We start from the raw sequence: 60,948 nt of genomic DNA, 5'->3' as shown, positions 1-60,948 counted from the left end.
TAGGCTGACAGTTGGGAGGCAGGAGACATTCCATGACACCCTCCACATTCTAATTCTGTTAGTGCTGCTCCAGGACATTACCTGGCAGTCTGTGCCCTACCTCTCTCACTCCTTGTGGAGTTTGAGCTACAGGTAGTGCCTTTGGATCTGAATTCTGACATCCTGACCCTTCTTTACAGGGTTAAGGACTCTCAAGTGGGGTGTTGACCAACTTTCTGTCAACAGTAAGTTAATATTTACAGTTACTGTCATCCTTCAGACCTGATGACACCAGTTTGAGTTCATGGGTTTTCATTTCTTCTCCACAGTCCCTGGCTTGGATTCTTCTGCCACAAACACCATCATGGCAGGATCTTCCAGCCCTTGGTCTGCCCCAAGGGCAGTACTGAACATCCTAGAAATCAACAAGAAATTGTGTCTTCAGCTGGAAGAGAAAAAACAGCAGTTCCGAGACCTCAAAGAGAAGTTTCTTATATCTGAAGCTACTGTGTATTCCCTGGCCAACCAGCTGTGGAAATACAGTAAGTTTTGTAGGTTCATAGTCACTCAAGTGATAAATGAGCACCTGTTTTCTCTATGTGAAATGAAATGTCTCCAAACTTGATCTTTCTCTTCACTTTATGAAATAAATTTCATCCTTCCCATATTCCTAGAATTTTAGTTGATATTTCTCCCTGAATTTGCTGAGGATAGAAAAATGGCGACAAATGTATAGGGTGGGACTAGGGTTAAAATCCTATTTACTGATTTCTGATTAAGGGAGAGCATTGCCTGCTTTTCAAAAGAACTGGTAAACACATTTATCTTGGGATCCTCTCTGTACTGTGTCAGATCCTGCAGCATAGCATCAGTGTTGAGACCAACACAGAGGCCTGGCACTAATGAGCTTCCCCTGAGTTTAAGCTTCCATTCAATTCTAATTGGCCAAGCCCTGTACTGATCATGTTAGAGACATGGAGATAGAACACAGTACCTGCTTCAAAGGAGGTACAGGGGAGTCTGCTGCTAACTGAAACTTTGGCATCGGAGGTGACCCCAGTGAGACTTTTTCAAAACTTCTTGCAGAATTTTTTTAAATTAAAAAGGATTTTAAAAAGTAAAAAACTAGAAGTCTTTTAAGTTATAGGTAAGTTTTCAGAGAGCACATTATTATCTTTTCTTTGAGGCAGAATTTAATTGTAGGAAACAGTTTTGAAGGTGAAATAGGAAGATATCACCAAGACACTGTTGAGGTAACAGTGAGTCTTGGGATGGTCTCTCTCTCTTTCTTGGTTTCTCTCTGTCTATCTGTCCCCTTCATCTCTCTCTCTTTCTCTCTCTTGCAGTATTTGGGTTTGAACTCAGGACTTCATGGTTGCTTGGCATGTACTTTACTACTTGAATCACTCTGTCAGCCCTTGCTACCTACTTCTTAAGGTTGCAATCCACACATGAGTTAATCCTAGTAAAACTCTTATAACAAGAGCCTTGCACAGAATAATCCCTGGTAGCTTCTTTTTCTGCTACTTTTAACATAACACAGAGTTTGTTAGGGTTTGTGATATTTCTTTCAGTTCTCCACATAAATCTGAGAAACTTGTCCATGATTGGAATTCCAACACAAGGAAATTGGTAGCCCTCGTGTCTGGGCACAAAGGAAATCACTGCTTCAGACCCAGCTCTGTGTTTTGACTCTGATATGCAAGGCTTCTTAATAACAGTGGTCCCAGATCAGAGTCAGACCTCAGTGATGTGAATTCTGACTGCCATTCACCACTTGAGTCGTTTGTCAAATTGCTTACATTTAAGCCTGATTTCTCCAATGGGACAACTAAATGTCATCTAGTCAAGATACTGGGAAGTTAAAATGTGGAAATCTCTAGACAGAGCCTGACCCAGGGCAATGTTATTCTTAGGGAGACTAATTCCTCCTCCCCTAAAAGCCGTGCCCACTGCAGTGTGTCCAGCTGTCCACTGGGGTGGGTGCATCTGTCTTTTCTCAGAGTGTGGAAACTACAAAGTCATTGAGTCAGTGCTGGGGGAGAAGCTGCAGCCCGAGGAGGGGGAGCTGACAGAGACGCTGATGCTCACTGAGAAGCTGAGGTAAGGGGGCTCTGTGCAGGGCAGGAGGTTGGTAGGTGTGTGGCTCTCTGATACATCTCAGCTGGGGGAACTAAGAGTTAGCCTGGGCCAGGAGAAGGTAGAAATTCACAGCCCCCCAAAAAAGGTTCATTCCCCCCAAAATTGTCCATGGCCAAATGAGGAGGTGAAGGGGCATGTTTATGATAGCAATTTAGGAACACAGCGGGTTTGGTCACAGGGTAGACCTAGGCACTATGAAGAAATCTTACAGTAGGAACATTTTCTAACACAGGGGAGGCTTTTGTTCAACCTGCCTTTTTCTTTTGCCTCAGACAGGTCACAAAACACATGCTGGAATTCTCCTAAGTGCTCATTAGGGATACTCTCACAGACATCTCTGTCAAAGCCCATATAATCTATGGTCTAACTCTGCAAAGTTCCATTTTCTCTCTACTCTACCTCAGGGAATCCAGCATCCTCATCGAAGACCAGGCCCAGAAGCTGTCCCAGTTAGAGCAGAAATTACAAGAGGGGAGAGATGTGTCATTTCTCCTCAGTCAACGTCTCAAGGACCTCCTCACCCAGGATGACAGTGGTGATAGCCAGGCCCTGGGCCTCCAAGAGCAATTGGCTGAGGGGTGCTGGCTGGCTGAGTGCCTTGTCCTCAAGCTCAGCCCAGGTGAGGTGACCACAGGTCCTGATTTTGCACAGCTGAGCAAGGTCCCCAGCTCACAGACACTCCACTTACAAGTGACTTTTGCCATCTGTTTTGGTTTCCAGGTCAATTTTTAGGTCATAGCAAGAGTAGGACTGTCTGCATGGGAACACAAAAGATAAATGCACAGTGTGGAGGTCATAGTGTCTGCCTCCTCTATCGTCCTCTCCCTAATGGGTCATGGCCTTTGATGAGGAGGGGAGCATCTCTCCAGTGTTAAAGCAGAAGGGGACATGATGGGAGACAGCTTGTTAGAGTTAAAGTTGTTCTAGACTAAGAACGAAAGCTTTCCAGGCTCAGCCTATTTGTTTTCTTTTTAACTCTGGACATTTGATCATTTTATCTTTCCTGAAATTCAGTCTTCTGATCTATAGAAAATAGATCACATAGTACCTGTAGTCATCATAGGTAAGAATGGAATTTTCCTGAATGCATTTATAAAAGTAAAGACCTTCATTCTTTGGGGCTTCTTAGGTAGTTTTGGAAGACATAGAGTTATATATATAGAAGAGTTCTATTGTCTCAAAAGTCCACTTTACTCCACCTGTTCATTCCTACCTCCTTTGCCAGAACTCCAAAGAATTGTATCTTTTTTTTTTTTTTTTTTGTGAACAGGGGTTTGAACTCAGGGCCTATACCTTAAGCCACTCCACCAGACCTTTTTTGTAATGGGTTCTTTTGAGACAGGGTCTCATAAACTGTATGTCTCAGCAGACCTAGAACTGCAATCTACCTGATCTCTGCCTCCCAAGTAGCTAGGATTACTGTTTCAAGCCACTGGTGTCAGGCAAAAATCATCTCTTTATATATCACCAGCTATATTTACAAAGATTTTTTTCCCAGAGTGTCCTTTCTCTTTTAGTTATCTTAACCATGTTTTTCACAGGACAGAAGTCAATTGTAACAAATTCTGACTTATCCATTCTTTCTTCTGTGAATTGTGCTTTTGGCAGTGCATCTAAACACAAACCCACAGTCACCTAGATTTTTTTCATCATCTTTAGGAGTTGTATAAAAAGATTGTAGGCTTGGGATGTAACTCAATAATAGAGGGTTTGCCAAGCACGTGCAAGGCCCTAGGTTTCATTGCCAGCACTGGGGCAATAGACAGTTTATGGTTTACACTTGAGGTCTGTGATCAATTCTCATTTAATTTTTGTGAAAGTTATAAGGACTATATTTAAATCATTTCTGTGACCTGTGACTGTCCATTTGTTCCAGCATCACTTGTTAAAAAGACTCCTTTTGCCATTGAATGGTTTTTTTCTTTTGTAAGTGTCTTTTTGAGGGTCTTTTTCTGACTTGTATGACTAATGGATTCTCTCAGGAATACTACTGTTTCTAGGGTACTGAAGCTATGTGACAACTCTTGAATTTGGGGAGCGTCAGTCTATTGGCTTTGCTCTCTTTCAGCATTGTCTTTTGTGGGTCTTTTGACTTTCCCTATACACTTGAGGTTTTGTGTTTGCCATCTTCAGAATAACCTGTCAGTGTTTTAATTGGAAGTGGACTGCATCGATAGGTTGAGTTAAGAAGAACTGACATCTTGATAGCATTTTGACTCTTCTCCATGTACAGGGAATACCACTTTGTATAGATAATCACTGAGGCATTTGGTCTATTTTTCCTTATCCTTATTATTTCCTATTTGTGTTCTCTACTCCTTTTTCCATGCATGTTGCAGGTATAGACTTCAAAGGCATAATGTGATGAACTGGGTGACACAGATACTTTTAATAGTGTTTCCATTTTCAGCACTGTTTGCAATGTGGGTGGTACATCAATCTGAGAAATGTTAGTTGATGAGTAATAAAGCTAAGGCATGCCAATCATGAGAATACAATATGAAATGTACACTACAATTTTCTTTTTGTATCTTGAAATCCTCCATGGATATTTATGTCTCCCTGCCCAGAGAGGCCACTACATTTTTATCATGGGTAATGTGGGACTACAGAATGTTTAACTAGACATTTCTGACTTTGATTGCAGGAAATAATGAAGATGATGGAAATGATAATGATTGCAAATGGCTGTTCCCCAGGTAATAATAAATATTCAGAGTTTGGTGTATGATGGATAAAATACAAGAAGAGTCTGCAAATGAACAGTTCCAAGTCAAGAGCAGTCTCAGATTTCACAAAGTGTCCATTGTCTTGGTGGTATTCATCTGTATAATAGGTGGAACTAATAAGCCTGTGAAGTCTTGAACTCACAGGATCTATCTCTTCTCTCTTGTATGGATAAATTGAGGATGAGATGCATATCTGGTTTCTGTATAGTTGGTCTTACCTTCTTGGCAGAGATTTAATAGCAAAGAACCTAAGTAGACCAAAAAGAAAATTGTATCATATCTCTATACATAAACAGTCCTAAAATGCCCAAGCCTCTTGAATTCTGCAGAAGAATTGACTGTTCTGCTTGACGTAAAAGTCAGCATGACTTGTAGGAAAGGTTAAGCCACTCTTACAGCTTTCTATATGTGCTGACATCATAAAGCATACAGGAGCAGCAGAAGGGGGGTGAATTGAAAATCATTCATTAGCTCATTGTCCTGTCAGCACACTGAGGTCCTTCTCCTGTCTCCTACCTTCAAAGCAGCTGCACCCCAGGGGATTGTTTTCTTTCTCTTTGAAGGGAGTGTCCCTACCTTATGTTACCACTCTCTTATGCCTCTATCAAGAGTACCTGGGAAACCTGTATCTCATCCTCTTGTTTTAACCACATTCTATCCCACCAGGCTGAGCAGAGAGGGACAGGAGGAGAGAGTTAAGGAAACTCTTGGGAACTCATTGGATGAAGGTCTTAAGACACCCTCCAGTTACCATGACCTATCCTACACTCACCATCCTCCCAGCATCACTGGTGTTCTGTTGGATGACCATGAAGAATCTTCTCTGGATGCAGCTGGTCAGTACTCCTTTATAAAGAGAACTGCACTCATAACAACCATATTTGTGGAGGGTGAATGGAAATTTCAGAATGGTGAACACAAACAAGTAAGAGAGGGAAGGTTGAAAATAGACACAACCACCACTGATGCCTGAGCTTATTCTGTAAGCTGGACAGTTAATCTCTCACACAATGTTCTTGCTAACTGTTGATACTGAACAATATTAATGACCATCCAAACAGGTTGGCACTCTTGACTACATCATTGGAGATACTGTTGTCATGGTCAACTCCAAGCCTCAGTCTCTCTCTCCTCTATGTTGTCTTGTCAATGATAAAGTGCCATATACCTACCAGTATACGAACACCACTTGGATGTGTTTGTAATTATTCTGGAAGGCATGGCATGTGCCAGGGCTCTCTCCATTCTTTTGAATATAAAGTATCTTATTCTTTGTAGCATCAGAAGTCTTTTCTCTCTAAGAGTCAATACATAATATCCATCAGTTTAGTCTCAATATATAATCTCAACCCAATGAAGAACAATCACAGTGTCTGAGACAGTAAGGGGTGAATCTTGCAGAAACATTTCTAGCAAGTCACTATTGAAGGGTTTCTGCTCAAAAAGCATAGTTTTAATTAATCACCAAATTTAAGAGAGAGGCCACTGTCATATTAATTGAGCAAGTCAGGGACAACTTGCCCTGTGATTGAGGAAAAGAAACTTTTCCATTTCTTACAGGATAAAACCTGGAGACTTCCAGGTATCTCTTTCAAGTTATCCTGTTCTCACACAAAGACTACTTATATCCATGTGCCTAATTTGGCATGGTGTGATGAGTCATAATAGAAGTCTCCATTGTGATTATTTCTCTCTGAATATATTTTGCAGGTACTCAAGATGATAGGATGCAAGAAGAAGAGGAAGAGGCTGTGATCTTCAGGTGATGTGAAATCATGGGCTGTTATGCAGTGGTGTCACCTGGGTATCTCAGGTCCAAGGAAAACCAGAAAGGACTGAATATATCTTGCTTCATCCTTTCTGCCAGATAATGGGGTCTGTTTCTTGGTGGATCTTCTATTAGTTTCCATCTTCTATTATTTTTTTCAATTTACTAACCTAGTCAGGGGAACCCAGTTGAACTAAACGCTCAGGTTTTCCTGTAATAAAGGGGAACTTCTGCACTAATTTTGTTCTGGAATTGGGAGGAGAGGCACATGCTCTTTCAGAGCCCTTGATTTTCTGGGATTCCATACCACAAAAAGGCAACCAGAAAACAAAAACAACCTAAATGCAATAGTGAAAGAACGAAGTCTGGAAAGCCTATATCAGTAAGGTTTCTTCACTGGAACCCTCCAAATAAAGTGGAGCAAAATGCAATGTCTGTGGTTTTCATGGTGTGCATGCCATGCCTACACCATACAGGGAGGTTGAATCTCTGCTCATAAGCAAGATATGTAACCAATGAACTAGAAACTGGCAATTCTTCAACCCACCTCACACAAATACACTGTTCTCCAGCTCCATCAACATTCACTCTCTGCCCTCGTAAGAGAGGAATTGTTTGGTCATCTTCTCCATAGGGAAAACCACTCTGCCTTCTGTGGCCCCTCATTTAGCCTCCCTTCAAGACCAACAGAGAAGTTGTCAAGTATAAATACTCACTGCTTAACATTCTCTTCTCCTCACATACTTGGACTCAGGAGGGAGCTGCAGGACATTGCGGACATTACTGCAGTGCAGAACTATTCATTGGATGAGATGTATTTGACTGCTTCCAGTTTCCATGACTTGTGTGACTTCCAACAGTCTCTGAACACTGCACTGTCCCCACCTGAGAAGCAGTTTGTGTGCTCTAATCTGGCCACAGCTGGTGAGTAGACCCATTGAAAACATAATAGGCTCCAAAGAGTCTCCTGTGTAGACTGCCTATTCTTTAGCTCAGCTGCCTCAGTGAGTGGTATTCAGCTCTCTCTACTGCAGGTAGACCTGGTTTTCAGTCAAACTCTATGACTGGGTTTTAAGCACAGACACAAGGTGGGTCAGACAGCTTGTACTCTTCCTGGTTTCAGGCTACACTTCTCACTTTGGTACACACTGGCAAATGCAGTGTGTGGAAACAGTGCAGACCAGGGTGGGGAGACTGAGTGAATCCCACAGTCTGTTTCATAACAGGTTATCTCAACTCTTCTTCAATTTTCTTGTGAAATATCATTTCTGAACAGTGTTTGTTCAGCATCTGCATTTGTTCAAGGATGGTAGTCTTATTATGCTTTCGGAGATGTTACTTAAATTGCTGAGCTGTAGGCAACAGTCTATCTCCTCCCTACTTGTCATCCTTCAGCGTTCCTCTGAATACCTGAACATCCTTGCACTATCTTCCTTCCTTGTGTACGGAATTTACCCTGAAGGCACGGCTGCATCCTGGTACCCCAAACCTAGCAAGGATCCTTTGCCCTGAAGAGTGACAAGTATTAATTTTTATCTTGCAGCAGTTTGTATATTTCACTGAAATCTAATCTCAGTGTCTATTGCCATGTAAACCAACCAAAAAGGAGGGTGTGTGATGTGAAAAGTTGGAGAACAGCTCCGCAAGGTAGCTAGGCAAATTCCCCAGGATCTGTGGAGAAAATGTATGCATAACTGTTTTCTAGAGTTTAATCAGTGGACATGAGTTGATGATTTATGAGAACAGGACTATCTATGCATCAGTTCAAGAAGACAGGGGTAACTACTCATAAAACACATCCCCACATCCAAGTGGTCCTTTCAGAGCACCCTGGCTCAACACAGAATATTTAAGTCCCTATGTTTGCAGTGTTTAAAGCAGTAGTTGACTCATTCCATCTGATTATATTTTCAGGAAAAAAAATGGGTTGCAAAGGCAGAGAAGGACAAGAGGAAAAGGCTCCCAGGTGAGTGATGACCAAGGACTGTTAATGGTACCTAAGGTGATTTATCCATATCACCTGCAGATACTACTGGAAAACAGCTCTGCAATTAGACAACCACAAAGCAGATCCTTAAATTGTTTTGCTTCCCTCCTTTTATAGTCTTGGACTGAAAACCATTTCTAATTAATTTCTTAAATAAAAATAGAGTTCAGGTGAGCTACAAGTGCTCCTGGCTTTCAATAGTCACTGATATATGACCAGTTCCCCTCTGAATGATAAAAACAAGAGAGCGATACACACCTGCTCTCTGCAGTTTGTGCCTTAGCTCTCTGACAGGTTTTTCATTGCAGAGAAAGTTACTTGATAAGTAAAAAATTTACAAAGACATTAGATCTAGATGTATAATGACTCAGGAATTCACTTATTTTTGCCATGAATATTCAAAAATTTTGCACTGATCCCTAAACATTTGATACAACAATTTCAGTAAGGCTACACTTGAATGGATTCTGAGAACACTATCTCAAAGACCTTATCACTTATCATTACCCCCATTTCCACATTGACACTTTCTTGTACCTACCTTAGGAAATACTGCATGCTCCTTCATGATCAGGGACGAGAGCTGACCCAATTACGCCAGCAATTATGGGAAGGGAGAGTTGCTTCCTTCTCTCTCAGCCAACATCTCAAGGACCTCCTCACCCAGAAAGATCCTGACTTCTATGAGGGACAGGGTTATCGAGAGCAGCTGGATGAGGGGCGCAGGCTTGTGGAGCACCTTGTTTGCAAGCTCAGCACAGGTGAGGTGGCCACAGGTCCTGATCCAAGCTGTTACCAGGTCTCCAGCTCACAGGACACTGCACATCTCCACTAGTGACCTTTTTATGAAACTTAGCCTTTCACATCATTCTTGGGCTTGTCAGAAGGTCAGAACCACCTGGGTGGGAAGGCAAAGGAGAAACACTGTGGTAGAGGACATGTTAAAGGATGGGAAGCAGTGTTCTATAGAGAAGGAAGCTCTGGATAATGAGTGATTTTCTCAGAGGCATGTGTTTGATTTATCCTTCCTCCAGTTTTGTTTCTTCCTGTATAAGGTGATGACAGATGTTTTGTAAGGCAGCTGTTGCAATAAACATGGGAATGTTTATTAATGCAGTTGAAAAGGATAAAGCCACTGTGAGTGGGTTGGGCAGATAACTTGGTGGTAGGAATATTGGTCAACAGTGAACTACTATCTACACAGAGAACATTCCAGGATAACGCAGAAGAGGCTGACTGGAAGTCCTCTCTAGCACTGAAATGGATGAGGGGCTTCGAGCAGATTTGCCTGTGCCCTTTCAGAGATAGAAGTTGACTGTGTATAAGACCTGTGATAATACATGGAGTCTGTGCCAGATACCAGCTTTGTGGCAGGAGATCGGATACAGATAGAGAAGTCCAGTAGGAGCTGCACAAGGATCTGGTGGCCAAGGGAGCAAAAGGCATTTTAAATTTTACTCCATTTTTTAGACAGAACATACCATGATGAAGATTCATAAAGTCACAGGTGGTTTTTCCTATGGATCATAAAACTAAGCTAGACAATTTCTTTAAAGACAAAATATGGGACCATCCAGGCCAATTCTCTCAGTGTGTCTTAAAATCATACATAAATTTTCATGTCACCATGGCTGTGTGGACCAGGAAGACAGAAAACTACTTCTTGTCTGACTTGTCATCTCTGAATTTGCAGAAAATTATGAAAATGAGGAAGAGGAAAAAGAAAAAGAGACACTGTCAAAAATTAATGATCAGAACAGGTAAAATATGGTGAGAGTCCTTGAAAGGAAAAAGAACAATGTAGCCAGATTCATGATGCCAGGTTAAACATACACTGCTCATTTCAACCAATTTCATTCACTCAGGCAACCATGTGTATTCTCCTTCTGTTACTTGTAGAGTTGTTTGACTCAGTCTCAGGAAATTTCTTGTCCTCTCAGATCCCTTTCTCTTGTATACAGTAATAAGGCAGGGTGAAAATCATGCCTGGTTCCACATACTGCATCTAGGTTACTGGCAGGCAGTTCACAGCAAGGAAATGAATTAGGTGTGTGTGTGTGTGTGTAAGATTTATATGCATCTATCTATGTATATATGCATCTACATATATATATGTGTATATATATATATACACACATCCATATATATAAACACATATACAGTGCATACATATAAACATACATACATACATAAAAACATTTATATATATGTAGAAAAAAACATATTAAAAAAACCTTCAAAGTACAGGCCCTTCAGGGGTTTGTAAAGCTCCAGTAGTTGCCCTGGATAGTGTATTTAACCTTCAAAACTTATATCTAGTTGCCCAAAATGTACCAGAATTGTAACTTTAAGAGGATATTCTCATAGAAATCTCTGCCAAAGCCCTAACAATCTGTTATTCACTTAGTTCTGTTAATTTTCCCTTCTGTATCTACCTTAGGGAATTCAATTTTCTAATTCAAGTTCAAGCATGAGAGTTGGCCCTGTTAAGGCAGAAGTTACAGGAAGGTAGAGAGGCTTCCTTGTTTCTCAGTCAGCATGTCAACAACCTTTTCACCCAGGACGACATTGCCAGCCATCATGGTCAGGGCCACTGAGAGCAGCTGGCTGAGGGTTGCAGGCTGGCAGAGCACCTAGCCCACAGGCTCTGCCCAGGTGAGGAGACCACAGGCCCAGTGTCCACTGAGCTGCTCTGCAGTGCAGGTCACACAAGACTCCATTAGACAAGCAGTCTTTTTCTGGCTCTCCTGCTATCTACATTTCATTTGGAACATTTACAGAGCAGGAGTGTCTCAGTTTGAGGAGATAGGGTATTTCAACTCCACCTGGGCTCCCTGATGGACTGTGGCATTTGGACAGCAGGCAGTATCCATCAGCAACCTCAGAGAAAGGAGGGAATGACAGGCAGAAGCTGCTTGGATTGAAAATACCCTGGGCTAGGAATAGAAGCTTCCCAGGTATCCTCACCCTGAAATATTGAGGGCAAAAGGTGATTTATCCTTCTTGGATTTGTCTCCTCATGTCAAATATTAAAATATATGCTGATAGTAGTTGTAGCATTTAAATAAGTATCATTCATGGGCATATTTAGAGTAGGACAAAGTCACTTACAGAGGTTGGTGTAGGGACCTGATGTAGTAGAATCTGGCAGTGGAGTACTGGAATATTTTACAGGTACCATGTCTGATTAAATGACAGAAGCAGGCTTGAAGGACCCAGTGAAATCACTATATGTATGGAGAGACTTGGGATGGAGCTATTTTGCCTCTTCCTAGAGAAGGTAGTTGGTTTGATGTGAGAGCCATGGTAGAGCCACTGAACCTGGGGACTAGCTTTGTGACAGTGGGAGGTACACCTGGAAAGGCCTGAGGGTACCTGGATTCTCCAGTATGTATGGATCTGGATAACAAAAGATTTATTTTCTTTGTCCAATTCAGTGTAGGGCATGCCATTATGGAGATCCCTCAGATTGGGCCATTTGCTTCATGTGTTAGAATGTCATGGCAGGCCTTTCTTTAAGGACAAACAGGAGGCCTTTCTGAATTCACACACAGATAACTTATGTCTCTGTGCCAATATAATTCACTGCACGTCTAATGGCTGAGTAGAACTCCCTAATGTCTAAGTGAGCTTGTTTGAACTTGATTGCAGAAAATATTGAGGATGAAGATGATGATAATGAAGAACAAGTACTACCAGAACTGGATCCAAGGTAACAACCAGTGATAGGGGAAGGTAACATTCATAAAAACTATGGACAGTGGCCCCAAAAGATCACACAAAGAAGCCAAAGGTAGCCACATTCATGATGCAGAGGACAAGAAAAGCTGCTCATACTCTGGCTTCATTTACTCAGCCAATAGCATTGTCTTTTCTGAGTGGCAGTTTGCAGTCTCTCCCATTCACAGAGTCACTCTCATTCATAGACTGAATGAACCAGGGTGAGGAATACCCTGCTCTCAGAGATGACCTGTTCTCTCCTTTCTGCTTAAGATCCAGAGATGCATCTATTTTCTGCATAGTTCACATTCACTTGTTGGCAGGCATTTCACAGCAAAACAAAAGAAAAAGACCCCAGACAAAAAAATTTATCCTGCCCTAACATTAAGAGAAAGATTCCTAGAAGTCACAAGACTTCTGGGAATCTATAAATACCTCAAGAGCATGTTCCCACTGAACCACTGAATTCAGAATATAATAAAAGAAAAAGCCACAATTCACCAAGCGATGCCCTAGAATTATACTCGGATGGTATTTTGGGATTATTCTCACAGAAATCTCTGAAAATCTCAATACATACAATTATGCAATTTCTAAACTAACAATTTCTCTATCCTATCTTAGGAAAGATGATGTCCTGGTTCAAGTTCAGGTGGGAGAGGTGACTCAATTGCTCCAGCAGTTACAGGAAAAAAGAGAGGCCTCCTTCTCCCTCAGTCACCAGCTCGAGGACCTCCACACTCAGGAAAACCCTGACAACCACGAGGACCATGGAGACCAGCCTGCTGAGGCATGCAGTGTAGAAGAGCCTTTTGTCTACAAGATGAGTGCAGGTAAGATGACCACAGCCCTGATTATACCAAGGTCCCCAGCTTATGGGACATTCCATACCACCCATAGTAATTCTTACCAGCTGTTCTGGTTTCCAATCCCAAGTGAGGTCACAGCAGGGTACACACAAACTCGGTGGGAACAGAGAGGAGAAATGCACTAGGTTGGAGGTCAAAATATTCCAGTTTTCTTTCTTGTCTATGAAGGATGGCAAGTGGTCTTTGGGGCAGGAGATGTATCCATCCAGTGCTCAAGGACAGGAGGCAGATTCTTAGAGTGCTGAGAGCCTGGACTAAGAATGAAAGTTTCCCATATTTTCCTGAGCTCTCACTTCATGACTGTAGCAAGTGGCTAATTTATCTTTTTAGATTTCAGCTTTCTCATCTGTAAAATGAAACAAGTCATGTTTGTATCGTAGCTGTAAAGATTGAATGAGGGAGTGTCCATGAATGCACTTAAGTGGGAATAAAACCCCTCAGTGTCCCTAAAGCCTGGCAATAAGCATTTTAAAAGGAAGGATATAGCTAGACAAATCCAGAAGAAATCAGACAAGTATCCACTGATCAGGAGAGCAAAATACGGTTTAACTTTGCCAAATGAAACACCAGATGCCATAATAATTATCCACTAAATCAAGGTATCCTGCACAAAGGGTCTGCATATTGTCATAGATCATTTCTTAATTTTCTTTTGATGTTATGTGTATTTTTATTAGCGTATATTAATTTTTCAAAAGAGTGTGCTTTGTTATGACTTTTTTCTACTTGTCTATAAGGTGCTTTGGTTGTACTAATCCCTTGCCCCTCTACCAAAGTCAACATAGGAGATCATTGAGTATAGTTCTCCCAGTGCATCCTGAACTCATACATACATGATTTATATCTGCATGCCCAGATAGAGCACTCTGTTGAAACGGGTCAGATGGAAATTACTTAATGACTCTCTGACATTCCTGAATTTGTTTGCAGAAAACCATAATGATGATGATGATGATGATGATGATGATGAAGACTCACTGAATTCCAGGTAATGATGAAAGATTGAGGACTAGAAAGCAAGGTTAAGTATGGGGGAGTATGAATATTAGGGAAACTAGCTACAGATTTCCTCATTGAGTGTAAAGAAACACTGCTGCATGTAGTGTTGTCACTCCTTCAGCCAATGATGATATAAGCCATTTAGCAAGGATGACTACTTACAGTGTGAGTGACCAAGGTGAACAAAGCAGTCTCTGGACTTGTTGCCTTTTAAGAAATAAATCACTTTTCCCTTTGTAAGGCAAAAATCAGAATGAGATGCAGATCTCTTTTCTGCACTCTTGGTCCCAGGTTATGGACAGGTATTTCATGAAACATAAATTGGCCAGAAAAAAAAAATCCTTTCATGTCCCACTCTTGATAGAAAAGGGCCTAGATGTCACAAGTTCACTGAGTATCCACAATGATGGACATTATTCACTGCATTAGATGTTTGCAAAATTCAATGTCATTTATGAAGAAATTCCATCTATCATTATGGTTCATCTTGCCTGATCCCTCTGGTGACTGTACCTTACAAGTGGAATGAGTTTCCTTCCCCCCATCAGCTTGTGAGCTGGCCAGTGCACTGATCTGGATCACACTCCATCTCTCTGTCCTTCTGCCTTTCTATCAGCTCCATGGAAATGAAGCTGTGCCCCTGTCAGAGAATGGTTTCCTTTGTCTTTTTGGAAAGGAGAGCTCCATGCTATTGGACCCCACCTATAAGCTTCTCATCAGCACCAGCTGGGTTGCTGTGGCATGTAATCCATCTTGACTTCATCTTTTGTTTCTTCTGATCCCGCTAGACTCAACAGTCAGCTGCAAGAGGAGAAAGTGAAAGAAGTCTTCACAGGTTCATCAGGTGAAGAGTATTTCCACCCTTGTACTCATCCTGACCAACTGGACTCACAAGAGTGTCTCAGAGGCACTGCCCTCCCCTTGGATGGGCCTAAAGTCAGCCCTGCCCTGAATCAAAACCGTGAGTACTCTTGACACAATGCAATAAACTCAGCTGGTCTCCGAAGGGAACCCCCAGTACAGTGCTGCTATCCTGTCTGGGCTGAAGTTTGTCTGTAGGCCACCTATGAAGCCCATTTTTGTTCAGAGAAGGTGAGAGGTCAGGTGGCTCTAAAGCTTTGCTGACTTCCTAGTGGCAGGCCAGATCCTTGTCAGCCAGGTCCTCTGTGGATGCCACAGATCCATATTCAGCAAGTTAGAGAGGGGATAATGAGCCATGTACAGCCTACATGAGCCTGTGAGCAGTGAAGATGTGCTGGAATTCTGTCTTCGGCAACCGTGACTCATCCCAGCCTACTAGGTTAACTCGATGACCCTCATATCCCAATGAGGTGATAGATAACAATGACTGAGCTTGACAAATCCACAACAAACATTTTTTTGGGGCATTATTGACATTTGAACTCAGGCCTTAATTCTCCTAGGATATCTATCATTTGACCTGATGCACAGGTCCTCTTAACTGGGATGACAGGCATACTCCACCAAGCCCTGCTCATTGGTTGAGAAGGAGTCCACTACCATTTTATTCCATCTCACCTAAGACCACCACCCTCTCAGTCTCTGTCTCTTAAGTAGCTGGGATAACAGTATTCAGCCACAACTCCTGGCTTTCTCTGGATGTTTTTAAAACTGAGGTTTCAACCTTTCATGTCCACTGTATCTGGTTCACACTCATCTTTCATCTGAGTCACTCTCAATATCAACTCATGGAGCCTTTGATGCTATATGACAGTTATGTCAGGAGATGAAGGTCATGTGGGATAAGGGACCAAAGTCTCCCTCTGTGAGAGTTCCATGGGAAGTGCTCCTGAGCCTCCAGAGACATGTAATCCCTGATCAATGTGAATAACATGTATTATTAAACTGTCTTCCTGTCCATGTGGCTTCTCTTTTCCTTTCCTTTGGATTCCCACAAGCCCAGCCATTACTCAGCACCTGGGCTCAGTCACTCTGTCTCTTGGTCACCATCACATGCCAGAGCAATAAGCCAGCTCAGGAGAGGTTTGGGGAACAGGGAATGTGTGAATCCTTCATTACTCCATGCTCTGATTTCATCCTGATGTCTATCAGGTTACTTGATTTTCCCAGCATCTTCACATTCACAGTGCACGCTGTGGCCTCCATTGATGCCTTCCTTGCTTGTCCTCAATGTTAATGGAACAGGTCTGCTGTAGATTTTAAGAGGTCTTGTGGCTTCATTTAAAGTTCAGCCCAAAGGCATCCCTGTGTCTTATTTAGTAAAAAGTGGGACTGGACTTGGATCTTGTGCCAGTGGCTCCTTTCAGTCCTTCTCACACTGTGCTTGACAATAAATTGGAAGTACCATTGCTTTTTGGCAATTGTATTATTACTGAATATGTTAGAAGCATCAACAAAAATTAAAATATCAGAGTGGCTATAGGATTCATCTCCCTGCTTGCACTTATTGTCTCACCCTACTCTCTTTTCTTAATGACTGTCTTATATCCCAATGAGGGCATAATAACAATGGTTCTGGGTTTATTTTCAGAGTCAGATTTGGATGCTTCCATTGAAGTGAAGAACCCTGAAATGCTGGAGTGTAATACTGCTGAAGGCTTAGTTAACAACATGCATGAGTTTCAACATGGCTTCCTTGGTGCCACAAATGTCTTGAAACAGGAGATTATCAAAAGAATACTATTGTTCAGCAAGTGGAGAAATGAATGCAGATTCCCTGGATCAACAGGCAGAGGTAATCACACATGTGACTCTTGAGGAACTTATTCTTTGACTGATTCTATGCAGGACTGAGCTCATTACCCTGCTGTGCTTTGTCTTCAAGGTTGGTTCTGTCCAACAAATGATGTAACTTCTGCATCTTCTTACCTTGAATTTCCATGGGCTGTGGCTGTGTCCATTCCTGCATCTTCATCTCCTATGTGCATTCTGAGCTCTGATCCTAAGCAGCCCTGCTCTTCTAATACTTTAACTGCAATAGGTAAGACCAGCTGTTTGTTATCCCCATTGCATAAAGAACATCATTTTTGGTTCTCAGTACATGTAGTTTCCCAGAAACCACCTTTTGTTGACTTTTTGCCTGTCTTTCCAGCATCCCCAGCTCCATTGCCTCTTTCTTCTTGGACATGCCCTTTATGAAACTGAAATTAGTTCAGTTTCTCTTATGCCTGTGCAAGGGAACAAAGACCACGTCAATCCCTCAGTCTTAAATTGGACTTGCACAAGAAAATGTTTAAATTAATGATAAGGCACCCTGATTTGGAGGATATTAAATGCTACTGTAAAGGGATGTCAATCCAAAAGTAGATTCCAAGGGCAGTACTTCAAAGCAGGTCACGAGCTTCTTAGGCAGTCTATATTCTCTTCTTGTTTCCTTTTCCATTTAACATGTCTACTTAAGAGGCTAAAATACAACTCCATTGAATCTGGAGGTCTGAGACTATGACAGCCTTTTATTTAACTTACTTAATGGAAAGCAATTCCAAGGCCAGGCATATCAACCCCCAATATGACTGACTGAGAATACAGGACAAGCTTGATAACAATTGCAATTGACAAGAGAGTGATTTGCTTCAACTGTCAAAATGAAGAGGAAAATCCATAGAGCCAGTAGGACAGGAGCCAGTCATGAAAGAGATGTGGAGATGAAATATGAGTGATGGTATCAGTGGCCCATTCACTGTCTGTATCCCCTAGTGCAGATCACACTGCACTGAGGTGATGAATGCCTTGAACACACACAGGAGAGTCTTAAATAGTCTGGAGTCAGTTTTGGGCATCAGTGTTTTTCAGAAGCTCCAAGGCTTCTAAAAGGCCACTCCAAGGTACCTCCAAGGCCACATGATTCTACCATGTGGCAAAAAATGAGGAGTACTGGTTCATCATGATCTCATGTTTTCAACACAGAATTTTGCCACATGTGTGGCTTACTCCATGCAAAGAGCTGAGCACCATTAACTGATGATGGAATTTGTATTTCCGATCAACAAAACCTTTCTATGTCACAGAAAAACATGGAGATGAATGGATTTTACCTTCAGCCTCCATACCTGAAGCATGTGTGCACAAACTGCACTGAAACTCAGTATACCCAAAAATACTTCCAATTACACATAATGAAATTTAGTATTTTCCTTTTCATTTGTACAGTAAATCTGGCAGTTTGCATTGTGCCATGTTAACTTCCCAGTCTATGCTAACTTCTCATTATAATGAGATCAGTATTCCAATTTGAAATTTGGAATACTGATGCTTTTAGTCAGGGAATTTCATGAGGTAAAATATCCACAAAACTTTTCAGTCTCCCTTCCTTGAAGAAAATATAATAGTACATCACAACTGAAACTCAGGAAATGATTCTATATTTATATTTCTTTGCCACTTTTTAAAATTTTGGTGATACTGGGGTTTGCATTCTGGGCCTTATAATTGCTACACAGGCATGCTACAGTTTGAGCCACTGTGTCATCCCTATTTTGTGTTTAGTATTTTCAAGATAGAGTCTCTAGAATATTTACTCTTACTGGATTCAAATCACAATCCTTTTGTTCTCTGCCTCCTAAGCAGCTAGGATTACAAATGTGAGACACTGGCACCAGGCTTCTATACCATTCTTGACGACCATGAAATACTAAAAGGAACCTTTTCTGAATGAGCACTTTGGGGAAGAAAATTACAAAGAGCAGGACATATAGTAAAGCACAGTGTAGTCCTTTTTACTTTAGAGATTCATTTTTCTAGATATTGAGACTATTCCTACAAATGCTTTATGGTATGACCTGGTGTGGAATTGCCTTCATGAAATTAGAGCAAAAGAGTTGGACTGTGGTTGTCCTCACTGCTTTCTCTCTTTCAATTTTGAGTGAATCCTTTTCTGGTCTTTCCTGATCTACTTTGGAAATATACCCCAAACCTCTCTTAAATTATTCTCCCTGTCTAGGCAAGGTGACCCAACATCCATTGTGTTTGTTGTGCTGTCCATTTACTGCCTTTCTTGCTCTTCCTCAGCATTTATGGAGAGAGTCAGCTTCAGGGGTGTCAAGGAGTCATGTGACTTCAGTTAAACCTGGGCCCCAAGGCATCAGTCTTCTGTTTAGTAACAGGTGGGACTGGACTTGGGTGCTGTCTGAAGCCTGCTTGCTCTCTTTCATATGCTCTGCCAATCGCACACCCACTCTTTCCTTTTCCGTCATAAAACAGAAGGTTTTAATGTGTTTCTGAATATGCATCCTGGGTGCTCAGAACACACACTACCGAGAATTGGGAAAAGCCCCCAATTTGTTCAGGGTAAGGAGGACCAGGAGCAAAGTGGCTGATATCACTAGTTGGTGGGTGGGACTAGGAAGGGGCCCTGAATGCTGCATCACAAGCTGGACTGAAAGTTCAGGAGGGTTTTCTCTACATCATTGTGGATGCCACCTTCCACTTCATGCAGCCTGAGTCCCAGCAATTGGCTCCTCCTCCCATAGGTGCTAGGTGGTCTCTGCCCCCAGGACTTGACCAAGACTCTCATTTTATTTCTTTCTCCCTCTCTCAGATACTAAGTGTTGCTGGAACTAAGAAGACATATTGCTAATTTGAACAAGATTTCATCATAGAAAGTACCTTTCCCACTTAAAGAAATACAAAACAGCAAACCATGTGGATGGCCAAATAGAACAGTGATGAGATCCTTCATGATCATTGGATTTCACAACCATGAATGGCTGTTGACAATTTTCACTCCAAAAGGCCAGTTTTACTTCAGAAATCACTGTTCCTTAGCCTCTAATTGAGTATTAATCAATTTTCAAGAACATTGTCAAGGTTCGCAGACACTACTGGGAACCTTGCAATCCTCACCCTGCAGAAAGCCAAGTGTAGGAACAGCTGGAAGAAAACAGCAGATCAAACTGGACCCTGTCTCAGTATTAGCATTGCAGTGTTTTTGCTAAAGATATTTATCCTAAACTCAAGCACAGTAAATTATCAGACAAATGAAAAATATAGACTAGTAAACAAGGCAAGTAATTTGTCTCCTTCACTCATGGTCATCCTAAATGATGTAACAAATACGACAGGAGATAGTTTGGTGGACAAAGAGTAAAAGGTAAATTTTTTAGTCTTTTTGAATCAAAACCTCTCCTCACTTTTTTGTTGTCAGAGTCTGTGATGACATTGACTTGTGTGAAAGGGACATGTCAGCTGGCTGGCAGCATGACCCACATACTTCATTTGTCTGATAACTACCTCAGTATTAAATTCAACCTAAACTTTTAGCCAAACCCTTGTACAGCTAATGCTGTATGCTTCCTGTTGCTTCCCACCTGAAGGCCATGACCTTCCAGTTTGGCCACCACTCATGTCTCTATCTAGAACTGTCACTTGGGGATGGAGGTGTCCACTCTGTGAGTCCATTTAAATGGTATGTTGTTTTTCCTGAAATTGTTAAGCAATTTGGAGAGTGAAAATTTGAGAATGTATAAATATCCTTTTCTCCAATGATCTTCTAGAAAAATTATTATTCATCATTCCACTTTGCCCACATCCTGTTTTTTTTTTACATCAAAATTGTATATCCATGTTTGTATTTAAATTCTAAAATTCAGTTCTTCACATATACTTGTTTTTGCTGGCATTTTGTTTAAAAAAGTACATTTTCTCCCTGAATTTTAATTTTAATTCAAAGTTAATGTTAATCAGAATGATTAAAACATTTGTGTTAATCACCGTGGACTCATGTTTTTATTGAAGTTCACTGGTATAATCTTTTATTACTGTGATCAATTTGGGGGGTAAGGATTTCAATTAGCACAAACGTTCTTATTTTCCTGATTGTATTCTAAACTCTCCCATACAATTTAGGTTATGTTTACCAGAGGTAGTAGATGGGACTTATGATAGTTCTTTCTCCATGTTTGTGTGTGTGTGTGTGTGTTGTGTGGCATTTTGGAAGCATTACCCTAAGAATGTTTTTGACATCTTTACCATCATTTAATTGACTAACATCAATATTTGGTTTATAAGTTTTCCATGAAACCATCCCACTTCAATTGGGGCAGTCAATGATATTATTTGCTTTTTAAATTTCTACTTACTGTGCTTGCCATTGATAGTGTTATTTCAACCAAAACAATTCCCTACCCCCCTTTCACCCCTTGCAATTTGAATTAGATAAAAATTGAATCTGTTAATGCTTACCAAAACTGAGTGTAATCTTATACCAGTTGGGTGGGATTTGTGCTTGACAGTTCTCAGGGTGGAGTTAGGAGGCTCTGGGTTTTGCATGCTTAACACTCCTATTCTACTGCCTTGATAAGCAGGTAGCCTAGAGGATAGAAGGTGCTTGAGTAAATATATTGTCTTGCTTTTTTGAGATAGGCATGTTATGTTTAGATTCTGGTTTTCAGTTTTGTTCTACTAGGACCTTAAATTCCCACCAGCTGTTTCATTCCTTCTTTTCACCACACTCTGCAGTGCATGATTCCTCAATGTGGGTCTTCCCTTTCCTCAGCAATTCTCAGTTCCCAAGGTTGAGTCTTCTGCACCTTCCTTTCAATTCCCCAGTTGCTAGTGTTCTAATGAAAAAGTCCCTTAAGTGTTCTGAGTGTCCACACTCTCTCTCTGGGAATGAGACTTCCTGTGATCTATCATGAAAAGGCCTTTCCTGCTGCCCTCTATTTGCATAGTCTATGCTGCTCCTTCTCTGTTACATGGCTCCCAGGCCTTGCTAAACAGAATCATTTGAGGTCTATACTGTTGTCTGGTCGCTGGTTGTTTGGGAGCAGAATTAACAGCTAACATTGGTATTTTTGAATATGTATTATTCCCTAGGCCTTTGAACTACGTGTTGAGAGATTCAGCTGCCATTATCTTAGGGGGACCTGTACTCCCGCATCATGTGCTTCTCCAAATGCATCATTTCAGTGATACTCAAAAGTAGATGGAATCCCATAGTATAGCATTCATTGGCCAGGTTCAAAGTTTATCAGCTTGTGGTTGAATGATTTTAATATAATCCCTACAAAATTACCTTTGTGAAAATTATTTAAAGAAAGTCCCAGACATTGTTTTTAGTTACATGAGTATATGTTCATAAATGGTGATGCTTTGGTAAGTATTATTACAATGTATTACAACAATTGTTTTAAAAAAAATTGGCAGTAGTGAGAACTGAACTTGGGGCTTTGTGCTTGCTAGGCAGGCAGTTTATGCTTGAGCCAGGCTCCCAGCCCTAAACAACTTTTAATTGTAGAGTGTAGGAGTTTCAGTATAACATTTCCATGCATATATATCCTCTACTTTCATACTCACCTCTTCTATTACCCTTTCTCATTCCCCATCCCTTTTTCCCCTTCAACATCCATAATAGTCCCCCTTGAACATCCCCCATAGATTATACAAATGACAGAAAACTGCAATATTTGTCTTTGTGAGACTGTTATATGTCACTTAACATGATTTCCACTTCCATCCATTTTCTTGCAAAGGACATAAAATCCTGATTCACTGTGGTTGAAGTAAACTCTATTTCATAAATATACCACATTTTCTTTTTCTGGTTTTGTTGGGGAATATTTTGACAGATGAGAAGCCAAGTGACACTCGGAGGAGTGGACAACTCAGATTTTATTTTTTAGGCCAGCGGGCTCAATAGTGTACCTGTATCTGAGCCCTGAACAAAGGATTCACAGGATATTTAAAAGGCAGTGCACGGCGTCAGGTTACAAAAATGTGCTCAGGTTATGGTGCTCTAACCAGTGATTTAGAGACCTAAGATTGTATAGGTTAATTGGGCTGGTAGTGAGCTAGGGACCTGATGTTGTTTAGATAAGGTCAGCAGGGGAGAGCTGCTTTGGGAAGTTTATTTACAAGTAGAGAAAAAGAAAGACAGGAATGGGTGCTTATGTCTGCATGGTGTCTTTCATCTCTCGGTCCTGAACTTTTGTATGGCTCTAATGGGCAATTCCTCATGCTTTACAGCTCTGTCTGAGGTTACAGCTTTTAATTGATAGTTTACCATGTTTTTTGACCCTGTTTCAAGGATATATTCCTCTTCAGTTTCAGGTTATGGTTTGGAATCTTGCACCTCAAAAAAGCTTTTCAGAAATTCTGCATTTGAAAAAACACATTGTATATCTATACATATGTACTCACACACACCCACCCACCCGCACACACACACACACAAACTTTTTTGTAAAATTCCTCAGGGAAAGAGAGAATTAAAATGTATAGAAACAAATTAGCTTGACATGCAAACTAAGCTGTGATTCACCCAGGGTTTCCACAAGTCACAGATTTCACAGTTTAATATTGGGCAGGTGAGAAGAACAACAAACAAAAAATACATTTCTCAACCTCACTAATAAAATGTGGGAAGACCTTCATGAGTATAAGGGTACAGATCAAGGCTCAATAGTCAGTACTGTGAGCTGTAATATATACACACACACACACACACAAATAGAATAATGAAAACTACCAAACACTGTTTGATATAGGAGGGAGAGGGACTAACCAAATATAATGGAAGAGGCTCCATAGGACTACAACAACACAGAGACCCCACAGCAGCGTGGCTTGGGTGTTCTCAGGGTCTCAGCTGAAGGACCCAACCTTCTTTCTAGATAAAATATAACAATAATGACAGACTACTTTCTATTATTTCTCTGTGGTTTACCTAAATGGTTTCACTTCAAAGATAGTTTCATTACCAATTTAGCGTTTTAAAAAGGCAAAAAAGCAAGTATGGCTGCTAAGTGCCAGTGGTTCATTCTTTCAGGAAAAATTTTTAAATGAAGGAAATATAACTATAACTATAATATGATACTTTAAATGACATTTAAAACCAAATTATTAATAAAATTCTATCTATGCAGAAACCTTCACAAGAGAAACAATCATAATTATAAGGTAGCTGACAATTAGATACGTATTGTTAGTAAAGAGTAGAAAATTTCCAAATATGTCCACTATTAGCTACCAACTAAGAACACAATAAACATCACTGGCAAAGTTGGAATTAATAATTACAGGAAAAGTTTTGGTGAATGATCTTAAAGAACTAAAAGCATAACAAAGTAAAAATTGACATGTGAACTTCTCACAGTCCTTTATCTTCTTGATGAAAGAAAAACAATTTAATTATTAACATATAAGCACTAAAATGAGCTCTGAAATCAGACAGCTAAGAAAAATCTGTGTCCCTGATGAACAGACCAGGTAACCTGTCAAATATGATTTTAGCACTAAGATGTTATAATAGCTGTCCATAAAGGACTAAATCATGATAATTTCAGTTAGAACATTTCAAACTAGAATCTTTCCAACTCATCTCTTCACTACGAAAAAAATCCATCTCAGGTGAAAAGTTACATATTTCATACTAACTCATAAGGAATGGTAAAATTACACAAGGTGTTATCTTCAACTTCTTTTCATAGTAGTTAGTAGGTTTTAAGTTTCTGTTCATAATGTCTCCTGTTTCACTTACATAAGCAAAAAACATTTCTAATTTATTACAGGAAGAGAATTTAAAGTATGAGTTTTCCTCTAAGCTGACCTAACTCTGAGTGAAATTACTGAAGATCTCATAGTACAGTAATATCACAGCAGGATATAACATTGGGAATCCTTTTCACTTCAAGCTTCAGTATTTACACTACATTGATGAATACAAAGCATGACCCATAGATGGGAGCTGAATGCTGTGATGGCACAGACCACACTTCTATTTAAGTATATACTTTACAGAAAGATAGTCCCAATACAGCAACACTATCAGCAAAACTAAAATAGAATGTCACTAATACCTAATGTAGTTAATATGAGAAAACAATGCATTACATTTCATTGGACCTTAAATTTTCCCCACAGCTTCATTTACTACTTTCTCCATCAATTCAAACTTGGATGACTCATAAAAGATATCACACATATGTATACATACTAATAAGGTATAACTCTGTTACTTTTGAACTAAAATTAATGTTTATAGAATTTGCCCTTTAAGTCCAAAAGCATAAGTGTATATAAGTGATGTCATTGCTAAAATTGATATTTACCTTTTTATATATAGTTCAAAGATATGGCAATAAATCAGTTTGATGCATAAGTTAATAAAAATGTACATGAATTCAATCTTACTAAAACATGTTCCATTTTTACATAAACATGCAAATGTCACTGGCTTTACTTGGGTCCTCAAAAATGAACTCTCTCTATATCTATGTATTTAAAAAGATGATCTCAATTAATATGGTGCTAATCTTACATAATGGTAATAGCGTTATAAAACAATACCACCTGTAAGACATTTATAAACTGTTAAAAATGGGATTCTTGTGAATTATCTTTGCCATCATAATTTCCTACAGCCTCACAGGGCAAATCATGAGCATTTGCAAAAATAACATCATGACTAAGAATTTGCCTCACCTGCATATTAGAATCTCTATGCTACATCTAGAATTATTTCACTTATTATACAAAAAAGGATTCCTTTATGGGAATAACAATCTATGTGTCAGGGTGCTTTTATATTGTGTAAGTACATGCCTGTCTTAGTTCTAAAACATTTTGTTAGCACTTTTGATACATATCATACTTAATCTAAGTGTGCAAAAATTACTAGATATTGTATATTAAAAAAAACTTACCAGACAGTTGTTTCCACTTGACCGACACTGAGCTGCTGATTGCCCAGTTGGGAAAAAAGTGAAAAAAGCACATGAATCCCTACAATTGAATGACTAGCACTATGAATTGATATATCTTACATTCAAAGACAAAAATCTTTATTAAACTTCTATGGCATGATTTTCGTCACTACTTCCTTGTTCCAAAAAACTTTATAAGAAAATTTAAAATATAATTTACATTTTAAGAGCTCTCAGTTATATAGTTTTGATACATATACATACACATACAAAGTAAAAAATTTAGGTATCTTTGTTAATCACTCTCAAGTTTGAAATCTAAGGTTCAGAGAACTTTATACTAAAAATACGATGCCACAAGCAAGTTATTTGTGGATTTAAAGACATTCATGTAACTTTTATATCAGAGAGTCTTAAAGCAAAGTAAATATTTTTCATATCTAACAACTACATGTTTAGCTAAGCAAAAAAATTATTTCAAAGAACTGGAAATGAAAGATAACAGGACAGATTTCTTAGAAGAGAGACAAAGTGAAGGTAATGTACTATACCAGAAAAAACCAAGTTGGAGACAAAAATCTCGATTTAAAGAACTCAAAAACAGGCCAAGCAGAGTGGCTCACATCTGTACTCCTAAGTACTCAGCATGTGGAGGATCCTGCTATTTGGGAGACAGACAAGAAAATTACAGTCTGAGGCTCGCCCAGGGAAGAAGGCTGCAGACTCTATCTAAAAATACCTAAAGGAAAAAGAGTTGGAACCATGGCTCAAATAGCAGTGCCTAGCAAGGCAATGTTCCAAGTTAAAACCTCAGTACACCAAGAAAAAAAAAAGAATTGAAAACAAAAAGTGAAATGAAATTTTCATTGATAAGCAGCATTTAATGATCAAATAAAGATACCATCAATGCAGATAAGAACATGAAAATTAAGCTACTATTCACCCACCTGGAGCACTAGAACATGGGGGGAATGCACAAAAATCAATGCATTTTCCTTTGGTGATGACTCCAAGCCTAGTTGAGCAACACTGGCCTTGGAATTGTAAGTAAAGGCAAAACGACTTGCAAGATCCCATCACACAAGAACCTGCTAATGCTATTCTGCCAAATGAATATCGCTCTCAGATTTAAACCTGAAGGTATTCTGAAAAAATAAAACTAACATAAACACTCTTTTTAAAAGAAGAGAAGAAAACTGAATTTTTAAGGAAAGAAACAATTACAAAAGTAAGCAATTTGCTATGTACCTTCCGTAATGTATGGCACTTATCAGTGGCATCACATATTTATTTTTCACATCAGTTCCAAAGGGTTACTTTTATTATGCTAATAATGATAGCTAGATCTTCATATTCTCATTTTCATTTTTATTTGCAAAATAATTTCATTAGAAAAATAAAGCAAGATGATTTTAATTATAAATAGAATTTTATATTAATACTTTATAACATAAATTTAATTTTCTTGTTAGCACTTTCAAAAGTATTCATGACTTATTTCCTGACAAATGACTTATTTACTACAGAAAAACAACCATTAGTTGACACCAGAAAAGATTAATACATAAAAATATTTTTATCTTTACTAAAAAAAAATCAAAATACTGTACACGAGTGCTATGTAATAATAGCCCAATATCTGTGTTCAAATCAGAAGTTTGTTAAAACATGTAAATAACTTATATAAAAGACAGAACCTAAACAGAAAATTATTACTGGAAGTAGTTAAAATGGCTCTGCAGATATAAATGATAATGATGAATAATATTTAATCTTTGAAATAATACCATGAAATCAGTACTAGCTGCTTTCAACGATATACTATGGAAACAAAACATTATAGAAATGAAGATCTAGGAGGCAGGGAACCAGTACATAATCCCCAATCTTCTGACACAGAGTCAGTATTCAATGTATTGATTAAGAACTCATTACAATCCTGACTCTGCCACTAATTAACTTCTTGCTGCTTAGGAAATCATTTAACTAATATGGCACCAACTTTCTAACTCTAAAGTTATAACAAGAATAACCAAGATGTTTCAACCTAAGTTCTTATGCAAAGCAAACAGATACACATAGAAGCGAAGCAGCTCAGATAGGGACCTTCTCAAACTAGAGAGCATGGTCTGTCTGAAGGCAGCCCTCAGTGCTCTGAACAAGTCAGTTATTTTACAACATTGTCAGTTCTCCTATATTTTTCAAGAGAAAATATGAAGTATGGGTTTTTATATAAAAATCACCTAGCTTTTCAATTTAATTCAAATACTTTAAAAAACACTGCAGATCAAATAGGTTAGGCCAGGTTCAGGCAGTTTTTCACTTCTTCCCTAGTCTCCAGAGTCTAACACAGAACTGGATGCAAACCATTAATTATCAGGCGTGTGTCAAAACTAAAGCATAAATAAAAATTGTATATATGTTTATAGGGATGCTACTTTTTATCTTGTACATAGTTAGCAATATCATTACTGAAAGTTAATACAACTGCTCTAATTTAGACCTTTTACATTCTACTCAATTAAATGGAATGGAGAACATTACCTCTCATCTCAAAGTTTCAAGTTTTAATTGCTTTTGTAAAAACTCATAGATTCACATTTCTCAAGCCATTGGTAACAGTTAAGTTTAAAATACGTCTTGACTTAAAATAAAGATTCTATTTTTTCCATAATGTATAATATAATCAGAAGTTGAAACTGAAAATTTCTAAAAATAATTTTTTGTGAAATTATGCATTGGTCAGTAATATTACTAAATATAAAACCCATCTGATCTGCTTTCTTCACTAGTTGCCTTTAAAGTGCAAAAGAATATTTAACATGTATTTTGGTAAGACCATTAATGCTCAAAAATTTAATATTTGTGTTTCTAAACAATCATTTAAAAATAAAATTTAACAAGTCAAATTATTGATTTATGTTGTAGAACACTGCTCAGAGAATTACCTATTTTAGAGGTATAAAACATGAGTTAATTTGTACAAACAAAGATTAACTTAGGGAAGAAAAGAAGTTAAGAAACCATGAAAATGAACCAAATAAGGAAGAAGAAATACTGCAAGATCACCCTTCCAGAATTTGTTCAAGTACACTGTACACAAGTACGGAATTATCAAGGTGAAACTTTTGCGATAATTCAATGTGTACTAATTCAAAAATAAAATATTGAGAATTAAAAAAAATATGTTTTTTTAAAAAGACTACAAGAGTTCAATGAGACAAGGGCAAACCAGAGTTTAAGCAAGTTGAACAGAGCTGCATGTAAATGCAGGCAAAGTAACATTAGTCTGCAAGTTAAATAAAGGAAGTTTTGTATAGAAATTTAAACAATAGACTGCAAGGTGATCATGAGTGGTAGGATTAAGAGTCTACATAAAAGGGCTGAACTGAAAAAAGTTAAGTATATTCACAGCTGGGATATATTGAGAAACCCCTTTGAAATTAAAAATGAAAGACAGGACTGTACAATGAATACAGTGTGTGAGGAGTACTTTGGGGAGGAAAGAGGGTGAATGGAAGAAATAAAGGTAAGGGAATATGGTTGATGTATTTCAGATACATACATGAAATAGAATGATGAAACTTCTTGCAATTGCCTAAAGTGGGGCAGGAAGGGAATTGCCAGTTGGGGTGGGGGAATGGTGGGGACAATCTAATTGGAACAATGAATCCACTCAGTACATTTAATGTATGCTAATAAAAATGAAAGACAAGAAAAAAATATTATACATAAAAGGGTTTGAAGTAGGTCTGCATACTCATTCCAGAGTTCCTAGGTAAGTTTTACAACTGCTGGTTTTCCCATGGTTTTGCTGCAGGCAGTTCCAGTGGGAAATATTTAAAAGATTTACCAGAAATTCATCATGCTCAGCTTTTATTGGTTGAGATGTGGTCTTGGGATCTTTTCTGCCTAAGCAGGCCTGGAATTTGATCCTACCATTGTCTGCCTCCCAAATATCTACCATTTACAGGCATGATCCACAGCCCCTAGCTTTTTATTCTATTGCTCAAGCTGCTTAAATTCAGTCACACAATTATTTTTCTTTTCATTTGTTTCTAGAAATATTATTTTTATGATTTACTTTCTAGTTCATTAACTTCAAGTTGTATTGAATCAATGGGCTGAACTTTTCTCTCATTTAGTTTTAATTATGTAATTTCTTTTTCTTTTCTTTTTAATTATTCATTTATTCACATGTAGATACACTGTTTGGGTCATTTCTCCCTCCTGCCCCCCTCCCCCCCTTCCACATCTTCCCTCCTCCCCCCTCACTTCCATGCAGAACCTGTTCTTCCCTTATCTCTAATTTTGTTGCAGAAAAGACATAAGCATAATAAGGAAGATAAAGCATTTTTGCTAGTTGAGTTAAGGATAGCTATACAGAAATATGCCTAGCATTGCTTTCATGTACATAAGTGTTACAACCCATGTTGATTCATCTCTAACTGATCTTTACACTGGTTACTGATCCCCTTCTTATGTTAACCGCTGTCGCTTTAATGTTTCTGTATTAGTTCCTCTGGAGTGGGGACATCAAATGCTTTCATGTTTTGGGTTTTCTACCTATTCCTATATCTCCCGTATGTGCTCTCCCCTTGTCATGTGATCCAAGTTCAGTCACATTGCTGCATTTGCCCTAGATCTAAAGTCTGCATATGTGGGAGAACATACGATTTTTGGTCTTCTGAGCCTGGCTAACCTCACTCAGAATGATGTTCTCCAGTTCCATCCATTTACCTGCAAATGATAAGATTTCATTTTTCTTCATGGCTGAGTAAAATTCCATTGTGTACAAGTACCACATTTTCTTGATCCATTCATCAGTAGTGGGATATCTTGGTTTTTTCCATAATTTGGCTATTGTAAATAGTGCTGCAATAAACACGGGTGTGCAGGTGCCTCTGAAGTAACCTGTGTTGCATTATTTTGGGTATATCCCCAGGAGTGGGGTTGCTGGATCATATGACAGGTATATGTTTAGATTTTTAAGAAGCCTCCAATTAATGATGTAATTTATTTCTAAGAGTTTAATTATTTTCAAATTTGCCGAGTCACATTTGATAGTCTCAAGCTTTCAATAACCCCTATCCTTCTTTAAAACTCTTATTTTATATGGGGGATGTTTGCTTTTGCTTTTGTTTTTCAGTGGGGTTGACACTCAATATGATGCCTGTTTTCTCAATGTTTTCTGTTTTTTATTTAGTATACCCAGGCTTATGTGAGATTTCTCTAGGTTTTAGGTGTGATGTGCTAAACCCATAACTTATGCCACTCAAAAGGAGGCAATATCAATCTACAAATTTACACTGTTCTTAGTTTAGGCTTTTCAAAACACAAACAATTTATGATTCAGCATCCATGTAAATTCTCAGCGTTGGTTATTTTTCCTACCTCTACTTAACACCAAAAATAAGACAAGAAAATCTTACTACCCCAAACAGTGAGAATTAATGTTTCCTCATAACACTTCCACTAATGAGACAAAGCATTAAAGAACCCTAATCACATAAATTAGAATTATTTAATGTAAATGAGAAAATAAACCAAAATATTTCTTAAGTTCACAAACTAAGTTCATCTAATTCCCAGAAAAGCATGTTACTTTGCAACAATAATCTATAGAAAACTTCATTAAAATCAAGAATATACCAATTTTACGTTGAACTTATGTAAAAATTATATATGACAACGTCTGTTATTCTCACCGTAACATTGTATTACATGTATTGCTGATAACATGGTAACGACATTGCAATATTCAATGAATCGTGTTTCTTGATGTACAACTAAGAGAATAGTGATATTTGTGCATTGTGGAATAATCTTCACCTCAAAATAATAATAATAACATATCATGGTTATTGAAAATAATTATTGAGATTCTAGGGTCTACATTTCTAAACCCACCCAGAAAAACATAATCCATTCTCCTATTTTTTGATCATTCCACATCAACAGAAAATAAGATACAAATTCAGTTCTTTGATATTTAAAGCCTATAATGACATCATTTAAACTTATCATAATCATTCTCACATTTCATTATAGACCAATACCCTTACTGTGTATTCTATGAAGCCATGCCTAAATAGCAGTCAATTCACAAATCTATCCTAATCTCCCTTGCCTCTATCCTTTCAATCATGCTTTCTGTCTCAAATACAGGCATCACCTCTTGCTTAACTTGTGAAATCTATGTATTTCTAAAAAGACTAAAAAACCTACTGCTCTATGAAAATTTTCTAAATCCTCTGTAGCTGGAATTAATAAACCTAGCTCAAAACTTTAATACTATTTGCATTGTATTTCCTTTCTGAAACACCTATCAATTTTTAATTATAAAAATATAGGGATACAATTATATTTCCCAAAACAGAGTACAAGCTTAATCATTATTAATCCCCAAAGCTTAGTTTAATTCCTTGAATATAATAAATATTCAACATATTGTTGAATTTTATTCAACTGCATGCCCTGTAATCATTTTATCACACCTTTAACAAGCAAGAATGTAGAGTGCAACAAAGATTATAGTCACAAGGTTGAAAATAAATGAGCATAGGAAATTTCTATGTATGAAATGAAGTCAATACTTCAACATAGTAGGAAAATGACTAAACCAATAAAATCGAAAGTTAAGATCATATAGTATATCAGATTAGGTAAAATGCCAAGTACTGGCTCAATTATCACTGCAGTACTTCAATTATTAAAGAAAAAGAAACACACCACTAAAATAAACTAACATCCAAGGGAAACATCATTTCAAATAATGACATGACTACTCAGAAAAGACATCAAGTTTAAGTCTCACTTGCTAATATCAAGAAATTTTATGAAGCTGATTCTTTAATATAAGCAAAGATTTTTTTAGTACACATGTAGTTCCATAAAGAATGGTTATATTAGAAGTTTGGAACTTATAATACTTAAATTATACAGTCAACCAATATTATACAAAGATAAATGTTTTATGGAAAGAACTTGATTAGACAAAGTGTCTTAACTATAAAGGAATATCCTGCAAATGCTGTCCCATTACCGCCGATCATTTTTACAATAAACTACAGAATGCTTGTGGATGTGGCCATAAAGCTATTCTCACTGGGTTAAAATTTCAAAACTGACACTGACAATAATTGCTTTCTCAGAGGATTCATAGATTTTCACCCTGTACATCTACAGGTCCTTGACCAAAGACACACAATGAACCCTCACAAAGACCTCTCTTTCCCCAACAGCTCACTCCTCCTTAGTACCATGTCCGCAAGAAGTTCTAGCTCTTTCAATAATACTGAATTCTGACCTCAAGCTCCTAAGCTCAGCATGATCACCCTGCTGTATCAGGTGTCAACTCCCAGTGCCTCAATAAAAATACTGATTCCAGGCAGACAGCCAGATAAACATGGGCTCATCTTAAATATTTTCTTGCTCTCAAGAATGTCAGACCAGCACTATGTACATTGAAAACTGTCTACAAAAAGATGTTTTACACATTTGTGCCAATTATATAATTATTTATAAGGGTAGGAATACAGCCCATATCAGCTACTCCACCAATTGCCAAAGTCAGAAGTCATATAAAGTTCTTCTAAACTGAACTAAGTGGAAAGTTTGTGAGTGAATAGCGAGTTTTAAGAGATTTTTTTTTCAAATTATAATTGCCCTTCCCTTAGGGAAAAGAAAATAATTGAGCACCAATGAATCAATTTTAAAAAGCACAGTATTATCAGTTATATGAATTCATGAGAGGTAATTGTGAAAAGCAGATTCTTATACAATGAAGGCAACAAAAATCACATCAAGATTTCCAAAATAATCTTAAAAGCTAAATGAGCCTGGCTTTAACACTATCTTCTTTTTTTTCTTTTATTATTTTATTTTATTTGTTGGTGGTGGGGAGTGACCCCAGGGTCTCACCCTCTACCCCTTGAATCATACCCCACCTCTTGTTGCTTTGTGTTCTTTTTCTTTTTTTTTTTGGTGGTACTGGAGTTTGAACTGAGAGCCTCCCACTTGCTAAGCAGGCACTGTTATCACTTGAGCTACTCCACCAGCCCTGCTCTTATTGCTTTGTGGTTTTTTTTTTCCTTTTTTTTTATTATTCATATGTAAATACAAGGCTTGGGTCATTTCTCCCCCCTGCCCCCACCTCCTCCCTTACCACCCACTCCTCCCCGCTACCCCCTCAATACCCAGCAGAAACTATTTTGCCCTTATTTCTAATTTTGTTGTAGAGAGAGTATAAGCCATAATAGGAAGGAACAACGGTTTTTGCTGGTTGAGATAAGGATAGCTATACAGGATGTTGACTCACATTAATTTCCTGTGCTTGTGTGTTACCTTCTAGGTTAATTCTTTTTGATCTCACCTTTTCTCTAGTTCCTGGTCCCCTTTTCCTATTGGCCTCAGTTGCTTTTAAGGTATCTGCTTTAGTTTCTCTGCGTTAAGGGCAACAAATGCTAATTTTTTAGGTGTCTTACCTATCCTCACCCCTTCCTTGTGTGCTCTCGCTTTTATCATGTGCTCAAAGTCCAATCCCATTGTTGTGATTGCCCTTGATCTAATGTCCACATATGAGGGAGAACATATGATTTTTGGTCTTTTGGGCCAGGCTAACCTCACTCAGAATGATGTTCTCCAATTCTTTCCATTTACCAGTGAATGATAACATTTCATTCTTCTTCATAGCTGCATAAAATTCCATTGTGTATAGATACCACATTTTCTTAATCCATTCGTCAGTGGTGGGGCATCTTGGCTGTTTCCATAACTTAGCTATTGTGAATAGTGCCGCAATAAACATGGGTGTGCAGGTGCCTCTGGAGTAACCTGTGTCACAGTCTTTTGGGTATATCCCCAAGAACACTATCTTCTTTATGAATCGTTTTCTGGTTCATTACTACAATGACAATACTTCTCCATGATCCCACCAGATATAGTGATTATGGATTATATCAGTATTAGAAGATCAGTTAACTTCACTTTGTTTAGGTTTTTCCTATGGGTTTCTTCTTTTCTTGGGTATAAATTCATTACAGGCAATTTACAGTCTTGCATCTTTCATAATGTTTACAATAGCCTTCTAAGCACAGGAATGATCCAATAAGTGTTCTCATAATTATAAAGTTGTATGAGAAAATTAATCCTAACAGAATCATTTTGGTTTTTCCTTTGGTCATTTTAAACCACGTCTCCTTACTGAAGGAAAATTCAGAGTTCATAACAATATAATCAATAAATAGGAAAGGATGAAGTCAAACTATTCCTATTTGCAGATGACATATTATACCTAAAAGATGCAAAAAACTGCATAGATATAAATACCTTCAGCAAAGTAGCAGGCTAGAAAATCAACATAGAAAACTCAGCAGCTTTTCTATACATGAACAATGAACAAACTGAGAAAGAATATAGGAAAGCAATTCTATTTACCATGGCCTTAAAAAAAAGTGAGAATAAACTTAAGAAAGGAAGTGAAAGATCTCTACAATCAAAACTTAATACCACTGAAAAAGAAATTGAGGAAGACCTCAGAAGATGGAAAAATGTCCAATAGTCTTAGCTTAGAAGAACCAATATTGTGAAAATGGCTATGTCATCAAAAGCAATCAACATATTCAATGCAATTCCCATCAAAATTCCAATGACATTATCCACAGATTGAAAAATGAGTACCAAAATTCATATGGAAGGACAAAAGACCTCGAATAGACAAGGCAATACTGAGCAAAAATACCAGTGCTGACTTCAAACTTCACTACAGAGCAATAGCAATAAAAATAGCATAGTTCTGGCACAAAAATGGACATGAAGAGCAATGGAAGAGAATAGAAGACCCAGATATGAATCCATGCAGCTATTCCCACAAGATTTTTTTTTGCAGTACTGGGGTTTGAACTGAGGGCCTTCACATTCAGCCACTCAACCAGGCCTATTTTTGTACAGGGTTTTTCGAGATAAGGTCTTGCATACTATTTGCCAGGCTGGCTTTAAACCACAATCCTCCTGATCTCTGCCTCCTGAGAAGCTAGGATTACAGGTGTGAACCACTAAGTGCCAGCCTCCCACTGGACTTTTGACAAAGGCAAGCAAAACATACAATGGGGAAAACACAGCCTCTTCAACAAACTTTGCTGCAAAAACTGGATATTTACATGCAGAGAACTGAAACTAAATCCACATCACTCACCCTGTAAAAATATCAATTCAAAGTGGATTAAGGACCTTAATGTAAGCCTGAAGCTTTGAAACAACTACAGAAATTAGTAGGAGAAACACTGGAACATAGAGACATAGGTAATGACTTCCTAAATAGAATTCCAATGGCTTAGCAAGTAAGAGAAAAGATGAACAAATGGGACTGCAACAAACTAAAATGCTTCTGCACAGCAAAAGAAACAGTCACTAGACTCAAGGGATTGCCCACAGGAAGGGAGAAAATCTTTGCCACCTATTTTTCTGATAAGGGACTAATATCTAGAATATACAAGGAGCTCAAAACTCAATTCCCAAAGAATGAACATCCCAATGAAGAAATGGGCATATGAATTGAGTAGGGAATTTTCAAAGAAAAGGTACAAATGGCTAATAATTGCTCAACTTCACTGACCATAAAAGAAATGCAAATCAAAACTACACTAAAATTTCATCTCACTGCAGTAAAAATGGCTATCATTAAGAACACAAACAACAAATGCTGACCAGGATATAGCAAAACACTTATATACTGTTGGTGGGAATGTAAATTAGTACAATCACTATGGAAAGTAGTATGGAGATTCCTTAAAAAAGAAAAATAGAAATGCCATATGATTCAGTGATACCACTCTTACGCACATATCAAAAGGAATGTTAAGTCAGGATACAATAGAGACACCTGAACACCAATGTTTTCTGTAGCACTGTGCACAAAAGCTAAGCTATGGAAACAACCCAGATGCCCTAAAACTGATAATGGATTAAGAAAATGTGGGGTATATAAATATATATACAATGGAGTATTATTCAGCCATAAGGAAGAACAAAACTATGTGGTTGGAAATGTAAATTGATGTAACTGGAGAACAGCACATAAAATGAAATAAGCAGGTTCAGGAAGACAAAGGTTGCAAATTTTCTCTCGCATGTGGAAGACAGATCCACAATACTCACGGATAAACAAAAGGAAACAGGATCAAATACACATTTTATGTAGAACATGATTGTAGTAGTAGAACTACTCTATAGCATTCAGGGGAAGAGGGAAAGGAAAAGAGAATGATAGAGAGTTAAATATATTGAAATGCATTACATGTTTGCAGGCAGAGGACATAACAATATGTACTGAAAGTTGTTCAACAACAAGGGAATGAGAGGGAAGGGGTAAGAGAGAGTAACAGAGGGGGTCAAACTGAACAAAGTGAAGTATATCACAGCTGGGATACATCATGAAACTCCCTCTGAACACTGACTCAGGAATTAAAATTAAAACAGAAGACTATAAAAATAGGTGTGGGGGGTATTTGTGGGAGGGGGAGGGAGTATGAAGGAGATGAAGGTAAGGGAATATGGTTGATGGGCATCATATAAATACATAAAACAGAATGATGAAACTTCTTGCAATTGCATTAAGTTGGGTGGGGATGAGGTTGCAGGTGGAGATGGTGGGGCAATCTAATCAATACACGATGTAAGGCTATTTGAATTTGCCACAACAAATCCCCACTGTACAATGAATATATCCTAAAAAAATGAAAAAGGAAAGTTATTTCCTTTCTATACATAGACAGTGCTCTACAAAACACTGCATGTGTCTCTCCACTTTGGTGGCTCATTATTATCCTTTGACCACAGTTACTCCAAATTTCCTTCCCTCTCTCCTTCCTTCCCTAGCTTCCTCTCCCCCTTCTTTCCTCCTTTTCAGTCCTTTGAATGGGGAAGGTAGTGTTATTACCATTATGTTTAAGAACGCTGGTTAACTGATTTCTAAAAATAGGCACTAAAATAAAATACTTCACAATGTGCTGAAAAATACTGCAAATTTAACTTTTTCTATATATTCATTGAATCGCTGCTGCAATGTTTGTGCATTCCATTGTCTGGAGAAAAATCTATGTGTTCATTTTCTTCAGACTGCTTACACTAGAATACTGCATTTTAATACATTCTCCTGAAGTTTTTAATAGAAAGATAATACAATAAAACATCCTTAGATGGAGAAAAAATGGTATTAATTTCAAGTCCATGATTCAAAGGCTGTAATGCCCTCCTTCAGTTTTTTTTTTTTTTGTCTTTTCTTTTTTGGTGCTGGGATCGAACCCAGGGCCTCACGCATGCTAGGCCCTCCTTCAGTTTGTAGGAGAAAGTATTCTAGTATTTCTAAGTTGCAAAAAATTTAAAATGTAATTAGAAGACCACAAATATGTAATCCATTGAATAAACGTAATAATTTCTTATCTCTTTCCTATTTGTGGTACTTAGGGTATTTCTAACCCTTTAAAATTATAATAAAGGTAAAAATAAGCATGTTTGTACATAAGTTTCCATGTTCATTTGATTGTTTCTCTTGGATTTTCAGAAGATAAATTGCTACATAAAATGGTATAAGCAGGAATGGGATGAGAATCATGAGTGGGCATGAAAGATCCTTCTGTGGTGACAGATGTGTTCTAAAATTGGATTTGTAGCTATCATGGCAGATCTTGTAGATTCACCAAAAATAAATGACTGGTACATTGAAAATAAATGAATTCTATGGCATGGAAGTTATACTTTAGTAAAGTTATTCTAATTATGTTAAAGACAAAAGATATAGGACAGATATATTTTGTCCTAAATATACACAGAAGAGTAGTACTGCAATAGTTTTTTTATTTTTATTATTTTTATTTTTTTTAAGAGACACCAGAAGGTTTATTTATTTTTTTCATTTTTCTTTTATTATTCATATGTGCATACATTTCTCGCCCCTGCCCCCGCCCCCTCCCTTACCACCCACTCTGCCCCCTCCCGCTCCCCCCCCTCAATACCCAGCAGAAACTATTTTGCCCTTATTTCTAATTTTGTTGTAGAGAGAGTATAAGCAATAATAGGAAGGAACAAGGGGTTTTGCTGGTTGAAATAAGGATAGCTATACAGGGCATTGACTCACATTGATTTCCTGTGCGTGGGTGTTACCTTCTAGGTTAATTCTTTTTGATCTAACCTTTTCTCTAGTACCTGTTCCCCTTATCCTATTGGCCTCAGTTGCTTTAAGGTATCTGCTTTAGTTTCTCTGCGTTAAGGGCAACAAATGCTAGCTAGTTTTTTAGGTGTCTTACCTATCCTCACCCCTCCCTTGTGTGCTCTCGCTTTCATCATGTGCTCATAGTCCAATCCCCTTGTTGTGTTTGCCCTTCATCTAATGTCCACATATGAGGGAGAACATACAATTTTTGGTTTTTTGAGCCAGGCTAACCTCACTCAGAATGATGTTCTCCAATTCCATCCATTTACCAGCGAATGATAACATTTCGTTCTTCTTCATGGCTGCATAAAATTCCACTGTGTATAGATACCACATTTTCTTAATCCATTCGTCAGTGGTGGGGCATCTTGGCTGTTTCCATAACTTGGCTATTGTGAATAGTGCCACAATAAACATGGATGTGCAGGTGCCTCTGGAGTAACAGTCTTTTGGGTATATCCCCAAGAGTGGTATTGCTGGATCAAATGGTAGATCGATGTCCAGCTTTTTAAGTAGCCTCCAAATTTTTTTCCAGAGTGGTTGTACTAGTCTACATTCCCACCAACAGTGTAAGAGGGTTCCTTTTTCCCCGCTTCCTCGCCAACACCTGTTGGTGGTGGTGTTGCTGATGATGGCTATTCTAACAGGGGTGAGGTGGAATCTTAGTGTGGTTTTAATTTGCATTTCCTTTATTGCTAGAGATGGTGAGCATTTTTTCATGTGTTTTCTGGCCATTTGAATTTCTTCTTTTGAGAAAGTTCTGTTTAGTTCACATGCCCATTTCTTTATTGGTTCATTAGTTTTGGGAGAATTTAGTTTTTTAAGTTCCCTGTATATTCTGGTTATCAGTCCTTTGTCTGATGTATAGTTGGCAAATATTTTCTCCCACTCTGTGGGTGTTCTCTTCAGTTTAGAGACCATTTCTTTTGATGAACAGAACCTTTTTAATTTTATGAGGTCACATTTATCTATGCTATCTCTTAGTTGCTGTGCTGCTGGGGTTTCATTGAGAAAGTTCTTACCTATACCTACTAACTCCAGAGTAGTTCCTACTCTTTCTTGTATCAACTTAAGAGTTTGGGGTCTGATATTAAGATCCTTGATCCATTTTGAGTTAATCTTGGTATAGGGTGATATACATGGATCTAGTTTCAGTTTTTTGCAGACTGCTAACCAGTTTTCCCAGCAGTTTTTGTTGAAGAGGCTGCTATTTCTCCATCGTATATTTTTAGCTCCTTTGTCAAAGATAAGTTGCTCATAGTTGTGTGGCTTCATATCTGGATCCTCTATTCTGTTCCACTGGTCTTCATGTCTGTTTTTGTGCCAGTACCATGCTGTTTTTATTGTTATTGCTTTGTAATATAGTTTGAAGTCAGGTATTGTGATACCTCCTGCGCAATACAGTTTTTTTAACATAGACCAATCAAGTATGTTCTAGAACATTATATGTAATAAGTATACAAAATACATTCTTCTCAAGAATGTATGGAACTAGCAAAAAATGATACATATTTGAGTTCATAAAACAAGTTTCAACAAGATTAAAATTTTATGAATGAAATGAAAACATAATAAGTGCTTTGATACTTACTAAACTCTTTTAACTATAAATTAAAATTTTCATGCAGAACACATTCTACTCTGTAGCCTCACTGACATTTCTTTCAAACACTGAAGAAGAAAAGAAGTAATACAAGAGGCAGTCTTGAAAGCAGTTTGAGAAAAAAGACTCTCCCCCTTACAAGAGAATACCAGTAAGATCAATAGCAAAGTTCTCATCCAAAACCATGGAGGACAGAACATGGTGGAACACAACATCGACAGTGCTAAGAAGAGACTATTTATAAACTGGCCCTACTGCCTCAGCACATGTGAAACTAACAGTAATGACAATGCTCACTGATTGACTTGACAAGATCTCACTTTCAGATTAACCCACAGAATCAAATGGTTTGTTGACTGGCACTGGCTGTGCCTTCTACCCCTGAGATTGACACAGTGAGGGAGTCTGGCAGACCTGTAGCTATACTTTTGGCCAGTCTGACCTGGGAATTCTTGATAGCTTAAGACTTAGAACCAGAGACTGAGCTTAAGACTCAGAACCAGTGTTCTGATAGACCCCAGAACACTGAAGTCCCAAATCCTGAATGATAACTTTTAGAATCATGGGAGCAAGGGTAGGTGGTCTGACTAGTTTGCTAAATAAGGTCACTAACATATAGGCACACCATATGTATAATGTGCAAATTTTAAATAAGACTTTTAAAATGAAAACCTGTCCCAGTAGTACAGACACAGCCATCAAAACACTGAGGCACTGGGAATTTTTTTGTTTTCTTTTGTTTTTGTGAACTAAAGCAGTCTTCAGTGCACAAAAGATCATCTGTAGTTCTAAAAATCAACACAAGGACTGTGAGTCCTGCCAGAGTCTGGGAAGTCCCGGACTACCCAGAAAGGGAACATTTGCCTCACTGGTACTGAATCCCTACCTACCACCCTCTACGCTGCTTGCCAACCTAAGTCCCTCAGATACCAGAGAGAGATGCCTCCAATCCATTCAGGTGAGTTTGCTTTCAGCCATGGAGGATACTGCATAGCCCAGCTCAGCTTGCAGGCATCTGATTGCATCCCTCCAGGAGAAAGCTTTATGACCTAATAAACTGAGTGAATTCTGCCCTGCCTTTTAGGAGACAGGTGTTGTGACTGCTGGCTCAGTCCCTGCAATTCTCTATATAAAGAAAGACAGCATGGGTACAGGCTGGCCAAGCCTGAGTTCAGCTTTTGGGAAATAATATAATACCTCAGCAAATCACTTCTGGGAAGCCTAGTAGTGAACTGAAAGTAACTGCCTTTCCAGAGAAGAGCTTTTGCCCAAACAAACCGATCTACAACTCCCAGGCTTGCCCAGTGAGAGAGCCTGGTCACTGCTCTATGCTCAGCTTTTGTGACCACCTTGGAGAACCTGCCTACCCAAGCAAGCTGAACCTGACTGCCCCATGAAAGAGGACCCAGTGGCTAAACAGCCTGAGTGGGGCAGCCCCAAAAAGCCTGGTAGGGAGAGCATCAAGAATTGCCACCCAGCCCTGCATATTTATCCTACAGAGGGGTAGGGTCCCAAAAAGAGACCTTGTCTAAAGGGATACAGGCCCACCCAGTAGGGAAGAGAAAGCACCCAGAGGGAACACCTGAGAGCAGTACACTAAAACCTGAGGACCAGAAATTAGAGGAGGGCTTCCAATATACTCATTGAACACACAGGGAATCCACTCCTTTCCACAAAAAGGAAGAAGTTCTGACATAATAAAGAAAAAAATTGAAGAATTATGAATGAAATATGCAAGAACACTGCAACTCTATTAAAAGAGCAAATCTACAAATCATGGACATTGAAGAAGAAAAAGAAGTATAAGCTAAAGGCACAGGAATCATATTCCACAAAACAGTAGCAGAAAAATTCCTACATCTCAAGAAAGTGACACCTATGCAGGTACAGGATACCACTAGGACACCAAACAGTCATGACCAAAATAGAACCTCTGAGGAGCATAATAGTTAAAACGTAAGCACAGAGAAAAAGGAAAGAACACTGATGTCTATCAGGGAGAAATGTCAAATAACCTATAAAGGTAACCCCCCCAAAATAACAGCAGATTTCTCAACAGAAAATGAAAATATAAGAAGGACATGGAATGAGATATTTCAGTCACTGAAAGAAAACAATTGCAAACTAAGGATACCCCACAAAGCCTTCATTCAAAATTGAGGGGAAATAACCTTTCATGATAAGTAGAAACTAAAACAATACATGTATACTAAATCAGCACTATAAAAGGTATTCAGTCAAAGGAATCTTAGATAAGGAAGATAAAAATAAACATAGTCATGAAAGATGGCAATAAATAAATCTTAGGAGATGAGCAGACATACAATTCTAGAGAGCAACAAATCAATTGTGCACACATACACACGCATACACACACACACACACCAAAAACAACAAAGTGGCAGGAATTACCACATACCTCTTAATAGTAACACTGAATGTTAACGATCTGAATTCTCCCATCAAAAGGCATAGATCAGCAAGCTGGATTAAAAAGAAAGACCTAAGGATTTGTTGTTTACAAGAAACCCAACTCACAGACAGAAACAAACATTTACTTAGGGCGAAAGGGTTCAAAAAGATTTTCCAAGCAAATGACCTCTGAAAACAGGCAGAAGTAACTGTACTTATATCAGAGAAAGGAGACTTCAAACCTTCTCTTTATCAGAAGAGACAAAGAACGTCACTTCATACTATGAAAGGAACACTACATCAGGAGGAAATGACAATTATTAACTTACATGCACTCAGTGGGAGGTGCACCCATCTTCATTAATCAAACTCTACTGGATTTAATAGCACAGATAGACCCCCAACATAATGACAGTAGGGACAACAATACTCCACTGTCGCCAATAGACAGGTCATCCAGACAAAACATCAAGTTCAGAATTAAATGACATCATAGAGCAAATGGACTTAACACATACCTACACAGTATTTTATCCAGTAACAGTACAATACACATTTTTCACAGCAGCCCGTGGTTTTGTTTGAATTTTGTTGAACAGAAGACATAAGCATAATAAGAAAGACAAACCATTTTTGCTAGTTAAGGGTAGCTATACAGAGAGATTCCTAGCATTGCTTCCATGTACAAATGTGTTACACCTCAAGTTGATTCATCTCTAACTGATCTTTACACTGGTTCCTGATCCCCTTCTTGGGTAGACCTCTGTCACTTTAAGGTTTCTGTATTAGCTCCTCTTGAGTGGGGACATCAAATGCTTTCATGTTTTGGGTTTTATCCTTATCCCCATACCTCCCGTATGTGCTCCCCCCTTGTCATGCGACCCAAGTCCAACAACATTGCTGTATTTGCCCTAGATCTAAAGTCCACATGTGAGGGAGAACATAGGATTTTTTGTCTTCTGAGCCTGGCTAACTTCACTCACAATGATGTTCTTCTCCAGTTTCATTCATTTACTTGCAAATAATAACATTTCATTCTTCTTCACAGCTGAGTAAAATTCCATTGTGTATAAATACCACATTTTCTTGATCCATTCATCAGTAGTGGGGCATCTTGGTTGTTTCCGTAACTTGGCTATTGTGAATAGTGTTGCAATAAACATGGGTGTGCAGGTGCCTTTGGAATAGCATGTGTCGCATTCCTTTGGGTATATCCCCAGGAGTGGGACTGCTGGATCATATGGCAGATTTAAGTGTAGATGTTTAAGAAGCCTCCAAATTTTTTTCCAGAGTGGTTGCACTAGCATGCATTCCCACCAGCAGTGTACGAGGGTTCCTTTTTCCCCACATCCTCCCCAACACCTGTTATTGGTGGTGCTTTTGATGATGGTTATTCTAACAGGGGTAAGGTGGAATCTTAGTGCCTCACCCACTTTAAAGGGAAAAAAAAGAATTCCTTCATGCTAAGAGCAAGTATCTTCAAAAAATAATGTAAATCCACATGAAAACCAAAGAGCACACTTAAAATTAATTATGCAATTGTAAAGATGGAATTAAAACATACTTTTTGTAGTCTCTTGATTGATTTCAAAGCAATTTTTAAAAACTCTATAAAATTTGGGTACAAATGACAGTAACACAGGAACAAGAATCTCAGGTGTGCTATTGCACAGTACAGAGACTATAGATGAAAATAAGATGCTGTACATTTCAAAAATCTACAAGGAAGAATTTAAAAAGTTTTCAACATAAAGAAATGATAAATGTTCAAGGAGATAAATGTTTACTCTGATCTAAACATTGTGCGATGCATACATACATCAAACTCTACACATCAGCCCGTTAGTTCATGCATACTTTTTATGGTTTTATGTATTTATTTCAAATATTTGCAAAAGTTAAAAATGAGCATAAAAGTAAATTTTTAAAAAATCACCTGTATTTCTATTCACTAGCAAAGAAAACTCTGAACATCGAACTTCATTTACATAAAACTGAAAGCATTTCCTCTAAAATTAGGAACAGGACAAGGGTGCCTACTCTCTCCACACATATTCAATATGTACTGGGGGCACAGCTAAAATGACAGAGCACTTGCCTAGCAATTGTGAGGCCCTGGGTTCAATCACCAGTACTTTAAAAAAATTTATATATATACACACATATATTCAGAAAACTCAGATCTGGTGAATATTTTCAGAAAATAGGATGCAAATTCACTATACAAAAATCAGTAGCATTTTTATATACTAACAATGGACACGCTAAAAAAGAAATAAGACAATACTGTTTACAATGGCCTCAAAAAATGCATAGGTATAAACTTAATAAAGGAGGTGAAAGACCTCTTCGATGCAAACTATAAATACTGAAGAAACAAATTAAAGAAACACCTGAAGATGGAAGGAACTTCCATTGTTCATGACAAGCAAAACTAGTATTATGAAAATGATTATATTACAAAAAAACATTCTACAGATTCAAGGTAATTCCCATCAAAATTATGCCATTCTTCACAGAAATGGAAAACAACAATCCAAAAATTCATATGGAAACATAAAATACCCCCAAATAGCCAAAGCAATTCTGAACTTGCAATGCTCAAGGATGAAATGCCAGACATCAAATTGTACTACAGGGCCACAATAACAAAAACAGCATGGTACTGGCACAAAAAACAGACATGAAGACCAATGGAACAGAATAGTAAATCTAGTAATAAACCCACACAGCTGTGGTCATCTAATTTTGGAAAAAGGATAAGAACCTACTGGATAAAAAGACAGCCTTTTTAACAAATGGGAAAACTGGATATCCACACATGTAGAAGGCCGAAACTACACCCTTATCTCTCCCTTGTGCAGCAATCATGTCAAAATGGATCAAACACTTTAATTTAATGTAAGACCTAAAACTGTGAAACATCTAAAGGAAACATTTCAAGATACAGGCAAAGACAGTGAGGAAATAAGAACAAGAATTGACAAATGGGATTGCATCAGATTAAAGACTTCTGCACATCAGAGGAGATAATGATCAGAGTAAAGAGACAGACCACAGAAAGGGAGAAAATCTTTTCAATTCAGCTGACACAGGATTAATAGCCAAAATACACATAAAAATTAAACATCAAAAGAACAAACAATACAATTAGTAAGTGTGGAAATGAATTTTAGAGACAGTTCCCAAAAGAAAGAGGCACAAATGGCCAAATAACATGGAGAACTGGTCAGCAACCCTAGCCATAAAGGAAATGTAAATCCTGAGGACAGTAGGATTTCATTTCCCTCCAGTCAGAATGGCCATCATCATGAAGACAACATCAAATGTGGATGAGAATGGGGGTGGGGCACTTACATGCTGTTGATGGAAATGTAAATTAGTGAAGCCACTATGTCAATCAGTATGCAGGTTCCTCAAAATACTAAAAATGAAACTATATATAATTCTTCTATACCACTCCTGGGCATATATCCAAAGAAATGTAAGCCAGCATACAAAAGGCTGCATATGTGCATGTGTATGTCACAATTCAAAATAGCCAAGTTATGGAATCAGTCCAGGTACCCATTAAAGTTGATTGAGAAATGAACACTGTTCAATATACTGTAAGAAATAAAACTTCAACCATCAAAAAAATAAAATGTACTATGGGTACATAATGGAGTATTATTATTCACTCATAAAGAAGAATGAAATTATGTAATATGCAGGAACATAGATTGAACTAGAGGTCATGATGTTAAGTGAAATAAGTCAGACCCAATGTCACATGTCTCCTTTCATGTGTGGAATCTAGAACTATATCCATGCAGGGACTCCAACATGGTCTAAAAGCCAGGAAAATAGGATCTCTGCAAAGAAGAGACAGAGCCCAAGCAAAAGGTATCCACATAAAAGAGCTCCTTTGCCTGACATGCCAAAGATGAATAGGAAGTTGAAGAAAACCACACCAGCATTAGGAAAAGGGACAGAGAACAAGGCAGCTTCCCACAATATATCACAGCATAAGCAGAGTAAGAAGAATCTGGCATCCTTATAAGGGAAAGCTACCCAGTTCAGAAAATCAGAATTCTAAGTGATAATAAATCCATCTGAAAGGACAAAAATTAGGGATGTGGGCTGTTATCTGGAATAAAGTTTCTAAATACATGAAAGTTAAGGAGGGTTCCCACACAGAGACCTCTCTATTCTGAGACTCAAAGCCCCATCAGGATGAGGAGGGCATCTTCCCAAGGGGGTGGAAGATGACAGAACTGGATCTGGAATAGGGTTTGAGAGAGAAATGGAGATAAAGATTTAAGAAAAAGTAATAAGTAGTAAAAATAAGACAAGTAGATCAGACATGTATAGTCAAGTCTCTAAAAAAAAACCAAAGCAAAAAAAAAATACTAAACAGTGTAAAAAACCCACTTTCCTGAAATATAAAAAGTTGTAAAACTACTACAACAGTGCACACCACATATCTGAGAAATTAAGTCAGAATGACCAACACCAAGACATATCTAGAAAATTTCTGGATTTAAGGGATATGAAAACAAATTCTTTCAACATCTCAAAAGAACAAGTGCTTTATAATACAAAAGACACAAGTCTTAGTCCTCTAAATGCTCTCTTGATCCCTTATCCCATATTGCCAGTGATAGAATATCCTACCTGTAAAATGTTCCCAGAAGCTGTTCTTGGTTTATATAGGCATAATTTAACAAAACTCCAATTAAGTCCCAATACTTTCCACTATTATCATCCATGGCTAGACTACAATCATGTTTCACCAAAATGTTGCAATAACCTCTAACTTGCCAACTTTGTCACCTATTTAACACAGCACCCAGAGTGACCCTCTTGATATCAGGCCAGGGCACTCCAGACTGTCCAATAACTTTCCCTCTAACTTAGGAGTAAAACTCAAAGTCACTACAAGTCATCAGTTACTCTCTGAATTCATCTCATAGTACTCTCCACATTGCTTCCTTTATCTAAATCACAGGAAAACACAGTCTCTGTGTTATTCAATCTACCAAGCAAGCTGCAGATAACACCCTGTGCCTTTCCTCTCCCATTTACCTGGAAAACTCTTCCCCAGATACTCAACTTGACTAGCATCAACTTTACCTCCTATGCTTTTCCTTATCCTTTTGTTTATTATATGTCTTCTCCCATGGTAGTAGTATAGACTCTGATTTACAGTCACCCCTAATAAATACAAGAATGTCCATTTTGTTTATTGTTGCATCCCTACTTGTATGACAAGTGTCCAACTTGAATAATAAACAGTAATAATACTTACTAAAAGAGTGACTGGATAAAACAGTAAAAGCTTCACATTCATTTTTAGTTTACCTTATCCCAACTAGTTAACTGTACTTATTTTGTTCCTCCTTGCAACTGAGTATGTGTAACCTATGATTTGAAACAAAGGGTGGGATATAGGAAGCTCCCATCACGTCTGAAATTTAAGGATAGTAATAATATTGGATGTTTACTTCTCATATCTCTATTTCTTGACTTTTTACCTTCATTTATATTGTTATTTCTCATACTACTATCAATTTTTTATTTAGTAAGTTCTTTTAGTACTTGGAAAAAAACTACTTCAAATACTTTATATGGATAAAGTAAAGATCTAAAAAAAGAAGGCTGCCTGCACATTTAAAATGAAATATGAAGTATAAAATGATTTCCATCCAGTGTCAACATATGGTAGAATCAGAACTCAAACCTAACAAAAGGACCCATGTAGGGTAAAAATGGCTACACTACTGCAAATTCATTACTAGGGCTAGTGAAACAAAAAGTAAATGGCTAAAAGACAGTTGTAAGTAATAGCACTCTGACATAAAAATGATAGGACTATTAATATTACTATTTTGGTTATTAAAAATCACTGGGAATAAAAAGATCTTTTAAGGAGAGTAATTTCAAATTGTTGCTTACAGCTAATATAAAACATAATACTAAAAACAGAAACATTAATGTGTAACGGCAAAAGAAAGAATATTTTAATGTTTAGTATTCCTCTTTGATAATACAAATCTTCCCAATTATTAGGCACTAACTTTAAAAAGTAACAACAGCATTGCAACACAAGACATGTACTTCTTAAAATTTACAAGCACTTTGACTTCTAATTTATAATTCTCTTACACCTCCAAATATTTCAGAATGTCACAATTCCCAATGTGATTTAAATAAAATCCATACATATTTCCCTAGTTGAGTGTTCTGCACATTAAAAACTAACTCACAGAGCTCTGAAAGATGGCAGAGGAGTTGAAGCTTTCTCTATCAGATTCCATGAATGAGAAGAGTCCTTGGTAACAAAGGAGAGACAAGATTCAGAAGAGCAAAGGAAAGAAAGAGTACCGAGAAATATAAAGAGGAACAGGATGGTGAAAAGTACAGTGAAACAGAAAGGTAATAGGGCAAATTCAGAAATAATTTGCAGCTCCAGTCCCAAACCTCCTGGAATGAGGGGAAGCCAAGCCCTCCACAAGAGTGGTGAACTGATGAGTGGGGTCAGAAAGAACTAAGACCTACAGACAGAACACCTGAGTCCTTCAGTTCTCCACCAACAGTGCAGTGTTCAGTGTGCTATTTGTTCCCCTCAATACAGGAACATTAGGGGTTACATATGCGTTTACCCATAGGGCACAAGTGGGAATGACCAGAGTAGCAAGTGGGAACTTTCATGGCCCATAGAATGAAAAGCATCATGTGGCAAGAGTGGCTGCCAATATAGAAGGAAGAGAAGCTTCTAAGGTGGAAACAGCATGGAAGTGGACAACTAGCCCTTTACAAGCCCTGCCCTCAACCCACATATAACACCAACCTATACACAAGAGACTCTATTTGAGTGGTGCTGGGACCAGGACAGGTGCATTGGTCACATGGACAAAAGTTTTCTTACAGAGCTATTCCACAGTCCAGTGGTGAGAAACTATACTGCAACACTACCACTACATAGTCCTGCCTGAACACTAAGATCGCTTCAACTGAAAGGCCACTTATAATTAAAACTTCCAAAGAATTTGACCTTAGACATGTAAACCTCAATGCAGAAACACAAGAGATATGAAAAAGTCAAGGCAATATGACATCTCCAAAGGCCAACAACCCTACAGTAACAGACATGAAGGACAGTGAAAAGGAAGAAAAGTCCAGACAAAGAATGTAAAAGCATGATTATAAGAATAATCAGCAAAGTGAAAGAGGACATGTAAAAAAATTCTGAATAAATTTAAAGAAGATACAAATAAACAGCTTGAAAGAACTCAAAGAATATACAACTAAATTAACCAAAGAAATTAAGAAAATGTACAGGATATGAAAGAGGAAAGATGTAGAAATCCTGAAAAAGACTCAAACTGAAACTAAGGAAAAGAAAAGCACAATAAATAAACTAAAATAAAAATCAATGGAGTGGATCAAATATCAATGCTCAGTGACAAATTACATGTATGATAACAGTCACACAATGAAAAAGGAAATAAATGAAAAACTATGCATGGAACATCTAAGAAATCTGGGGTATTATTAAAAACCAAAACCTACAAGTCATGGGCATATTTCTAAAATATTAGTTATTTCAAGGTATCTGAAATATTTTTTAAAAATATGTCACAGTCATTTCTATTTAGAAAATAATAATAATGCACTGCACAGCTCAGAGAAGACAGCAATAGTAAACAACTGTGGTCCTCAAGCATTAAAACGTCAGATTTAACTATCAAAATGCCTGAAACACACCTCCTTTGTAAAGTTCTCATTCTTTCATTTACTGATCAGAAAATGACAGACATGTTGGTTCTGATTAAAATCAGAAGAGGAAAATATCTAAAGTAGTAACTTCAGAACTGTGTTTCTAAATATGACAAAGTTATCAAGAAGAAACCATAAAAACAGCCTCAAATAAATTGGCAACATTCTTATAGACTTCTACATACGTAAGAATCAACATTTACCTGTATCATCTTCATCAAGTTTTTAAAAATTCAACCAGAATGCTATCGAGGTAATACAGAACACACAATCTTTATATTTTAGAGTAAAAATCTTTTAATTTCTAAGTAGAAGATGCATAAAAAATGCCTATGTATAGGCAAAAATTTCCTGCCCAAAGGCAGTGTTATGATAAAATCTTAGACATATTCTTATATTAGTTGATGTACCTAATACAAAAACATGCTCATTCAAACATATTTACTAAATTCTTACTACTACAGAAAGTTCATTGTACTATGCATGATGAATTTTAAATTCACACAGACAATTGGATTCCCAAGTTAACTACTTCTATGACTTTTGGCAAATTATATAGCATCTTTAAATCTATTACCATCTCTGCAAATGGGGGAATAATGCCTACTGTATAAAAACTGTGGAGAACAGTTTCTAAAACATATTAAGCACCTATAAGTAAATCATCATTAAGTAAATTTCCAATTACTTCTTATCAACTATGTCCTCATGATGAGATTTGTCTCTGCTAAAATTAACATTGGCCTTCATTCAAAATATTTACTGAGAGCTTATTTCATGTCAAGTTTCTATACACCCACTCCCCTCTCACATACATGGTTTATGTGTAGGTACAAAAAGAAAGACAACATGTACATCCTCAAGAAGGTTTCAGTGGGTAAACAAACATGGAAGCAATGGAGATTATCTTTGCATACAACATGGAACAAAAGACATAATGACTAAAATATGGTAACAGGGAAGGTCAAATAGCACAGGAAGACTATTATAGAAGAATTCACTATGAATAAAATGAAACTTGATATTAATCTTGCAGGATGAAAGGGAACTGTTGAGTGAATAAAGGTGAAAGAAACATTCTAGACAGAGGAATCTTAAGGTTCAGCACAGACTTGATGAAATTCATCTTGGTGTTTAGATGTTCTAGGAAACAAAGGTAAATATAAGATTGTAAACAGGCTTTTAGGACATATTTAGGAATCTGACCTGTGTCTTTTGCATAATGTGATATCACTAAAGAATTTTGAGCAGAAAAGTGAAATGAACATCATCATAGTTAAGAATTGGTGGCAATGTTGAAGTGCTATATTAGTCAAATATAGATAAGGAAAAACATAAAATCTACTGCAAAGCTTCAAGAAAGAAGCCATAACAGCCAGCACAAAGACATTGGTAAGTTAAGGGAGGGTGGGGAGAACTTAATGGAACTGATTGGAAACCTTCCTATAGAAAAGGGAAGTCTATGATGATCTGCAATTTTTCACTTAAATGAGCTGTTAGGATTAAGCTATGAGAGTTAATAAAAGATGACCAAAACCCACAAAATTGTCATTTAGGTTACAACTATTTTTAAGATAAAAAAGAGTGAATAAATGAATTCATAGATTGATGAAGGAATTAATCTCAGTGAAGGTCACAGTATTTATTTAAATGAAAATTTATTTTTCTGTTCTCTTTTCTTGGAACATCAAAATATACACTACAGAGAAGAGGCACAAGTGAGTTTTTCAATGTGTCAAAAGAGTTCAACTTTTGATGAGATATTTTGATTAAAGAAAATGAGAATAAATCTGGAGACTAGGTGTGCATACTAACAATAAATAGATGTCCTAAAGTCTACATTTAGTTGAGATCCAAAACTTAATGTTATACACAACCAATCAGATATTAGAAAAAATATTGAAATTAAGAATTCATGAAATAAGTAAATTGAAGACAATAAAAATACAACATGATACACAAATATCAATAATAGTGAACATGTATTGAACACTTTCTACAAACTGGGTTATGTAGTCACTGTGTACATTCATTTTCATGAGCCAGTAAGTGGGTGCAGCTGGGAAAGCAGAAGTTTTACTGAACAGATTCATTTGTTTTCAAAATGTCTAAACCCTTTATTGTAAATTATCCCTACTTGGAAGACAGTACCAATTTAACTAGGGCATGTCCTAGAAAATTAAAGGTATGAATGAATTTTGAATTAAGTGAATTTTATCTTGAATACTGGAAAACAGTAAAATCAAATAATTATGATTTTCAAAGTTTATGAGAATCTTTTCTGAAAGCTTTTTTTGAACCCGAATCATTCCCTATGTCCTGTCCCTACCAAGACTTCTTCAAATTATATTTAAAGAGAGCTGTTACCAATGGGAATGTGTTTTTCATAAGAAAAGAGTAAAAGGACAAAATGAATGAGAACATCTGGTTTAAACTGTTCTTGTTGGTTAACAACAATTTCATTTGCTTTTTAAATTTTAATTTTTTATGTACTTTAGGTGACTTTCTTAAACTTTACAAATGAAATCAATTTATCCATAATATTTGTTAAGAATGCATATTCCTAACATGAAAATAATTCCAAGAATCTGTATTTATAACGAGCTCCACTAAAACTCTAAATAATTTTTGCACATTTAGCAAACTCTATTTGCATCTCAACTCAATTATAATAAATCAATTCCTGGCAAAAGGGCAGTCAGATTTGCATGCTAATAATTAAGATCTGAACTGTCCTTCCCCCACATGAAAAACCCACTATTCTAATGAACAAATATATTTGCTCAGAATCAATGTTTTTTAAACAATTTTCTGAGCATGTATTAATGACTGATTATTAAATTGATATTCTTTAATAGAAAAAATGTTACTACTCCTTAAATATGAAGTAAAGTTTTTGCTACCATCATGCAAATTTTCTAAAATATTTTAGAATACCATGGAAAATAATTGTTCACTATGTGTCAATGCATACAAGGGATATCACGAAAGAAATCGAACAAAAAAGTAAAAGACACCCCTCCCACCACATTGGATCATCGTCTCTATGATGGTTGTTTTATTGTCACAAGGGTAAGGCAATATGTCTGTGGGAAGAGGGTAAACTGCTCTGGTAGAGGTTGACAATCACACTATCATATATATAAGAACAAAGCTTGAACCTAGAAGGGGGACCAGTCCTTAGACATGTGGGAAGACGAACACCTATACTTCTATTCTCATTTGGCCTTTCAAGTGGTTGGTTACTCTGATACAAAGATGGAGTCTGGTGAATAGGCAGAAACATCTCTCTAGAAACCCCAGCTGATGGTGAATGAATTATATCATATAAATAATTAATATATTTGCACATTTCTTTGTGTTTTCTTTTTATCATTTAGCTTTACAGCAATTTTTCAACTGTTTCAACCTCTCCTCTACCAAAATAAAAAATATTAAGTAAAAGTAATATGAAGTATCCTTAATTGGCTATTAAATAAGGACATATGTAATGGGACAAAACATTAACAGTAGAGTAACATTTGTTTCCTTAAAGCCAGGATTACTGAAGAAGCAGAAATTGGCAAAACCTTCAATCTCAGGAAACAGGATTCAGAACTACTAGAATTAGATTACTCTCTCCCAATTTTAATTTTAACGTCTACAAAAGAGCTAATTATTCATAATTCCACATCAGAGAGAGGTAGACATCTGAGGGGAATGGGGAGGGGTGGGTAGGTGTGGGTGTCTGTGTGTGTGTGTGTGTGTGAGAGAGAGAGAGACAGAGAGAGAGAGACAAGCTGGTCTAAAAAGTAGTTTTATTAAGTAAAGGATGATGGAGAAATGTAAGAAAATGAGGCAGAAGGCAAAGAAAAGAGGAAAAAATAAGATGGAAAAATGGGCAGGAGGAGAAGAAGGAGGCAAAGACAGGAGGAGAAAATAATGGAGGGAGAGAAGGCATAAGAAGCAGAACTGTAATAAAAATTGTAATAAAAGTAACATTTGTTCAAAGAACATTGGAAGTTTGGAACTACAAAGTAAGACATCTATTTCACATTAAAAGATTACCTTTAAGAAGATCTTTGAATATATAATTCCTAAAACATTTTTCTATTATTTTAATAGGTGCAAAATTATGAAACACACTAAAATTTCTATATAATATATATCAGTCTTACAAATTATACAATATTAAATACAATAAATAATATAAATAATAAATAATATATACTATATATCAATCAATAATAATAAACAATAAATAATATACACTGTATATCAAAACTAGGATCAGAATGAAGATGAAAAAGAATCTATCTGCTCTTGACATTCTAAGTAACTGTATTCACCATCAAAACTATACAAAAGCATAAAATCCCCGTTAACACTTCTCAAAAAGCATAAAATCTCCTTTAATATTCATAGGTAAAACACTAATTTTCTATTATAATACCACAAATTAACTTATTTTTGCAATATACATTATCGTACCAAGAAAAAAAAGGCTACAACCTCAATTATTTGGTTTTTATTGCCCTGACTACTTTTCTTCTTTTTGCTATGTGGAAAAGGTTCTTAGTATCATTCCCTAGCAAAGAAAGTACTGGCCAGACCTCCTTCCTTCACTTTATTAACATCTAACACCCTATTAATCTCATGCTACTGAGAAATAACTGTTCCAAATAAATGTTACTTAGTTTTTAGAAAGCAAAGGGGATTTTTGTTAAAGTCATATTTTATACATCTATCTAATATACCCTCTTGACAGTCTAACCAGTTCAATGCTTTCTGCCACATATTTGACAGAAACGAAGATGAATCCAACACAGATTTTGGTCTAGCAGTCCTAAGTAATTTCCACATGCATGAATGATGAAGGGTTAAGTGAAATCATTGCCATTAGAAATACTAAAATAAATGCTCTGCGAGGATTAATTACATATGGTAACATTATAAATCAAGGAAGGATTCCATGGAAATAATGTTATATGAAAGGAGACATTCCAATGTGATGGGATTTGAACACCAACATTGTGGAGGAGAGAAACAAGTACAAACATTCGTGGTAGGCATTTTATGCAAACTGAAAAAGGAAAAGGTAAAAAATAAAAACAGAACATTCAAATCATAAACTAGTTGACTAAAACTTTCAATTTATTCTGTAGCTAGTGATAAGTAAATCTTTAGTTTGAGTGGTAGAATATGATCAGAAAGGTAAGTCCAATATTAGTATGCAAAACAGTATGGAGGAAGAGATAATTCATCCATGACAAACAGACAGCAATATGAATAATTAAATCAGTAAGTAAGGAAATATTTAAAGGAGATAGACATATTTCTGCAATACAATATGTGGGATTCAAAAACTGAACTATTACAATGATCAAACAGAGTGAAGAGTTCAGCTAATGTAAGTCCCAATCATTATGATGATTGTAGCTCTTTTAATCAGAAGACTACAGAACACTAGTGGCTATGGGACTGGAGACAGTAATTCAGTATTATATATTCTGAGGTTCAGGGAACAAAAAGACCTCTGTATGACCCCATCTCTTAGTAGCTAAGAATATAAGAATGAGAATAGAAGACTTTCATGAAATTGAGTAAAAATCCCTAATAAAATGTAAATGCTATGAAAGCAGAGATGTTTTCTGCTTTGTTCACTGTCATACCCCAAGTGCTACAAGAGTGTCTGGTACTCAACATATATTCAGTAAGTATTTCCTCAAAGAATGCCACAGAACCAACCAAACTGAGAGAGAATGAAAGAATCTGGGACAAGGGTTCTTTCTTGTCAATGCAATACAAGGGTTCAAAAGACTGATCTTATAAACAACAAAGGTCAAACATAAAAGTACAAAGGGAATTCAGACAAGATATGGGAACAGCATTAATAATCATAGGAAAACCAGAGAAAGAGACTATTACAGAAGTCACAGTGGGTAAGTCTCATGACAAAGAAACGGTGACTTTGTAAGACTCAACTGACCAAATACTTACTTTTCACCTACCTTGCATGGTTGAAGATCATATTTCACACAGTGCTGAAAACCTTTTCCTTTGGACTTTCCTGATGTAACTACTGAGCCAACAAAATGTGCAAAATAGCCAACTTCTTTGCAAGTACAAAACTGTAATGAATGTGCAATGATATAGCAATCAGATAAAAGGAAATATATACCTAATGCACATTAAATATTATTTTATATAAAAATAAAACTTAATTCCTTGAAAAGTACAAGTTTAACATGGATCAAATAAAAACTAAAACATAAGAGAGCTATAGTAACTAAAACACAAAGAATTCAACCTAGGAAATAAAGGACTACTGCAGCTTTTAATATTTCAGTTTAAAATATCAGGATACATAAGAACTAACAGTCAACAAAGTCTACCAAATAGACTTCATCTACCTTTAAGGACCATCTACAATTAGCAAACAAAACAACTTGCTCTCTAATTCACATATACATTAGAAAATAGCTTACAAGGTTTAAAAAAAGCCAATTTTGACTAATAATACAGCTGATTAACAAAGAGTATATTTTAATCAAAATAAGAAAAGGGACTTATTTAATTATGATATCATACATGGTTATTATTTTTTAATCATGTAGCAATTATGTTCATAAATAAAATAAGTAAAAAGTCAAAGCAAATAAAATCTAGTTGGAATCTGTTTTTTTTTTTTTCCTCTCCTGGATGAGGCACCAGCAACATGAAGCACCCTCACAACTGATGGGCAGGAAGGTCTGAACCACTGAGTCTTAAACTGTGGGAAAAAGTAAGTTAAAAAAAAGTCACCTAGACATAATAGTAAAATGATAAGTAAATAACATTTATTTATTTGAATGTTTAGTTTTAACATATATATACACTATCTAAAATAGACAATACTATATTATATATGTACAAATTTTAATTACTTAAAGGAAAAAAATCCTAAAGTAAAGCATATTACTCACCAATAAAGATGAGGCTTATCCTTATCAACATTAATGTTATTTAATGGATCCACACGAAGCCAAGTGTTCAGGGTGAAGCCATTGTGATAAGGCCACTTTGTAAAAGGAGGCAATGACAAAAGGTTAAGTATCAGCTAAAGAAAATATTAAGTCACTAAGGAGAAACCTGGCCCTCACAGATTAAAAAAAAACCCAGAAAATCATGAATAGCTATAAAAAACAGACACAATTATGTTGCTTAAATACCCTAAGACATACTGTTTGTTGTCTATACTAGTATTATATTTTCAAATAGTGAATTAAATTTCATTTCTACATTACAGTGGGTTGTAGACTGTTCTAACTTCCCCTCTAGGGGCAGACAGAAAAGAAGGAAAACAAAAAATTCCCCTCTAACTTCACCAACACACAATCCCTTACACATATGCCTCAGAATTTCAATTTTATATGTTTTATGCTAGTTTTCAGAAATACTTCATTAAAGGAGGTTGAATCTTTGCAGCCCAGAACTATGCCAGAGAATGTTAATGGAATCAGTATTGGAATACAAACGTAATTGACAACATTCCTTATGCTCACATCACTGAAACAAGGAGGGGAAAGCATGGGATTTGTTCTTCACAAACTTAATCATTGAAATTTATGGCTAAAAAAAGTACTGAGATCCATTTACAGATAGAAAAGCGTAATACAGGACTTACCTCGTATTAATAGCAAAATGAAATCTAGCCATTCTAAGGTATGAGAAAAATGATCAATTACTTGACTTTCTTGACGTATCTTCCTAGAAGAAATCTAAATTCCTTCACATAATTTTCCCAGCATGACTGTATGATTGACTTTTCTCCAAACTCATCCTTCATATTGTCAATAATTACCTTTCCAAAACTTAACACGTAGCTTACATAACAGAAATCCTCTGCAGGGTTGGGGTGTAGGTCAAGCATAGAGGACCTGCCTAGCAAGCACAGGCCATAAGTTCACATCCCAATACCACCAAAAATTCCCAGTATAAAGATTAAACTTCAGGTTCTACAAGCCAAGGAGGAGAAGTGATGAGAAGCGGTGGAAAAAATTGAAAAACTATGAGGGAACATCTAAGAAACCTAGGACACTATTAAAAAAAACAAACCTACAAATCATGGGCATAGAAGAAGAAAAGGTGCAAGTTAAGAGGTTGAAAAATATTTTCAATAAAATAATAGGGGAAAATTTCCAAAATCCTAAGAAAGGAACAGCCAATCAAGGACAGGAGGCTTTTAGGATGCTCAAGAGACAAGACATTCCAACACATGTAGTACACAAAACATTAAGAATACAGAAGAAGGAAAGAGTTATCAAAAGTTACAAAAGAGAAGCAACAAGTTACATTCAAAGGTAAACCAATCAGAATAACACATTTCTCAACAGAAACTTTAAAAGTGAGACTATGCAATGATATATTTCAGTCACTGTAAGAAAATAACTGGCAAGCTTGATTATTCTACCCACCAAAGATATCATTCATAACTAAAGGATCAAAAAGAATTCCATGATGTAAAAACAAAAAACTAAAGGAACTGATAATGACTAAACTAGCAATGAAGAAGATACTCAGAAAATTTCTACACAGAGAATAAAATAAATGTAACCACAAAAATATGGGAAAAAATAAATCTCACCAGATGATTATGTGAGCAAATGAAGGAAAGAAAATAATCAAACACTACAAAAACAAAATGCTGGGAACTACTGAATACATAATTAGTGATCTCAACTCTTCAATCAAAAGATATGAAATAGCGATGTGGATTAAAAGCAAGACCCAATCATTTCTTATCTACAAGAAACACATGCCACTGACAGAAAGAAGCATTGGCTTAGGGAGAAAGTGTAGAAAAATTCTTCCAAGCAAATGAGTACCAAAAGGAGCAGGAGTATCTATATTCATATTTGAAAAAGTTGACTCCAAACCCAAATTAGAAGAGAAGGTAATTTAAAAAGAGAAAACCAACCAAGAGGAAATAACAACTGTTAACATATATGTGCCAAATGTGGGTGCACCCATCCTCATCATTAAATAGGTCATCCAGACAAAAAAAAAAAAAAAAAAAACCAACAAAGAAACCTCACAATTAAATTATCCTATAGACCAAATGACTTAACAGAAATTACAAAGAATTTCTTCTGGCCGGTGTATAATACATATTCTTCTCAGCAGCCTAAGGAATATTCTTCAGAAGAGAGTACATTTTAGGACACAAAGCAAGTCTTAGCAAATACAAGGTAATTGAAATAACTCCCTGTATCCTATCAGATCATAGTGAAATAAAACTAGAGCTCAACAGCAAAAGACACTACAGAAAATATTCAAACACATGAAGACTAGACAACACATTCAATTATCATTGAAGAAATAAAGCGGGGAGGGGAACCCAAAAGTTCTGAAAACAGAATATTTGGGATATAGTAAAGGCAGTGCTAAAAGGAAAGTTTATAAATGTGAAACCCTACATAATAAACAAATAAGAGAAATCTCAAATAGCCTAATGACGCAGGTTAAGATTCTAGAAAAACAAGAACAAGCCAAACCCAAAATTAGCAGATGAAAAGAAATAATAAGAATTAGGGTAGAAATTAATGAAGTAGACATCACAAAAAAGTGATACACAGAATCAATGAATCAAAGAGTTGGTTCTTTGAAAAGATAAGTAAGACTGAGAAACCCTTACACAATTTGACTAAAAGAAGGATGGAAAAGACCCAAAATAACAAAATTGGACATGGAAAGGGTATTACGACAAATACCAATGAAATCCGGAAAATTGTGAGGGAATACCATCAAAAATCTATATTCAAATAAAATCTCTTAATGAACATAAACACAAAATTCTCCATAAAAGACTTTTAAACTAAATTCAACACCACATTAAAAAGGTCACACACCACAATCAAGTTGATTGATTCCAGGAATGTAAGGTAAGGATGTTCAACATACACAAATCCATAATGTAATCGAACATATAAGCAAAAGAACAAAAAACACACAATAATCTCAATTGATGCAGAGAAAGTGTTGGGCAAAATTCAACCGCCTTTCAAGACAAAAGTTCTGAAGCAACTAAGAATTGAAGAATATACCTCAAAACAAGTAAGGCTACGTATAACAAACCTAAGGCCAACATCATACTAAATGAGGAAAAACTAAAATCATTTCCTCTAAAT

At 37.0% G+C, this 60,948-nt stretch overlaps 1 protein-coding gene and 1 long non-coding RNA gene across 6 annotated transcripts; one reads left to right on the top strand and one right to left on the bottom strand.

The window, feature by feature from the left end:
• Window positions 1–343: 343 nt before the first annotated feature.
• LOC141414881 (putative NBPF family member NBPF5) lies at window positions 344–19,846 on the top strand. Of its 4 annotated transcripts, XM_074050380.1 has the most exons (11): window positions 344–521; window positions 1,983–2,082; window positions 2,526–2,740; window positions 4,769–4,820; window positions 5,517–5,686; window positions 6,561–6,612; window positions 7,373–7,542; window positions 8,533–8,584; window positions 9,152–9,366; window positions 10,299–10,365; window positions 12,257–13,240. In XM_074050380.1, the coding sequence occupies exons 1-11, from the start codon at window positions 344–346 to the stop codon at window positions 12,264–12,266; spliced, it is 1,281 nt and encodes a 426-aa protein (XP_073906481.1). In that variant the 3' UTR covers window positions 12,267–13,240. The 4 variants fall into 4 exon arrangements, with proteins under 4 accessions (XP_073906481.1, XP_073906483.1, XP_073906484.1 ...); XM_074050382.1 differs by lacking the exons at window positions 344–521; window positions 1,983–2,082; window positions 2,526–2,740; ... (3 more) ...; window positions 7,373–7,542; window positions 8,533–8,584 and adding exons at window positions 14,125–14,182; window positions 14,982–15,154; window positions 16,706–16,909; window positions 17,000–17,313 and having other exon boundaries at window positions 9,245–9,366; window positions 12,257–12,317; window positions 12,950–13,158; XM_074050383.1 differs by lacking the exons at window positions 344–521; window positions 1,983–2,082; window positions 2,526–2,740; ... (4 more) ...; window positions 8,533–8,584; window positions 9,152–9,366 and adding exons at window positions 14,125–14,182; window positions 14,982–15,154; window positions 16,706–16,909; window positions 17,000–17,155; window positions 19,712–19,846 and having other exon boundaries at window positions 9,440–10,365; window positions 12,257–12,317; window positions 12,950–13,158.
• LOC141414884 (uncharacterized) lies at window positions 4,484–23,585 on the bottom strand. 2 transcript variants are annotated; one of them, XR_012439836.1, is made up of 3 exons: window positions 21,355–23,585; window positions 13,236–13,540; window positions 4,484–9,503 (listed from the first exon to the last, which is right to left on the bottom strand). It is a non-coding gene; the product is annotated as an uncharacterized lncRNA (long non-coding RNA). The 2 variants fall into 2 exon arrangements; XR_012439837.1 differs by having other exon boundaries at window positions 13,236–21,481; window positions 23,174–23,585.
• Between the last annotated feature and the right edge of the window lie 37,363 nt (window positions 23,586–60,948).

This window comes from Castor canadensis, chromosome 12 (assembly GCF_047511655.1).
Source record: "Castor canadensis chromosome 12, mCasCan1.hap1v2, whole genome shotgun sequence".
NCBI classification, from domain to species: Eukaryota; Metazoa; Chordata; class Mammalia; order Rodentia; family Castoridae; genus Castor; species Castor canadensis.
The sequence above is the reverse complement of the archived record's forward strand: the minus strand, read 5'-3'. Positions and strand labels throughout refer to the sequence as shown.

Bases quoted from the DNA above. Each gene is read 5' to 3' on its own strand.
- LOC141414881 (XM_074050380.1), top strand. From the start codon at position 344: ATGGCAGGATCTTCCAGCCCTTGGTCTGCCCCAAGGGCAGTACTGAAC. The intron at 5,687-6,560 runs GTCAGTACTCCT...TATATTTTGCAG, and splicing joins ATCTTCTCTGGATGCAGCTG to GTACTCAAGATGATAGGATG. The intron at 9,367-10,298 runs GTGAGGTGGCCA...CTGAATTTGCAG, and splicing joins TGTTTGCAAGCTCAGCACAG to AAAATTATGAAAATGAGGAA.